The sequence below is a fragment of the Haliotis rufescens genome, unplaced genomic scaffold (assembly GCF_023055435.1).
Source record: "Haliotis rufescens isolate VD_foot unplaced genomic scaffold, xgHalRufe1.0.p SCAF_18, whole genome shotgun sequence".
NCBI classification, from domain to species: Eukaryota; Metazoa; Mollusca; class Gastropoda; order Lepetellida; family Haliotidae; genus Haliotis; species Haliotis rufescens.
Window position 1 is genome coordinate 23,865,888 of NW_025963868.1, and position 72,089 is coordinate 23,937,976.

A 72,089-nucleotide genomic window follows, 5' to 3' on the forward strand; every position below is an offset into this window, starting at 1 on the left:
ATAATCTTGGACGCGACGTTAAACCCAATTTCACCTCACCTCACCTCACCTCACCTCACCTCACCTCACCTCACCTCAAAGCTTGAAGCATCAGTGATCAACATTGTGTTCAATTCAATGCAATTCTCTTATCGCGACACCTGGAATCGTCACTATTTGATAGTGATTCATACACTGGTATCGTACAAAGACCTTTCTTATGATTGTAGAAATGTTTTATTTGATGAGTAATATATGCAGCTTGGCTCTTATTAAACGAATCCAACAAAGAGCATTTTTGACAATGACAATGTGGCATTTCGAATCAAGTGTCTCTCTGAAATACAATAAGTGAGTGAGTTATAACTTTACATTACCCCATAAAACAATTACAAACGAGTGTCACATACGTTATAAGATAGAGATCAAGGACATTCATGATGGGACCCCGTGTTCACATACGTGACAAGGTAGAGGCAACTTTATAGCTACTGGTTGTATATAACTTCCGGACAGTGTCTCCGGGATGCTATGTTCACCTTTGTCGTGCGAGTGAATGGAAGTGGGCAATATGACGGCTGGGACACAAGCGTGACCGGTCCACAAACTCACACCAGCATCCGCTTGGCAACCGCTGCCCAAACACCGCAAAGCGACCAATCCTATTCGTCTGCATCCCTAAGTAGTTATAACCTTCCGCCCCTCTTCCTTGCATTTCAAGTCGCTATTCTTTCTAAAAGTAAAATAAAAAATGGAAAATAAGAATTACATATGACTAACCGTTTTATTCAACTAGTGCTTGTATTGATAACATATAGCAAAACCCTCAATAATGGCACATTTCTCCAGGTCCTTATGATGCCTTAACTATTGGGTAGTTTGGCAAGGACTACAGGATTAGTGCAAGTTTCTGACGCTGATAATACAGTAATAGTGTAAGATGGTGACTGTAATGTCGAAGTTGTTAACCAACATTATTATCTTCGTACAGTGCTCACAAGTCTTTCTCAAAATTTGAGATACGTAGCACTAATGGCCAAGAAAGTATTATCGCTGAGGACAATGTTTAGTTGTGACAAGTTTCCATACAATGTTTACTTTTAGTTTGGATTCACAAATAATGCCAGTTTTACTGTTATGGTTTGGGGTTACCAATGACGGGAGTGCATAGAGAGGGGACATGTTTCTAAATATAAGTAAGATTTCTCCAAAAATTTGAAAGATATCTTATCTATATTATAATTCTATACCCAGGTGCATCAAGTTTTAGATAGGAATTATACACATGCTCAGCAATAGATGTACTCGTAAGGTATATGAAATGTATGTCTTGCAATTGGATTGTGCTAAATGTCATACCTGGCTGACTTCTGTCAAGAATGTGTTGCTTCCTTACGGTTTTGTTTTTTCTTGGATCTTATTTTACATTGAGGGTTGCGGGTTCACCCTTGTTACTCTTAATGTAAAACATATTCTTATGTAACTTTTTTTACATTAACTGATGGAGATCTTTTTTTCTTTTACAAAAAAAGGGTTAACACTATGAAATAACACTTATCAAACTTTCATTGAACTTCACAGAAATAATTGATCGTTACTTTGTCTAGATGTGCAAACGACTAATGATGTTTAGATTCCCCCTCTACAACGACCACCTGGTTGTTATATTCAGGCTACATAAAAGGTTTATCGCCCCGAACCCTTTCAACCGATTTTTATCAAACTTACTGTTTTACACAGGTTATTTTTCGATACTCTGCAAGGTAACCTCGTTACTTTCCTAATACCGTAACGACGGAAAGGAGGACTCAGCCCAAGCAGATCAGACCAAGTTGTGAATGATGGTGGGTTGTTAAATGGTCCATTAACAGAGTTATAGGCATAAAATAATGGACATTTCGTTGCAATATTACGGATATGACAGTTAAGCATACACCAGAATGATATGCTATTACAAACGACAAACGACAAATTCCAATACAATGATGTTTGGTTTTTAAAAAACCCGTAGGTTTCCCAAGTAAAGTCTGTATTTTTCGGATATGAAGTCAAACCTTTTCTATAGCAGTTGAGCATATCCTGTAGTAAGACCATTGTTGATTGAAAATAGCGAAAAAGATCATTAGGCATACGGCTTTTGTATGTAGAGTATTTCATGTCAGTTAGGAACCGACCATTCGATCTTCTAGGGGAGCTGACATAAGCTCACCACGGAACTTCGTCCCAGGTAAATGCTATCTTTCGACATATTTTATGATTAAATCGTATTGGATTGTGAATAGATTTCGCATGACGGATGACGTACGCCGTACAAAGACTGATGGCAATACGTCACATAAGCCTTTCGGACATCTTGCATGTAGGGATAAAAATTAAGCTAACTAGAACTGAACTGTTCTATGGGGAATTAATGAAGGCATGTCGTACAGTGTCCGTAGCTACACCTACGTACATATCTGAAAGAAATCGATGTAGCAGTTTAGAAGTTGTCCAGACAAACTGAAATGACGAAGTAATAAAAGGCAATAACTCCGCCAAAATTTAAAAAACAAAACAATTGCAATGTGCCCAACAACATGTTGAAGTGGCCACGACTACAAAGTTTAATTGACAATTAGTTTAGAAGGAATTGTTCGGAAAGATATTTTCTGCGGACAGACCGACAGACGGGCTGACACGCTGATTCCATTATACCCCCTAACTTCGTTGCGGGGGTACAATGAACTAATGAGCTATTGAAATTATATTCAAGAGGATTTTCAAAAGGAATTCATAAATAGATATTTATTTAGATGTTTGAGACCTGTAAATTTCAAAATGGCGACTGTGACACCATCTTGGATTTCTGAATGAGGTTATATTACTATGTGTTGTGCTTATAATCCACACCTAGTTTCATTAAGAACACTTATTAGTATGGTAAAATAGTCTTAAATAGGTTTAACTATCTAAATTTCGACCAGTCAGAGGACTACATTCCGTTGGTATTGTAATAAAATGTGCTTTGTGTGCAAAAATATATCTAAATATTTAAAGTCATATTGTATAGTGTCCCTAGATACACCTTTGTACCAAGATTAACAAAATCGTCAGATTGTCGCCGTTGAGAGGTTGTTGGAATATGAAAGGTGCAGTGCACTTACACAAGTTCCATGGCTTTCCAAGTTCCATTCTTTTTGTTGTTCCTGAGAATACGCGCACAGTTGAAGGGAGAATACATTCTATTACGAATAATTAGTCTTCACTTTATTCAGTACTTGTACAGCCTTTTTTGTACAAACGAGTGAGTGAGTGAGTGAGTATGGTTTTACGCCGCTTTTAGCAATATTCCAGCAATATCACGGCGGGGGACACCAGAAATGGGTTGTACAAACGAAATACAATTTAGGTGCAAACAGTATAAAATACAACACATTCCTTTGCATTCGTTTTTTGAAAAAGCAGTTTTAACATAATTGCATATTATCAAAGTTGGCGTATTTGTGTTCTTACAGCATTGGCGTAAAACAAGTACTTTTCTGTATTCATATTGATAATCGGGTCTTGCGATGACAGTAATGTTTTAAACTTCAGAATATTTGGAAAGATGTAAACACTTTGCCTTTGATGGCTATAACATAGAAAAATTAACAAAAAGTGATATTCATTTTCGATATGGTTCAGGTTACAAACTTTACATTTTCTAAATTCTCGAGGAATATTGAAATATCGTCCACGTTCATTTTCTAAATTGTGAGAACTGAGCGATGTCAAAACGAAAACGAGTCAATGTGGTCCATAATTTATTTTCAGTTATACTACTCAAATATAGTTCTCACATGAAATTGATGTTTTAAACTGTGCATAATAAGCCATTTGTGGGCTTTCGTATAGGTCACTATGCCAAACCTGTAAAAAGTTTTAAACGCTGACGTAAGATATTTAAAAATGCGGTTATATTACCACAAGTTTGAAAGTACCAGACATAACCAAATCCTAATATGAACAGTTTTAAGTTTCGTTACCCAATTTACGTGGCCTTGTTCATCGTACAGCCGCATTAACATTTTTTTACAGTAACACTTTTTGGGGTAAACGAGATTCCTGCATATTATAAAGAGACAGCCAATGTTTGACACATTTCAAAACAGCGAGAGAATGAATAAAAGATCTGCCAGACTCGGTTCTATGTCACTGAACCCCAAAAATTCAGTATTGGTGTTGTCTTTGTATCAAAACATTTGAAGTAAAAGTGAGGCGAGTATGTTTTCAAGGAATGTATAGTTACTGATTAAAAGGACCATGAACACCTTTCTTGCCTGAATTGCAATATTTAAGCATTCGACCTCAGTAATCTATTGCTAAAATACAAGCCAAGATAACTGTATCCAGTAACTACTTCAAACGCATTTCCATCATAATACCATTTTTTTCATAACGTGATAAACCTTCCCTATTTTTGAAAAACAACTATTTTTGTTTTCGATAGATTGACTGGCATTTCATATTTACAACAGTCATCATGCAATATATTCAAGTTCATTTGTCATTGTTGAAAGTATTGCCAAACACAAACAGAAGCAGAACAAGATAAATAAATTCCGGATGTAACTCAATACCAAAACGACAATTTTGTTCCATTTCAGTAACCGGTTCGTTTATAAAAAAAACTGAAACAAAAAGGGACAAAGCATACACCCATGCCCCACACCCATGAAGCAACAAATGTACCAGATACTCTGTTATTTGAACGAACACAAGCCTTTACATTACTGTACATGGATTGTAACATTTTACCCATTTTGGCGCTTAAAACATGTTTGTACAATGGCTTCCATAGATGTCGTCAAGGCCAGCTGATTTATTATGTTTCTTGGCACTGATGTTTTCAAAAATTTCGGATCTGGTGATTGGGGATTCTAATATGTCAGTTTTTGCACATAACCTTGACATGTCAATATGTCTTCCACCTCGCCAAGATTATCCTGAATACCCATTGGTTCAGAATTCAGTGACGAGAAATAGACTCCCCAGTCTTGTATATCAATAGGGTTGGGTCGTTGCGGTCGTCCAGACACACACTTTATGATGTCCTAGGAACGTTTAGAGTCCACCGCTGCTGCATTTTCTGGGTCACTCCTTTTACATTGTGCAAACTGGTCCTTCTTGATTCAACAGCTATCTGTATTCATTGCAAACTTTGTTATACTTAATAAGGTATGAGTTATCTTTAGTTTCTTCTGAACGCATTTAAAAAATGGCACCGCAGAGTTGCGTCCCTTGGGAACGCCAGAAACCTATGATTGTGGGTTTGTCAGCCCCATACCCGTGCTCGTGGGTTTCACCGAAGTGGTAAACGTCTGAGACCTGCATCACTCCGGGCTTTCCTCCCACATTCAGCTGACACCCAGAGATATAACTGGAATACTATTAAAAGCGACGTTAAACCCAACTCACTCACTCACTCACTAAATGCCCAATAAATGTACAGTCACCGATCAGATAATCAGTTCCAAATCTTCCATTTGCAATATGTATGTTCAGAATTGAACACATTTCCAAAAGAGTTTTTCCAAAGTTAATTAGTAATTTATCACATGAATATCTTTCCATCTCAAATTGTGTAAAAAATATTCTAAGTAATTATTAATTTCAACATGGTGAATAACATCGTTCTCCACATAGTCCCGCGTCACACCGGTTCTACTGTTCATGTACAATGGACCTGTGAATATCCGGGGTAGAATTTGACTTCAGGAACCCATGCTTGCCGTAAAAGGCAACAAACGGGATCGGGTGGTCTCGCTGACTTGGTTGATGCATGTCATCATATCCGAAATGCGTGGATCGATGCTCATGATGTCAATCACTGGATTGTCTGGTCCAGACTCGATTATTTACAGACCGCCGTCATATACATGTACCTGGAATATTGCTGAGTGCGGCGTTAAACAACAAACAAACAAATCCAAGTACAATGATACAAACACCTGGGTACTCTTCCAGTGAACTCAATCAAAAATACAACAAAATCTCTAACCCATTTTGTCTATCTTTGTTATCATACAAGGTCGATCTCTCCGGTTGGATATATGTAAACACACATAATGTAGCTCTACTGAAACCAAATATTTTTATCCAATAGAACAGTAACAGCATGTTCTCTGTATCAAACATCAACAACATATCGTAACAGTGAATCTTTTATCAAAAGTATTCCTCCCGAATACCTCCCGAACTTGGACCTTTTTGTGGCTGGTAAACAAAAATTTATATCCTGGAAAAATGTCACCAAAGTAATTTCTATTGACTATGGTGCATATAAAGCAACAATGTCATGTTCAGATACAAAAGAGACAAAGCCAATGTCGGGCAGTTTTTTGGTTAAATTTCTATATTCCTTGCAAGGTAAGATATGTTTTTGCATAACCTTCGACCTTGACGGCAGCACCCGCTCCTGATCCACAGTTGACGATCTGCGACTGGAGCCGACAACTGATGCGCATCACCTTCCAGAGTAGTAGCTGGCATGTCCTCAATAATGAGTCTGCCATTCTTATAATAGCCCCTCTTGTTCTCAGATCTGAGCAAAGTCAGTTTCTCACGCTGTCGCTTTTACGAATAATTGCAAGAAACCGAGCAAAAACAATAAAAAACGTGAAAATAGCAAAACGGATCCTATATTTCCAATCAAACTTTGTTTATAAGAATATTTTATATTAAGGAGCGATATGTACGATATTAACCCTTAATGTAAAAAAAATAATTTGTACATTAAGGGTTGTGGGTTGTTACTCTTCATGTTAAAACAGGATATTATTCTGGTTTGGGGGTCACTGGCCTCAAGGACAGAAATAAAGTTTGTTTTGTTTGTCTGTTGTTTAACTCCGCTCCCAACAATATTCCAGCTATTTGACGGAGGTCCTAAATTATCGAGTCTGGACCAGATAATCCAGTGATTGACATCATGAGCATTGATCAACGCAATTGGGATACAATGACATGCATCAACCAAGTCGACGAGCCTAATCCCCCGATCACGTTAGTCGCCTTCTACGACAAGCATAATCGCCTTTAACGGCAAGCCTGGGTTGCTGAAGACCTATTCTACCCCAGATCTTCACGGGTCACAGAAAAATAAAGAATTGAGTTGAATCAATGATCGAACATTTTGAGAAACATCTAACGAGAGTTCCCGTAACATAGATGCATAGATAAACATCAAGACGAACATTAGCGTTCATTTATAGGTAGACCAACATAGACACATTTGACTGGTATTCACTGATACCACTAGCAGTGCAAGGGCGTATGTAATAAAACACTAAATCAACAACAGTGAGAAGTGTAAATATGTGCGTATCAAACAGAGTGGTATGTTTATGTGCATGCACTCGGTGATTAGGTTCTAGTCAATAGTGCACCCATCACAAGGCGAAACAAAATGAAGACGGGGTTAGGTGTATAGCCCAGCGAAATGTGATGACACCAAAGTATGACCCAAGCCTAATGATAATGATAATTTTATGTAAATAGCATCATGAATTGTTTACGGAAACAAGAATTTGAGCATGAAGGCATCGGCGTGTCTCTTTAAATCATTCTCGTCAGTCATTTTTATTGCCAAATTTCACACGAAGAAGACACTGTTATGCATGCTGCGGACATATTAAACACTTTAATTGTATGTCAGTTTGTGTTGGTTGGTGTTCGTGGTGCATGGTGGGAATTAAATTAAAAAGTCTCTCCCCGGTTTTTTTTGCAACCATTAAAAAAACGTCTTATCTCCCTCCTTACTTAAAAAACATGTGCCCGAGAAATATATATTAATATAATGCAGCTTTGGGTTTCTCTCGTGTTTGAAATATGCCCACCACCTGATAAAGTTGAATTTAGACTTAGCCGTTTTGGCGTTTTACATAACATTAGCAGAGAGTTTGTTTTGTCCTCGTTGGTTTCTTGTTAATATAGTTAGGTTCAAATATGACATTCACCATCTGTAGCCTCCTCAGCCTGATAACAAGAAGTACAATTTTATTTACAGATATACAGATACCTTAATGGCCCGTCATAATTACCTTTGTTAGGTGATATTTTAACTTGTGAAAGAAAACACTCACATATTCTTTTCAAAGCATTTTTGGTTTGCAGACTGAAACTCAGATAAGGACTTTCTCTGTTACGAAGGGCACTTTGTGTGAAATATTCTATTTTAACATTACAACGGAAAAAATGTAATACGTTGCGAGCTGTGAGAACGTGGCAGATGTTTAGATAACGTTTGTAGTGTTTACAACAAAAGCTTCAGGCTTCACATTCCATTCCGTTCATAGCAAATAAATGCATACATATTTCGTTATATAAGACAGCAACGCGATAAGAACAATGAAGAACGAGGCTTGGTTTGTTTCACAATTAAACACTATTTTCGAACGTACGCTCACAACTTAAATTTGACGGTGCTATTGTTAGAGTTTAGTGAGTTGTTCCCCTTAGATGAAGCTGGGCAACGCAGAGAACTGTAATGGTCAAACGATCGCATCCACAAGTGGGCGAGACATGGTCATCTGTAATAGGAAAGGAACGGATAATGGTCGCCAAGTATCAAGTCGGCACGTTCTCTTTATACTGACAATTGTAACCTACATATTTATAAAATGGATATCTCCGACATTGCCGAGATCGGATTGTATGCAGAGAGTCATCCTTATTTAAATACGGGTAAATATTTTTAAAGCTTGTACATTTTATTAACATCCTCAAAGGGGCTGAAAATAATGTTGATTTCCCATATAAATGATGGCTACAAAACCCTTTTCATATTCATACTAAATCTCTGACAAAAGCAGAGTCGATTGTCCGATTCCGACTATATCATGAGCATGTGTATATGAATCACTTTCAAATAGTGATGATTTTCCAGGTTTTCGCGAAAAGGTGAGCCTATCCTGCCCCACCGGTGGCCCGTCACAAACACATGCAAAGGCAAGTCAATCGTTAACCTAAAAAAACACGGGAGCATAGTCAAAATAGGGAATTGCATCGGACATAATTTTGTAACTGATACGTTAAATTTGGAAATGTCCTCCACATGTCTACCATGCCATGTTTTGAAAGCTTTACTGAGGGAGAACCAACCACTCGGGGCTTATGATTTATTCTCCCTGGTGTGTTTTACAGAACGACAAACAACTCTCCCTCGTAGTTTATGTCTTGCCAGAGCGCGGTTGATATTTAGATGTGTAGTGAAACCATGTTAATTTTAACACAAAGGGGTTTGGGGGTAGCGACTACTGGGTGGGGAATTGGGTGGGAGGGGGGGGGGGGGGGGGGGAGGGGGGTTGAGTAGGGATGCAACCAAGTGGGTTAGAGAAGCGACCAAATCTTTGGTTAATGAGCTACTTCGCTCCGATTTTGGTATTTGGGCTGGTGAAATATTCACTCCTGTTTCATCAAGGTACTGGTCTACATCCCGTGTCACTTTGGCTTGTGAACTTTCTGGTGCTTGTGTTTTAGGTGGTAATCAGAAAACACACTGTTAGTTCTATGAGTGAATATTGAAAGGATGGTTTCAGTTATCAAACTGTAGCGTTGTATCCTATTCTGTCAAAGTTTGGAGTAAGTGAGTGACTATGGTTTTCGGGAACACCACGTCCGGGGATTCCAGAAAGTGGTACTTTGTACCCCTGTGGTGTGTCGTCCGCCGACCCGTTTCACAAAACGATGAAAGCGATCCGACTTTCGTAATACCCCTACTGTTACATAGGGTAACAATAGTCGTCACGCTACAATCGCTGTGTTACCCTTGCCCTTCCTCCCCCCCCCCCCCCCCCCCCCCCACACACACACACACACGCACACACACACACACAAACACACGCATACACACACACACACACGCACACGCATACACACACACACACACACGCGCCAGCGCACACACACACACACACACACACACACACACACGCATACACACACACACACACACACATATGCCGATCGTGACTTAGGGTCACTTACTGGTACATAAATAGATAAGTGCCAACTTTACATTTATTATCACATTAGAAGTTCAAAAAGGTGACTTCAGCTCGAGGCCATGGTGATCTATGCACCTTGAGATTAGAAAATGTTATGGAAATTTATATAAGTTTTACAAGAGCACATACCAGAACAGTGTGTGTGATTCTTGGACACCGAAGGGACTACATGCAGCTGGCAACATGCGTGCCGCCCACATCGTGACATGGCTGTCCTCCTGTCTGCCGTTGGTGCAATGCGACGAGACTATCACCATCTTCCCTGAGTTGCTGAAGATTGGAGATGGCGTTAACTTTGACCATGGACGCTGGAACTATATCGATGATCTGATACCGTTCAATAACCAACAAATTGCCAATTTCCTTCCACTGATTTACCCATCGGAACTAGAAATAAAGGAGACCAGTGCGACCGCTCATCTGTTTCATATTTAGATCCATGCATAAAGATTCAGTGAAACAAAACACGCTCCAGAAGAGCTGTCTGACAAGAGGCTGACTTAACCTTTCCAATAGTCAACTTTCCCTTCACGTCGAGCAATATTCTTGCCGCTCCAGCACTTGGTGTGTACATTTCACAACTTCTAAAGGGCAATCCAGCATGCTCGTTCTGCCAAGATTTCAAAGAGCGTCATACAAGCTTTGCTCATATTGTTTGATCAAGGTTGCAACATTCAAGGTTTCAATATAGCTTTCAAAAAATCATTTCCAAATTTGACGTGTCGCTGAAAAACATTATGTCCGATGCAATGCCCTATTTTGACTTGTACCATATGTTTCTGTGTAAACAATTTTTCACGTGAACAATTGACTTGCCTCTGCATGTGTTTGTGACGGGTGCTACCTGTGAGGCAGGATACCCGCGAACACCTGGTATTATTATTTTTTGACAGTGATTCATAAACACATGCTCATGATATAAACTGACGGCCAAAAGAAACGTTACCAACATTAACTGATTTGCCACTTTGAAACAAAGATGCCAACCTGTTCAAAAACAGTAAAGAACACATCTCACGAATACAGCCTTCATGTTCTCTGTCGTTCTTTGCACGTGCTTTGCGGATTTTGGGAGATATTGGTGTTTTTCAGCAGTTTTTTAAAACATTCTTTCTCAAATTATCGTGCAATTTCCGGGTATAAATTACGCACGGATCTGTTCCCTATCATTGGTTGCGATGATTAACACCAACGAACACGCCAAGACTGACCGCTGTCCAGAGGGAGAGAGCCATAGGTATGCTGCAGATGGGAGCGACACAGAGAGCGGTTGCCATTAACGTGAACTGCTCCAAGATGACCATTACCAGACTGGTCGCACGTCTCCGACAGACTGGCAGAACCGCAGACAGACCATGGAGTGGCAGACCAAAGGTCACGACCCCGCAGGATGACCGCTATTTACGGGTACTTCATCTGAGGAACAGATTTCTTACTGTGACGTCATCAGCTGCCAACAGCTTAGGACATCCGGTCAGCAGACAAACAGTGACCAGACGACTACGAAATTATGGTCTCCGGGCTTATCGCCCTTTCAAGGGCATGACCTTGACCCGTCAACATCGACGTGCCAGATTGACGTGGTGCAGGCAAACTCAGCGATGGCAACAAAGGCAATAGCGGCGAGTGCTGTTTAGTGACGAGAGCAGGTTCCAACTCTTCAAACCTGATGGGCGGACGCGAGTTTATCGACGACGCGGTGAACGTACGGCTCCTTGTTGTGTCCAGGAGGTGGAACCTTACGGGGGCGGAAGTGTGATGGTCTGGGGCGGCATTTGCAGGGACGTGAAGACGGAACTTGTCATCATCGAAGGCAATCTGACAGCACAACGCTACGTTGACAATATCTTACGGCCAGTGGTTCTTCCTTCATCCAGCGTCAACAACGGACGGTGTTCCAACAAGATAAGGCCACACCCCACAAAGCCCGTATTACTGGAGACTTCCTCAACGCCAACAACGTGACTGTCCTGCCGTGGCCAGCTCGATCACCAGATCTGTCACCCATAGAACATCTCTGGGACCAGCTGGGGCGTCGTCTTCAGAAACGTCAACATCCTCCCCTTACGAGACAAGCGTTGATCGTTGCCCTTCGTGAGGAATGGAATCGGATACCTGCAGTCGATGTGAGGACGCTTGTCTACTCAGTTCGACGCCGCATTCGAAGATGCATTGCCGCTCATGGAGGTCATATCCCGTATTGAACGGTCTGGGCCGTCGTCACCTTATAGTTGTAACCAATGTTGTTGATCGAATACTGGACGAATGACCCCTTGTCAAGAAATGTCCCTGTTGGAGGTCAATGACTTTGTTGTTGAATTAGTAAATTCGCATTTTACTGTTCTTAATGATGAATTTCTACAATACAATTGTTATTGCTGCTTCAAATTGTGTTGGTCATATCTTATCCTAGAAATATCGTTGGTAACGTTTCTTTTGGCCCTAAGTTTAGTCGGAATTATACAATTGACTTTGCTATATTTTTTCTATTGAATATGTAAAGGGTTTTGCCGCTTTCATTATTATTATCAAACACACACATTTACTTCACTTTGTAACATATTTAAGCACAACTGTTAAGTTTTTGATAAATTTTATTCAGTTATTGGTTTTCCTCACATGTACCACCCTCAGTGACTTCCAACGATCACTGCCACAGTAGACAGATAACCCCCAGCCTCAGAGAAGCTAAGTTTGACGTCGTTGTTGTGTTGATGTAGCATGTTGTTGGGGACGTTGTACTCAAAGACCTCCCATACAGTGTCTTCACCAGCGCCGCTGTGGGTCTGCAGAGAGTAGAAGGACGTCAAGGTGTGAGTGTTAACAACCACCGTCTTTAGTTTCTGATGTGGAGACTTCATGCTGAAACTGACACTAACCCTCAGACGAACAAAGTCAATATTTCCAACGCGCGGGACGTTTACTTTAACATCGACGACGATGTTGTGAATGGGGACTACCATGTCGGGGGAGTAGTAGGTGTTCTGTGTCACAGTCGGAGCATGGGCAAAGTTGTGGGTTGTGTGGAATTGGAAGTAACAACTCGCTTCAGCAGGAACGGTTACCATGGAGTTCGTGACGTGAACTGGTTGGTTTGTAGCTAGAGTTGGTTTCTTTTGTGCGTTTAGATATTCACAGGTGGACTTTCCACTTGTGGGATGAAACCAACCTTTGTCAAAATGTAGCGTTACATGACTTGGCTTTTGGTCATGGTTATGGAGAAGAATGTTAAGACCGCCGTTCCTTTGATCAACTAAAACGTGGGGCACAATATTTCTCTCACTGTTATGGAACTGACTGTCTACTCGCAAGTATGTCATTGTGTCATAGAAGGACTTCCAGAACTTGAAAGCTTGGGCAATGTCCCTCTCGTTGTGGTTTTTATCAAGGATGCTGTAGTTAATACTTGCCTGCCCAAGTCGATCGGTATATGTGAGCAAGAAAGCTACCGCTTTTCTCATGACATCCCGACGTTGAAGAAAGGTGAATATCTGGGAATTATGTTGATAAATATACGCCCAGTCAAGAAAGGTGGATGGTTTTTGTACATCAAGTCCTGAAACCTGACCGAGACCAAATTCACTGACAATGATATCAATCAATTTACCTTTCTTCTTATTAGAATAGCTCTCAACGAGATCCAGAAGACCAAAGAGCTTAGCTTCGGAACTCCCGTGGAAATAGTGTGAGCCTCCACTCACATCCATGCTTGTGTAGGAATGAAATGAGAAAAAGTCTAAATGGTTCAGAGCCATGTCCAGAAATTCGGCATCTCTCTTCCAATTCCGGAAGTCGTTACGATCGAACAACATAGAAGCTCCAGTTAACGTAGGCCCTCCGACCTTCATATTGGGATATTTTGCCTTAATCTTCTGAGCTACTGCCTGATGAAATGTGATAAAGGTAGTCCAGTTTGTGTTCTTCCATTGACTTTCTGGTTCATTGATGACTTCGAAGAACTGAGGTGGTTTTCCCTTGGATCCTTTGTTGACTGCGTCGATCAGCAGGAAGACGAACTCGGCTGCAGCATCGATGTTGTTAGGGAAGAATCCGTGGTGGGCTGAGGTGTCAAGCCAGTGAGGCCAAGTGATACCTGGATACAAAACCATTATTGTTTGTAACGACAGTGAAATATCGATGCGATGCGGTCAACTTTATCGACTATAGATAGTTTGGATATTAATATGCTGAGAATAAGCACATAAGTGTTAATGCACACACACACACACACACACACACACACACACACACACACACACACACACACACACACACACACACACATCGTCAGTCCATGTACTTCACAGGTTTGCATAAACTACGTCCCCTCGTGTATAGACCGCGTATAGTCATTATTTAACTAACAAATCAAACAACGGTATAGCTCATGTCAGAGGAGAAATAGCGAGTGCTCTGACCAATCAATTTCATGCAATATTTATTATGCAGCCATCTGCTCAAGACATTGCTTCATTTTAAGACAGTGCTTAAGACATATGCACATGTGCTATAAACGGCACCATGTCATTAGTTAACTACAAATAGTCACACGTCTGTACACACACTTAAGGGCAAATGTATTCACGGGGGATGGAGCAAGCTGGTAAACATCACCAGTACACCGAGGACGTGTTATCCTGTTATTGAATGGAATTCAATTTGTCTGCAGATTTCTCCCTGAGCGACGTGGCCATGGCTTCCAACTGCACCACGCCCTCTACAGGTACCTACCAGTATTGCCCTGTACCCTATATCCCCCGTGAACTTCCGGGTTAGAATTGGTCCTCAGCAGCCTCTTGTCGCACGAGGCGACTAACGGGATCGGGTGGCCAGGATCGCTGATTGGCTGATTCATGTCGTCGTGTCCCAATTAATAATTGATGCTCATGATGTCAGTCACTAGATCCAGGCTCGACTATTTACAGACCGCTGTCTTATAGCTTGAATATTACTGAGTGTGGCAAAAACAGCAGTCAAACAGACAATACACACACACACACACACACACACACACACACACACACACACACACACACACACACACACACACACACACACACACACACACACACACGCACGCACGCACGCACACACACACACACACACACGTGCATGCACATGACTATGTTAATGATCACCTCTCATTCTGAAAGAAAAGCCCTTATTGTCTTCTGAACATTTGACATTGTGTTGCATTTCATGTCCTACCATTTTGCTATCCCACCTGCCCCTTGGCTAATCAGAGCCTATCGCCTTCTATCAACAACCCTCAATGTATTTTATGAACACATTTAAGACACGTGAGCTTTAATTCACAGTGAAAACTGAACTACCCTTTATTTCCATGACAACTTCTGGATGTTGATAACCATTCACATTGTCCAAGTATTTGGTGCAGATTTCGTTTTGATGGGCCTGAAAGTACTTCGGGTCAGGATAGCCCATTTTGTTGGGGTTCTCAGGTGCCTGACATGAAAGGTGATAGAGGGTTAGTCATTGATCTTTACCTTATGACATAATATATACCTTAAACATTTTGTACAGATTACAGAGATAAAGGGAGTTAGACTGTTGGTAATAATATGCCTTTGGGGAATGTTTAGTGTAAGTGGAATCAGTGGAAAACAGTATCAGGACTACCATTGAAACCGACCATGAAGAAGCCGAACTATGGAAAATGTACACCCTTTCAATAGAAATAGCCACACAAATTACAAACTTGACATACAATCTACAGATTACTGTCTTTTGTGGGCGATTTTTCGGACTTTTCACTGGATAGTATCTCTTTATTTAGCCTTTTGGCTTGGTGAAATGGATACACCATCAATTAGATATGTATTTTGGTCAATATTTATCAGAAATTTAGTTCAGTTTTTCCCCACATTCTGCTAATATAAAGTCAAAGCATTTCAGCATGACATTCCATTCCATTTCTAAATACATGAGTGACGTCATGTTTGACTGAAAATTAATGACTTTGTTGGGTTTCTTACGATGTTGATCAACATGTGTTTTCTGGTTTGCGGGTATAATTGAGTTTTTAATCATCAGAAATTTTAACATTTTAATTTTTAAACGTCAACGACAGAGAATAATCAGTCTCAAACATAGTCCCAAAATAGATTCCCTTAATAGATTCCATATGGCATTAGGGCAAACAAAGTGTCGGACAATATGTGAATTGTTATAACGTCGTCGGTTCCAAAATTAATCATATTTCCGGGCAACACAAAACATTGAAAACTTATAATGTTATCTTCTTAATGTATAAACATAATAATTATACGGTAACCAAGTGCTAATGAAAACATAAAGAACGCCCCACCTTCTGAAATAATCCCTCTGCCAAATCTAAAAGTAATAATATATAAATGTCCTAAAAGGAGAAACATAATAATTATACGGTAACCAATTGCTTATGAAATAATGCAATACGTCCCACCTTCTCAAACAGTCCACCTGCCAAATCTCTGTTCAACCACCTGGCTGTCGTTGCTCCAACCCCCTTAACAAGAGGAATTGATGATGAGCTGTCCAATCCATTCTTCCCATTCCATCGACCGTGGTCGAAATGTGTAACTTTGCCAATCTTGAGAATTTCAGGATAAATGGACACGGTGTAATCACATCTTGCGCTTGATAGAATGGACACGAAAAGTGTCAGACATTTCATCTCTGCTGCTTTCACGATAGATATCGCCTAACGAGAGAATCAGTGCCAATCTGTTGACAAGACTGTACCTTATATCCATGCATTGGAAAGAATGGTGCTATCTTATCAGTTGAACAATCCCTACAGTACATGTAGACATTTTAACCATAAAAAGACGTCAGAGTGAGATTTAAAGCTAGTTCAGAAATAAATCCGTTCCGCACCAATACATGTGGGGTCACGGGTGGCCCAGTCGTCTAAGGCGCCTCGATTCGCTGTGCAGAGTTGCGACCCTTGGGCACGCCAGAAACCTATGATTGTGGGTTCGAATCCCGGTTCGCCCCGATTATGTTTCTAGGTTTGTCAGCACAATACCCGTGCTCGTGGGTTTCACCGAAGTGGTAAACGATTGAGACCAACATCATTTCGGGCTTTCCTCCCACATTAAGCTGACACGCCCTGATATAACTGGAATACTGTTAAAAGCGGCATTAAAACCAACTCACTCACTCACTCACCAATACATATATGTGAGGTACACAAATTTACTTGGATTAAATAAGCAGCTAATTGTTAGTTGTATATGTAGTGACTGAGACGCCAGTGTATTAATAGTATATAATCATAAAATATATAATATGTACATATTTGATAGTAGAGAGGGGTACACTTTCAACATAAAAGGAGCATTTCCAGTATCTAATATTTTTTTATATGACTTTAACTAAAACAAATATTCTGCATACAATGATTTGAACGATGGCATTGGTGTGATTCTGTGCGCCTAATGATAACAACGACATTGTCCGACATTCCAATGTTTGCTTTCTGTTTGTTTGTTTGTTGTTTAACGCCACACTCAGCAATATGACAGTTTTATGACGGCGGTCTTTAAATAATCTTAAACGTATGACGCTGACGACTTGCGGCCACATAAGCTCGCATAGCATATAAATTGATATTTCTACCTTTTCAGGCTGTGTTGTAGACTATCAATTTGTAGAAATAACATTGGAATCATTATTACCTTATATCAACATTGCTTTAAATATGGATATGGCAGCAGTGTAGAGTTTATATCGTGTCCATATTTACAATGCAAAACTATCCATCTAAGGATCCCAAAATGGGATATCGAGTCACAAAATTGTTTGTAAGAACAAATCTTCCAAATACCTTGATATTTGCAAAAATCCGTTTTCCAATCATTAAGATAAATAAATAAATAAATAAATAAATAAATAAATAAATAAATAAATAAATATCCCCTACGCCTCTAAAAGTGCCAGTTTGTGTACGTAAACGTTCTTGTATGTTGTTTGTGGCCGGAGTCTGCACTGTTACGGCCATATCACATTATCCATTATGTGTGATGCACAATTTTCTGGGCTGGGTCCATTGCACTAACCTGGCTGATACAATAAAACTAAAGTTACGAACGATGTACGATACTGGTTACAATTCCAGATAATTCATTGAAAAAGTAGCAAAGTTGATCAGTACAATATATATGTGAGGTGCAGTTTAAGGTCGCTATGCAACCAATTTCTTTTATATCATGACACGTTAAGAGAAGTAGGCTTGGGCATATTTGTACTAACATTTTCATGTGCAACTAAAGCGATAACCTCTGTCAACACACTTATGTCAATTTTCACACATGACACCTGTAACTACTGTAGACCTTGACTGAAAATAGAAACGTAAATAGATAAACGTAATAGAAAAAAGTAAAGCCCAGAGTGACACGCGTTGTAGACAATTACAACATTGCTGAATCCCACGAGCAGGGGTGACAATGCACGTAGATTAAAAGTTGTGATTTTCCAAATAAGAATGACAGAGCAAGTTTTATCTTTTCACTTATATGTGCATGGTCACACCTAAAGCTCCAGTTAGAAATACTGAAAGATGTAAGCTATTAGCTTCTCAAGATTGCTGACATGCTCTCACAGTCCGCCACCTTCAAACTAGAATCACCCCTTTACGCTAGAAATCTGGCATACCAGTTAATTTGTCTTGACATCCAATTTAAGACGTCTTGAGTCATATCCGTGTGCACAGCTGGAACAAGTAAATTAGGCTGGGATTTTCACGCAGAAGGCCATGCATGCTCATAATGTTTTTACTCTTTGCAAGAACAAAAAGACGAAAAATATATTTCATCATTGAAATATTGGCATCTGCGTACCAGATAACCATTTCATGGCATCCAGCGTACTGTACTGCGGCATCCGAAATGCCACTTAACATGGCTTGGCATCAAGCGTACCAAAAGGGGCTTGGCACTCTCATTTTTCACAAAGTGATGTCTTATGGGGAAGCCTTATTCATATGAGCATGCAAAGTTAAAAAGCAATAATCAAAGCAAGTTAGAATTTTAGCATCAACCATTGCTTCAATGTAGACATTTTGTTGTCATGGTAAATACCATTAACTTATTATTTAATGACATTAAGCAAAAGTTATAACGTGTTGTTCAGCGTTCTTACGGTATGACGTCATTACACCTCAATCATGTTGTGATACATCATATCAAAATCATGACCTACTGGCATAATTAGAGAAAAAACAAATTTGGAACAACGGCCATTTTCGAGTTTGCCTTAACCGGCACACAGCAGTACTTGATGCACCAGTGCAGTTGATCAATTTGATTACAAATCACACTCTAGTTTTTCACACAGATCAAGATTTCTTATACGGGAAACCTCGTATCTGAAATAGTAGGAACTGAAAATACTTCATTTATGTATATTATAATATTCATATTGTATTGAATATAACTTCCAAATAACAATAACCTTATTCTTAATACACTTGCGTGCTTCACATGGCTTAACCTTTATCTCACAAGTTCTGGCTTTAGATCTCACGTTGAGGACACTTTACCGTCAACAGTCCTATATTTCCATACTGTCAGGATTTCGAAAACTGATAAGATAGAAAAGGCCTTGAATATCTCCGCATTGCATACAAACTTGTCAGCTGATCGTCACTGACCCTCTTGTTGGTCAGGTAATATAACATGAACGCAGTAGAACTGAAATGTATGATACTTTTCGTGTCTGTTCTGTCAAGTGTTCGATGCGATTACACAGTTTCCATTTACCCCGAAATTCTCAAGATTGGGAAAATTACTCATTTCGACCACGGGCGATGGAATGGGAAGAACGGACTGGACACACCGGCATCAATTCCTCATGTTAAGGAGGTTGGAGCTACAGCAGCCAGGTGGTTGAACAGAGATTTGGCAGGTGGACTGTTTCAGAAGGTGGGACGTATTGCATTATTTCATAAGCAATTGGTTACCGTATAATTATTATGTTTCTCCATTTAGGACATTTATATATTATTACTTTTAGATTTGTGGGTTGTTCTTGAATATCCAATGCCATGGAATAACATTTTGAACCGAAGACGTTTGTCTTTACGCCCTATGGAATTTGTTTTGGCATATATTTGAAACTGACTATTGTCTGTGGTTGACGTATTAAATTCCAAAGGATAAAATTTACGGGTATCAAATTATCAATAATTCCTGCAAAATCTGAAAACATGTTTATCGACATTATAAAACACAGTCGGTTATTGTCATTGTCATCCTTTGTCAACTTTCACAGTTTGTATTTTCAATCGTGTACCCATATGTACAGGATGTTTCTATATAGTAAGAGGTAAAGATGAGTGACATACCCTCTATCACCTTTCATGTCAGGCACCTGAGAACCCCAACAAGAAGGGCTATCCTGACCCGAAGTACTTTCAGGCCCATCAAAACGAAATCTGCACCAAATACTTGGACAATGTGAATGGATACCAACATCCAGAAGTTGTCATGGAAGTAAAAGGTTGTTCAGTTTTTACTCTTGTGTGAATTAAAGGTTGCGTGTCTTAGATGTGTTCATAAAATCCATTGAAAGTTGTCAATGGAAGGTGATACTCTCTCATTAGACAAGGGGTTGGCGGGATAGCAAAGACGGAGACATATAGCAAAGAGGGAGGACATGATATGTAGACCTGATACAACCACAATGACAAATGTTCATTAGACAACAAGGGCCATTCTTGTAGGTTGTGGATGAGGTGAAATGGGGTGCAACGTCACATTCAAGATGAATGAACTTATATAACGTTGTGTGTGTGTGGTGTGTGTGTGTGTGTGTGTGTGCGTGCGTGCGTGCGTGCGTGTGTGTGTGTGTGTGTGTGTGTGTGTGTGTGTGTGTGTGCGTGCGCGTGTGTGTGCTTGTGTGTGTGTGCTTGAACTAGTCCGGACTAATGCCATTTTTTAATAGTGCTAGCCCACTGATATATAGCCCACTGCTGCAGTTAAACATGAATACCCCACTCAGACACAGTATACTGACTCTGAGTCGATCAGTCCTTGTTTTAGCCCCTGAATGTCGAGCACGAGGCAGGGTAACAAGTACCATCTTTTAACGTCTTTTGGTATGGCGCGGTCTTGGATCGAACCAACGACCTTCCGCTCGCCGGGTGGACGCTCTATCCACTGGACTAAGCAGTTGGCAATTCTTTTTGAATGAGATGATCAATAACACAGTATGCACGTGTTTGTGTGGTTGCTTGTGCTAGTCCGTACTTGCTGCATTTGATCATGAATATCCCACTCACGACTCCGAGCGCCAGACAGGGTAACAACAAGTACCATCTTTTGGTTTGAAACCACCAACAACCCGCTCTCCGTTTTTGAGAATGGGTGGTGGCAGATTGCATTAATGCTGTTGTTATTTATAAAAACAAAAAATAGAATATGTGCTCATTCTCAGCATATTTGTATCCACACTATTGAGTCGACAGTGTTTACCTTGTCATTGATATATTGCAACCGGGCTTTGGACAAGTTGAACCTCATCGATATTTTGCTGTTGTTATCTAATGGGTTTTTTATATCCAGGTTTGAATTGGCCTCACTGGCTGGACACCTCAGCCCACCACGGATTCTTCCCTAACAACATCGATGCTGCAGCCGAGTTCGTCTTCCTGCTGATCGACGCAGTCAACAAAGGAACCAACGGAAAACCACCTCAGTTCTTCGAAGTTATTAATGAACCAGATGCTCAAGGAAAGAACACAAATTGGACTACCTATGTCAAATTTCATTTGGCTGTTGCTCAGAAAATTAAGGCAAAATATCCCAATATGAAGATTGGAGGTCCAACCTTAACTGGAGCCTCTTCTCATTTTGACCGTTATGACTTCCGGATTTGGAAGAGAGTAGCAGAGTTTCTGGACATGGCTCTGACGCACCTAGATTTCTTTTCCTTTCATTCCTACACAAATATGGATGTAACAGGAGGGTCGCATCATTTCCATAGGAATTCCGAAGCAAAGATATTCGGTCTTCTAGATCTAGTTGAGAGCTACTCTCATAAGAAGAAAGGTACTCAGTTCAACGTCATTGTCAGTGAATTTGGCCTTGGGCCATTAACAGGAATTGATGTACAGAAACCATCCACCTTTCTTGACTGGGCGTATATTTATCAACATAATTCCCAGATATTCACCTTTCTTCAACGTCGGGATGTCATGAGAAAAGTGGTAGCTTTCTTGCTCACATATACTGAACTTAAAGGGCAAGCAAGTATTAACTACAGCATCCTTGATAAAAACCACAACGAGAGGGACATTGCGCAAGCTTTCAAGTTCTGGAAGAACTTCCATAAGACAATGACATACTTGCGAGTAGACAGTCAGTTCCATAATGCTGAGAGGAAGATTGTACCCCACGTTTTAGTTGATCAAAGGAACGGCAGCCTCAGCATTCTTCTTCATAACAATGACCAAAAGCCAAATCATGTGACCCTACATTTTGACAAAGGTTGGTTCCATCCCACAAGTGGAAAGTCCACCTGTGAATATCTAAACGCACAGAAGAAACCAACTCTAGATACAGACACACCAGTTCACGTCACAAACTCCATGGTAACCGTTCCTGCTGAAGCGAGTTGTTACTTCCAGTTCCACACAACCCACAACTTTGCCCATGCTCCGACTGTGACCCAGAACACCTACTACTCCCCCGACATGGTAGTCCCCATTCACAATACCGTCGTCGATGTTGAAGTAAACGTCCCACCCGTTGGAAATATTGACTTTGTTCGTCTGAGAGTTAGTGTCAGTTTCAGCATGAAGTCTCCACATCAGAAACTAAAGACGGTGGTTGTTAACACTCACACCTTGACGTCCTTCTACTCACTGCATACCCACAACGGCCCGGATGAAGACACTGTATGGAATGTCTTTGAGTACAACGTCCCCAACAACATGCTACAACAACACAACAACGACGTCAAACTTAGCTTCTCTGAGGCTGGGGGTTATCTGTCCACTGTGGCAGTGATCGTTGGGAGTCACTGAGGGGGATTTCTGTGCGGAATCGCATAGCTGAATAAATCTTATCAAAACATATAACTTGTACTTACATTTATCACCCCGTGGACAACATAAGATTTAAAGCAAGTGCACCTACATGTATATATTACAATAGCAACGAATGTTGAAAATGTTGAAGTGAACAATTAATGACAAAAATCACGTTGGCAAGTACCTATACTATCCATTTTTCTCTGAAACATGAAATGCATTAACGTGGTAAGAAAGGTGTTTTATTTAATGAGAACAGTGCCAAAGCCAAAGTGGTTTTACTATCTTCGTGTTTCGATTATCACGTTGACTATTTGATCCTTTTCTAACATTCTGCTCTTTTAATTAAGGTTAATGATAAACAAACACTACTATTTAAATTATCGTTAATGATAAAATAAGACTAATAATAATAAATCACCATTTAAGTCCAAGAAAGCAACCAGACTGTGTTTTATCTCTATGAGTGAGTGAGTTGGATTTAATGCCGCTTAGAACAGTATTCGAGTTACAACACAACGTGACAGCTTGATGTGACAGGAACACCCGAAGTGATGCAGGTCTCGGACGTTTACCACTTTGGTGAAACACAAGAGGACGGTTATGATGATGTGACAGGTTAGCTCGAAGTGATGCAGGTCTCAGACGTTTACCACTTTGGTGAAACACAAGAGGACGGTTATGATGATGTGATAGGTTAGCTCGAAGTGATGCAGGTCTCAGACGTTTACCACTTTGGTGAAACACAAGAGGACGGTTATGATGATGTGATAGGTTAGCTCGAAGTGATGCAGGTCTCATACGTTTACCACTTTGATGAAACGCAAGATGACCGGGACCAATAAACAACCGTGATTCGAACACAATGATAGGTTTCTGGATCGGCCAAGGCACGCAATACTGCATGTTGAAAAGGTTGTACCGTCTTGGGTGTAGTTGTCTACAGGCTAAAGGAGTTGTTCAACACCTGCAGGTCTGACTGTACAGTTTCATCCAGGAGAGCCTACTGAACATTTCTAGGTACTATGTAATGACAAATTATCGGTCTAATGCCAGGTACCTATTGTAAAAACTAGGTTCATTTTATAAATATACCTGTATGGAGGGATAAAGACAATATTTGTAATAACAGTTACATGAGTTATAACCATGGCACAGAGTTACTTCGGTGACCACCACATATTTCTAGAATGTATTTCAGTTAAGCCAATATCAGTCATGGCAGCCAATTTTCAAATTGGTCATTCTAAACCAGAATGGCACACAACTATTGTGGCCAAAGATTGCTTTAATACGTTTAATTCACACATAAAACTAAGCATCATTAGGGTAGTAGTGTTTTGTATTAATTCTTGGTGTAAATCCAGTCAAGACCTAATATCTGTCGTCCATGATAGACATGCTACAAAATGGCCGCCATTCCCGACCATTGACAGTCATACCTTACAATACATTTTAGACAGTGTACATTTCTGAACATATCAATACACATTAAGTTATCCAAACTTTAGGGTTGGTAGGCCACAGTTCAATTATACATATTTGGCATAGCGTACCATTTGGTAAGATATCTGCACTTGTCCAATATCAATCCTAATGAGAAGAAGTAACTGTGCATCATATACATTTTAAAAAAAATACATTTATTCTGAAATTAAACAATACAACGCTCAAAACAAATTCAAAAAGACATCACCTCGACTTTAAGATCGTGATTCACAATTTACAGGTGCAATGCCTGGAGCACAATTTGGATGTTTGCGTGTTTGTATCGAGCATGATACTAAGACACATGGTTTGCGAAGGTAAACAGCACACAATGATTGTTTACCTGTCAGGTGCTCATACAGTACTTTTGTTTAACCGTAAATAACGCTTACACAATGCATTGGCTTGCTGAAAACCAACGTCTACACGCCTTGGGTACACTGCCAACAGGGATGGCGGAAAACCGGAAGTTTTGAAGGTCATCGAAACATAATATCATCTCTTTGGAGACGTTACCTGAATGAATTGCCACTTGCCGTCCACCCACATTTGACGTCACATCAACAAGATAACCATGTAGACCCGTGAAGATTCCGGGGTAGAATAGGTCTTCAGCAACCCATGCTTGCCGTAAAAGGTGACTATGCTTGTCGTAAAAGGCGACTAAAGGGATCGGGTGGTCAGACTCGCTAACTTGGTTGATGCATGTCATCGATCCCAATTGCGCGGATCGATGCTCATGATGTCAATGACTGGATTGTCTGGTCCAGACTCGATTATTTACAGACCGCTGTCATATAGCTGGAATATTGCTGAGTGCGGCGTTAAACAACAAACAAACAAACAGACAACCATTGTATGGTTAATGCATTAATGCCACATTAACAGCTCGAACAATTCCTGGGTTGATATCAATTAGTAGCGGAAAAATACACAACCGGTTGAAGGGTTACAACATCCGGTCCCATCCAGTGATACGCCCAGTTTTGCTTACACCCCACCACCAAGCACGCCTTGTTTGGTGGAGACAGCATCTGAGTAAGTGAGTATGGTTTTACGCCGCTTTTAGCAATATTCCAGCAATATCACGGCAGGGGACACCAGAAATGGGCTTCACACATTGTACCCATGTCGGGAATCGAACCCGGGTCTTCAGCATCCTAGAAGTATTGTGAGTAAGTGAGTATGGTGTAACGCCGCTTTTAGCAATATTCCAGCAATATCACGGCAGAGGACACCAGAAATGGGCTTCACACATTGTACCCATGTCGGGAATCGAACTCGGGTCTTCGGCGTGACGAGCTTACGCTTGAACCACTAGGCTACCCGACCGCCCCAGACAGCATCTGAAGTTCAGAAGACATGCGCAGTATGTAGTACAGGTTTCCTCTGGACAGATGTGATGGTCGTGCAAGGAGCCGGGTTCGCTTCCCTACATGGGTACAATGTGTGAAGCCCATGTCTGGTGTCCCCCGCCGTGATATTGCTGGAATATTGCTAAAAGCGACATAAAACCATACTCACTCACTCACTCATATATTATGAATGAGACACTTGAATAGAAACAAACTACAAACTAATTTGAAAGACATGGGTAAAAACATGTTTGATGGTTAATCATATTATTGAAAAGTGTCATAACTTGGTATGCCCTTTTGAAAATTGTCTGCGATAACTGTCTTTGGCCTTTTTGAAATATATTCTACAACTAGAAATCTTTGTTGGTCACTGAAGTAACTCTGTGCCAAGATTCATAAGTTTGTTGATTACCCACGTGGTGAAGATACAGGTGATAAGATACTAAATCCGTACGTCACACGTGTGTCGTACAAGGTTGACCTTGTTTTATTCGTTTTAATTGGATAAATGTTACCTCTGTCACACAGGAACTACTTTTTATATTCAATATTCATGAGCAACCACATTTGCAACCGGTTTCAGTTTGGTATGTTAACGAACAAAAGTTGTTATGTATTTACACTTAAATACATATTTAACGTGTGTAAAATAAAATACCACACTCATTCTCGTTTAACTATACACGTTAATAACGGTCAGGAGCTCAATATCCCAAAATATCAACATTCTTTGAACATAACATGTTCATGAAAAGTGTGGAATATAGTTATTGGTGACATTTATTAGTTACCACCTCCCGCACGCGAGTCAACACGAGGTATGTTTACACATTTCTACTGTCGTAACAATCGTTATATCAAGAGTCTAGAAAAGTCAGAAGAGAAATGTCAACACATTTAGACATTAAATACTTGATTATCTGAATATATCATCACTTGCTTTGATAAATACAGGAGCAAGCAAAAGTCGAGCAAGGATTGTAGAAATGTACGTATTTGAACGGCTATTTGTTGAGGCTCTTGCTTGGTGTTGATGTTGTCGCATTGTAAGCACCTCAGAGAAAGATACACCAATTACCAAAACTGTTTAAACGGTTTAGAGGGTTAGAAGGTTAGAAGGTTAGAGAAAGGGTGGGTGGGTCGTTGGAGAGTGCCCGCCTCTGATATGAAGGCAGAGACCATATTAGATGACTAAATATTAGCTGAGATAATGATTAGGATAAGATCCTTTGAAAATTATTTGAACTCACATTCTTGTGTCACTTAACGATACACTGCTTGGGACCCAAGCTTCCATAGAGTAATTGCACTTAGCTGAGATAATCGAGACTGGGTATTCACTGTTATTTATTTGTAAGTGAATCGTGAAAGGCAGTTGCACGCTGTAATTGTGATCAAGGAGAACACTGTGAAACGTGATGTTCTTATGGTGATGTCTGGTTATAAATTCAAAGAAGACATTTTTCTCGACATTGCTGACACATGTTGAAATGTTGAAGAACTTGAGAGTTTGGGTTGAACCCCCTAGAAGTGTAAATGTATCTTACTGTTTTGGATTTGTTAATGAGTTACTGACAATATTGAAGCAACTGCATATTAGTGCTTCACATTGACACTTCAAAGTAAGTCAATATGATCAGCAATTACAGTACATTACAAAGGCGATAATATCTTATATATGACAATAACAAGAAAGATGGAGTTCCTGGTTGAAACCTAAATTTTGACATTTAAATTTCTCATACATTCCGAAGTGAAGACGAAATATTTTCATTTTTCTATATTGGCGGCAATCGTGGAGGCCATTTTGTCCGCCATATTGGATAAATCCAATTTCTTAAGCTCGTACAAGATACTTAAACGATTCATGTGTTCAAATATAACAGGGGCTGTCGGGTAGCCTAGTGGTTAAAGCGTTCGCTCGTCGAGCCGAAGACCCGGGTTCGATTCCCGACATGGGTACAATGTGGGAAGCCCATTTCTGGTGTCCCCCGCCGTGATATTGCTGGAATATTGCTAAACGCGGCGTAAAACCATACTGACACACACACACTCAAATATAACAATTTAGTGTACAAGAATGTGAGTGTTGCCATAGTAATTTTTTCAATATGAAATTACATATTTGATGTGTTCTTATGAGGATGGTGTGTGTGTGTGTGTGTGGGGGGGGGGGGGGGGGGGTGTGGGGGGGGGGTGTGGGGGGGGGGGGGGTGTGTGTGTGGGTGTGTGGGTGTGGGGTGGGGGGTGGGGGGTAGGGGGGTTCACATTTACATTTTCTGATATCATATAATGCCTCCAATGATCCTGGATTTTTGTATTAGCTTCTAAAGCATTCAGACAAATTCTGATATATCACATGACATGATTGTCAATATCGAGTTTACATTATCTATAGTTTTGTAATGATTTAAAAATGAAAAATGAGTGATTTTACTGTCTTTGGCCATAACTCGACTTAAACAATGTTGCTCATTGTTTATTTGTTCTATTGTAGGTTTCCTAAGTCAGCACACTGATTTTGTGATGAAATGAGCTTTGCAATATGCAAACTGACTATTTTAGGGCCATTTATTTGATTTACTTAATTTTGACACACAAATGTGCATTTTACCACCAAAACCATGTCTGCCACCAAAGAAATCATAACAACCACCATCTTCTAATGCCTAAATGACATCTTGTGAAGAAAAATGTGGTTGTACTTGGTTTTACTGTGTGGAGGGGTTACTCCTTGAATAAGCCTCTTTTTACGGCCGCTAGTCTGTAATGCGTTCCTTTCAATAACTTATTGTGTCTACGCCTCTTAAAATGCATTATAAACTTTCTGAGCATACCTCCATGTCAGAATGATGACATCTGATTGTTCACGTGATCTTGATAAAAAGGGAAATACATTTCTGAGTGGGAGAATAAATGCGTCATACCCCGCCACGAAGACGACACGTGGATTTTCGAGCGGTAGATTTCTATCAAGTTTGAATTTGTTTTAATTCATTCAAATGTCAGGGTAAAACATGTCGGTAAAATAAATTCGTTGCAGTTGTATCACTCGGGGTACATGGGGTTTTATGCAAGTACCTCCCTTGCTACTCCTACAACTTAAACTACATCTTAATATAATTGTGGCCGTAGTCAGCACTAACTACATCACATCAGCCTTTATATTATTGCTTATATTGTCACACCGTAGGTTTGGAGGGTTGGTTTTACTACACTAAGCTGGTTGATACAATTGAAGAAGTCACGATATTTGAACCTGGTTATAGTAATGCCAGATAATTCATTGAAAAGTAATCAATACAATCCGTATTTTAAAAGCGAGCTGCGGTTAAATAACGTTGCTATGCGACCGATTCCAATTGTAACATTTGTGCTTGTGTTTCACGTTTTTAGCAACTACAACGATAACCTTTGTTGGACATATGTCATTTTCTTTTAGAGGGGGCACGGGTGGTCCAGTCGTCTAAGGCGCCGCGATTCGCTGTGCAGAGTTGCGTCCCTTGGGCACGCCAGAAACCTATGATTGTGGGTTCGAATCCCGGTTCGCCCCGATTATGTTTCTAGGTTTGTCAGCACAATACCCGTGCTCGTGGGTTTCACCGAAGTGGTAAACGTCTGAGACCTGCATCACTTCGGGCTTTCCTCCCACATTAAGCTGACACGCCGCGATATAACTGTAATTCTGTTAAAAGAGGCGTTAAACCCAACTCACTCACTCTTTTAGACCTTGGCTGATATAGACTGAAGACCATGCATCATCGTCCCTGTATAAAGTTGAGATTAAGCCCTAAATGACACGTGTTATAAACAATTACCACCTTACTGAATTGCAGGGATAACAAAAAATGCATGTGGCTTGAATTTAGCAGTTTTCCCAGTAAGAATGACAATTTGATCCCATCGCGTAAATGTGCATTATCACATCTTAACCTCCAGTAAGAAGTACTGAAATTTATCATTTACTAGATTCTCTAGATGCTGACATGCTCTCACAGTTCGCCGTTCCATAATTCCTTTTACCTATGTAATTTTACTCATAGCATTTGCCACACCACCCATTTGTAACTCTTTACGAGAACAAAAAAACGAAAAACTAGTTCATCATTGAACGATTGATATTCTGCACTCCGGCATCCGAAATACCACTTGACATGGCTCAGCATCTGGTGTAGCCAAATGGGGTTGACACTTCATTTTTCACAAAGTAATGTGTTGTGAGGACACTAAGCGCAGGTCTGATTCACAGGAGCATGCATAGTTAAAAAAACAATATTAAGGTTGTCTTGATAATTTATTCTCATAGTAAATCTTTTAAAATTATTTTTAATAACTTTCAGCAAACGTAGGAGGGAGTTGTTCAACGTTTTATGACGTCATTACACATTAATCACATTGTGGTACATCATATCAACATCATGACGTACTTATATAATTAGACCCATGAAGATCCGGATTAGAATAGGTCTTCAGCAACCCATGCTTGCCGTAAAAGGTGACTATGCTTGTCGTAAAAGGCGACTAAAGGGATCGGGTGGCCAGGCTGGCTGACTTGGTTGATACATGTCATCGATCCCAATTACGTGGATCGATGCTCATGATGTCAATCACTGGATTGTCTGGTCTAGCTGGAATATAGCGGCGTTAAACAACAAACAAACAAACAAACAAAACTGATATAATTAAAGAAGAAACAAATGAGGAACAATGGCAATTTTCGATTTTGCCTTAACTGGTACACATCAGTACTCGATGTTCCGGTGCAGTGGATCAATCCCACTTATAATGTTTTCATGCTGATCAAGATATCTCTCACGTGGTACGTCGTATCTGAAATACTAGGAACTGAAAATGTTTCATTTATTTATATGATAATATGCATATTTTATTTAATATTACACAGGCGTCTTGGTTATAGCACATACAATTAACAATAACTTCACTTTTTTAACCTTATATTTCTATACTGTCAGGATTGGGAAAACAGATTCGATAACAAAGGTCTCGAATATCTCCGCATTGCATTCAGACTTGTTGACTGATCGTCATTCGTCCATTTGTTAGTGAGGTGATATATCGTGAAAGGAATAGAACTTAAATGAATGACGCTTTCCGTTTCTATTCTTACACGTGCACGATGTGAGTACAATTACCATAACCCCGAAATTCTTAAGAGTGGCAAAGTTACTCATTTAGACCACGGGCGATGGGAATGGGGATAAGGGGTTGGTTCACTATCACCTACGAGTCACATCATGTGAATAAAAGCGAAACCCTTATCCTATTCACAAGAAATATCTGCTAAAGGTAAAACGTTTAAGAATACGCATCACCTATTCCTAATTTGCGTTTTGATCAAATCACAATTTCAGGTACAGACAGCAAACATGACATAGTTGGGGAAACGATTCAGATATTATGTTTCAAATATTACTTATTTACATTTCATAGTAAATGTATCTGGCTATTTCAGATACTGTGTTGTTTGTAAATTTTATGTTTTCTGGACTCAGTGCTGGATATCCTTCCGCCTCGTAGGCGCGCATGTAAAGATGCACAACATAGTTCTTTCTTCGCCAGTCCCACAGGACGCCTTCTTGGAACAGATACGATCTCTCGCCATAGTTAGGACGGCACAGAGTGTTATTTTCTACATGAATAAGATTTGGGACCCGCATGGATATGACATTCGGTATTATATTCGAATTCGTTTGATAGTCTTGTTTGAAATTGGAATACGTTTCATACCATACCATCAAGAAATCGGCCCAAGGTTTTGAAAAAAGGATCCCATTGGCTAAAATATACCATGCAGCATGACCCATTGTGACGTCATACTTTAACAAAGGGTCAACGTTGTTTACAACAATGGCGTCAAGGTCAAAGAACATGCCGCCATACTCCATCAGTGCTTCGAGACGCATCACATCCGACACATGAACCGGAAGGAATAGAGGTTGACCCCAGATCTGCGTGATTCTTTCTCTGTGGACGAGATACATGCACTTGATCACCCGAAGAGCCTCGTTCCAGTATTTCCCATCCGGAAGTTCGTCATGCCAGAAATAGATCCGATTGGGTGTGGTGAACCTTTGTGCCGCCATTAAGGAGATGAGGTGATGGAATCTGAAGGTGTTGTTGACGTCTTTGATCCACGTAAAGTGCACTATCCTCGGCACAACTTCATCGTCGTGGCTAACATCGACACTATACCGCACCCGTCTGGTCAAGTTAACATAGAACTCGTAATGGCGAGTGTAATGATAAACATCCACTCCATTTTGTCTTTCAATCTTACAGATGCTACGTTCGATGCATGTCGGATTATTTGAGTCAGATTTTGACAACTTTGGCACCGACTCTGAGTCTCGAAGGCCGGAGGCTATATCCTTGTTGGGAGTTAGAAGATGGTATCTGTTGCTGTGAGGTGGGCTGAAGTTGTGGAGTATTCGGAACATCGACATCACGAGGATGAAGGTGAGGAACAGGAGGAGGAACCTCTGTATCAGTCTCATCCTGCTGCAGGCGTCTGGGGGTATATGACGAGGCACAGTCAATCAATATTCAAGTGTTTTGTTCTGTTTTTTGTTTAACGCCGCACTCAACACCATTCCAGTGACATGACGTCAGTTTCTAAATTATGGAGCCTGGAACAGACAGAGCAGTGAAGTCAAGTGGTATTTAATCATACCTAGACGGGTCCTTTTTGGTCAAGTTGGAATGTCAAGCTATCTTGTTGCGAAGAACTGTGAAATAGACATTATCCGAATGTGCTTACAACGAGCGACCGACTTTGATCACTAAAAGACTAGCAAAATTGGATTTATGACATGGTCACATTTATATGTAGGATGTTCTAAAAGAAACGGTGGATCTTTCGAACTTCGAGAAATTATACTCTTATACACTATTCAAAGAGGTGTTAACCAAAGCCACTCCCTCACATGCAGTGGTATAACTTAAATACTGTTCAAATAGCTTTTAAGCCACTCACTTTTATACATCGTCGTCACACTATTATTCATAAAATAATCATTTCTGATTTTTCATACATGTATTATGCACCAAACATCGTCAGCTCAAAGGTTGTTATAATCATAACGTTTTAAGCATTGACTACGCGGATTCATACAGTTTGCACATCGGCATTTCGATTCATACCTCAATGAACCGAAAAAAATATACAGTCAATGCTTAAAATTAAATTCGACAACGTAAAACATGTTTTATCTACAATAAGTTAACCAAAAACAGTTGTATATATCAAAACAGAACAAAAATGACGAGATTGATAAACATTCCAGGTGTAGGAATACATGCTGTGGCGTGACATGAATCAGGTGATCGTTAAATTTATGCACATAACTTGACACGCCTACACAGTCTGTAGCCAATCAACGGAGAGTAGGATCAAAACAATGTTCATTGGACCTGTCAATTAAGGCAAGAGGCGAAAAGAACTGCAACAGTGAGACTGTACCGAATTGAAGAAATATGTCCGGGAGAAGGTGGCTGTTTCAAATAACATGGTCAGTTACCGATTCAAACATTACATGACGATACTCGTGAGCAGAAAGAGTATTCCCTCGACTGTCATGTTGGATATCCCCGACATTCCGCAGTAATAAAAGTAGTGCGCCTCGGTGGGCGTGGCTTAATTTTTTACATTCATTGGGAAATGAATGCAATAACACGTGACCAATTCAGCTAATCAGAATGCAGGAATTTCAATGAACACAACGAAAATTTAATTTAGGTTGTTATAATCATAAAGTTATTAACATGAAACAAACCTGCAGGGCAAAATAAAGCATACTCCCATGTTTGAAGGCGGATACAAATGAAATAAATAAGAAATGGTTAATGGATGATGATTTCTTTGATATTGGTGTAGTTGTGTTTAGGAACTTAAGTTTGCAGTGTTTCGGCGACCATTTTCGGCCTACTATTGTTAAGTTAACGTTTCTAATTTGTTGGTCAAATCCAATTTTTGAATCTATACTGTCTTTTGCTCTGCAGTTTAGACAGGTAAAATCTATCACCACACAGTTGAATCTCGACTGTTGTTCAAGAAAAAAAAGACTTACGATCCTCAAAAACATCAGAAGATAATGTGAATGTATAACTTACCTGATTCCAAGTTCAATGCTAAATATATATATATCTCCATAGTCACGTCAGAAAATAGTAAGCCATCACTTGACCCAAACACTTATCCATACTATGTTAACTGCTGGCCTCGTCTTCAATTCTGCATTCAGGTTATTGGAATCCTCTTCCAATCCTCGGATGTTGCCTCCAGTCTTACTTTGACGGACAGACTCGATGTTATCCGACGGACTGCTGCAGATGTTTGCCGAGAGAATTAGAATCATGGCACTTGATCGTCAACAATAGATGCTATCTGTGCGTCTACAGACCTAATTTACGTCAGGTGAGAGAACAGCTGGTCGTTTGGAGAATGTGCGTCTCGGATCGTTCGATCATTTTCGGTACGGGGAGATTCATTGCTCAAATGAAAGGGTCACTCACTATTGTAACATTTGAAATAAATAATATATTAAATACAGATGAACAGATGTTTAGTCTTTCGGTCGTCACTGGTAACACACACACACGCACACACACACACACACACACACACACACACACACACACACACACACACACACACACACACACACACACACAGATACACAAACACACACACACACACACACACACACAAAATAAGGCAAATGTTCACTCGGTGTACATGTAAAATATTATGAAATAATCAAGTCGTTTCGTTCCATAGAATTTGTGAAATTGTAGCTAGTATTTTAAACGTTATACGGGATGGTGTACTTGATTTAGGGAGAGTTATATTAATGGTATGAAAAATAGACCAATGCCAACTTTTCATGTATTTTCAAATTTGAGTAGAGTTCAAAACGGTGACAAGCTCCATGTCTGTGCACAGCAGTACAGCGTGACTTCTTTTGGCCAAGCCCCTTCAGCTCGAGGCCACCCTGACCAGGTTTACCTATGTACCGTGAGATAAGAAAACATATATAAGAAAATATTGTATAACTTTGTTATGTAAGTTAATACAGTTTCTGTGATTCTTGGACACCGAAGGGACTACACGCAGCTGGCAACATGCGTGCCGCCCACATCGTGACTTGGCTGTTCTTCTGTCTGCCGTTGGCGCAATGCGACGAGACTATCACCATCTTCCCTGAGTTGCTGAAGATTGGAGATGGCGTTAACTTTGACCATGGACGCTGGAACGGCAAGAACGTCCTTGACAACACCCCTGATATTGCACGTGTCAAACAAATAGGAGCAACGACGGCCAGATGGGTGAAAGCCGAGGCTACGGGCGGTGACTTTGAGCACGTAATGTCTATAGAAACTGTTAACGTTTTGAATACCAGTATTGTCCTATGGCATCATGTGTATGAAATTGTGTGTGGCTTTGTGGTCTCAGATTGAAACGGGTTATTGAGTTAGTGAGTGACTCAGCCACCAATGTTCAATGTGAACAATAAGAGAACAACTAAGACTAGTAGTGGTAGTACTTGTTGTATAATGGGTTTTTTATGTGTCACGCGCATAAATACAGAAAACCTTTCAGACCAGTGGCCCTGCAAGTCTTAAAACATATAATGTTTATTGATATTGTAGACACAGTCGGCAGTTGTCGGTAGTCGGTAGGGACCGACCTTTTAAATATCCGTCAGGCTGTATCTTTGTTTGAGATATAAAGTAAACACCTATTTTTAAATGTAAATTTTTGGTCAAATCCCAGTTTGTAAGTGAGCACAGTATACCTTTTTGTCTCTGAGAGGAGGAATCAAACTTATTCAACACACATTACAGCCAACAGTTATTTTGTTTGTTTCAGCATTATAATACCCCCTCCTCTCCCCCCTCCCCTACAGCACTACACACACACACACACACACAAACACACACACACACACACCGCACACACACACACACAAACACACACACACACACCGCACGCACACACACACACACACACACACACACACACACGCACGCACGCACACACGCACTCACACACGCACGCACGCACACGCACGCACGCACGCACGCACACACTCACACACACACACTCACACACACACACACACACACACACACACACACTCACACTCACACTCACACTCACACACTTATGATCGATGCATGCAGTTGGCAAATTTAATACAGGTGCCGAAAAATAACAGTGAAACCCCGATAGTCCGGACCTCGTTATTGCAGCTCCACCTTCAGAACATTTTGGAACATCATCCGGATTAGTAGGGTTTATGACAGACGTGTGGAGGACATTTCCAAACGCTTTAACCACCAGACCTCTCGCCCACAAGGCCATCCCTCTTCCCCGACATCCCCGCGAAGGTACGGTTTAGAATTGGTCTTCAGCAACCCATGCTTGTCGTTAGAGGTGCCTAGCGAGATCGGGTGGTCAGGCTAGCTGACGTGGTTAATGCATGTCATCGTATCCAGATGGCGAAGTTCTGGCCATGATGTTAATCACTGGTTTATCTGGTCTAGACTTGATTATTTACAGACCCCCGTCATGAAGATGATCGCCGAGTGCAAAAGCAGCAACATTCGTGGTGCTGGTATTGACCCAACAATCCAAATGTATAGACATATTAAGATGTACATTTTTTATAAACAGAACCTGTTCAAAACCTCAAACAGACTAATTTAATATTACGTTAGGATCCATCATCAACACCAATTTCATCTTTAGTTTTTAGTAGAACAGAGTATATTGCTCAGGTTTTCTAGTTTGATCCCCACGCATACAAAGTAGCAGTCTCACGGAACAAAGACAAGGCTGGCAGGGACTTAAAATACATTCATCCTGTACCCGAAAATAATGAAAAAATAATTGTCCTCAGGCGTTGTTAAGTATTGAGTGATGCGAGTTAAATAGACTTTGTTTAAATAGGCTCTTCTTTTCAGTGAAACAAACTGTGTTTTTTTAAGAGCTGACAAACATTTTCTCAAAAAACAAAACTGCCAGGCCCCAATAAATGATAAATGTCGATGCCTACTTTATCTTCTGGGTCTTTGCAGATGTTGATTGGCATCACTGGCTTGACACGTCCGAACACAGTACCGTGTGTTTCTGTATAGTCTGTATCATATACCGTGTGTTTCTGTATAGTCTGTATCATGTACCAGGTGTTTCTGTATAGTCTGTATCATGTACCGTCTGTTTCTGTATAGTTTGTATCATGTACCAGGTGTTTCTGTATAGTCTGTATCATATACCGTGTGTTTCTGTATAGTCTGTATCATGTACCAGGTGTTTCTGTATAGTCTGTATCATGTACCGTCTGTTTCTGTATAGTTTGTATCATGTACCAGGTGTTTCTGTATAGTCTGTATCATATACCGTGTGTTTCTGTATAGTCTGTATCATATACCGTGTGTTTCTGTATAGTTTGTATCATGTACCAGGTGTTTCTGTATAGTCTGTATCATGTACCAGGTGTTTCTGTATAGTCTGTATCATGTACCGTGTGTTTCTGTATAGTCTGTATCATGTACCGTGTGTTTTTGTATAGTCTGTATCATGTACCGTGTGTTTCTGTATAGTCTGTATCATGTTCCGTGTGTTTCTGTATAGTCTGTATCATGTACCGTGTTTCTGTATAGTCTGCATCATGAACCGTGTGTTTCTGTATAGTCTGTATCATGTACCTGGTGTTTCTGTATAGTCTGTATCATGTACCGTGTGTTTCTGTATAGTCTGTATCATGTACCGTGTGTTTCTGTATAGTCTGTTTCATGTACCGTGTGTTTCTTTATAGTCTGTATCATGTACCGTGTGTTTCTGTGTAGTCTGTATCACGTACCGTGTATTTCTGTATAGTCTGTATCATGTACCGTGTGTTTCTGTATAGTCTGTATCATGTACCGTCTATTTCTGTATAGTCTGTATCATGTACCGTGTGTTTCTGTATAGTCTGTATCATGTACTGTCTATTTCTGTATAGTCTGTATCATGTACCGTCTATTTCTGTATAATCTGTACCATGTACCGTGTGTTTCTGTATAGTCTGTATCACGTACCGTCTATTTCTGTATAGTCTGTATCATGTACCGTGTGTTTCTATATAGTCAGTATCATGTACCGTGTGTTTCTGTATAGTCAGTATCATGTACCGTGTGTTTCTGTATAGCCTGTATCCTATAACGTGTGTTTCTGTATAGTCTGTATCATGTACTGTATGTTTCTGTATAGTCTGTATCATGTACCGTCTATTTCTGTATAGTCTGTAACATGTATCGTGTGTTTCCTTTATAGTCTGCATCACGTACCGTGTGTTTCTGTATAGTCTGTATCATGTACCGTCTATTTCTGTATAGTCTGTATCACGTACCGTGTGTTTCTGTATAGTCTGTATCATGTACCGTGTGTTTCTGTAAAGTCTGTATCATGGACCAGGTTTGTATAGTCTTTTATAATAGTAACCATCTTTCATGTTATATACGCAGCCGTTTTTATTAAGCTGCAGACACTCCTAGCATTGTAATACACTACGTATATGTGTATACATTCTGTAACTAAATATACCAATTAGGAAATACTAATTACAGTATGTCCTCTAAAAGACGCAGATGGCATTTCTAAACAGGATTCTGCATGAGAAGAGAAGTCATCTTGAAACCGAAATTTCAATTAAATTGAAAATAAATTTGGTCTGGCTCAGAAAAAAACGTGATACATATACTCACTGGCGTACCACCAGCATACCACATAACTTAAATAGCATTCAAGGTTGTTATGTTGTTATGTCATCGAATGATACTCTACGACTTCTTAAATATCTTCGCCGCGAATAGCTGCAAAATTGCTGATGCGGCGTTAAGCAATATTCACTCACTCACTCACTCACTTAAATCTGTATTATCTTGATGATATTGACACAGGAGCTTTCCATATGCTCAGAACGTGGGTTGGGGATGTGGGAGCACAGCAAAAGGCTCCAGAGTGACCTGAGCAGAGTTACGTCTCTTACGTTGGTTCGAGTCCTTGATGCTTGGTTTTCAAGTAACATGCTCTTGGGATCCACAAAGGTGGTCAATGTTTACTACCTGCATCACTGAGGATCTGAGCTGACATGTGCTCTAACTAACACATTGTTCAAGACAACATAAATCCCACATTTACTCGCTCACTGATGAGTCATAATGTACCTACTGTACTAGAAATAACATTAAAAATAATTTTGCATCTTTGACTTTATTCATAAAGTGGTTGTAATTGTTTTGTCTCTCGAATGCATTGCCATGGAGAATAATGAACGTACAGAGAAATACTTTAGTGTCTGCCTACCACTAATGCGATGGTAGACACAAAGCCCCCACTCTGAGCAAAGGTAATCTTGACATCGTTGCTGTGCTGTCGTACGATGCTGGCACTGACGTCATACTCGTAGGTCTCAAACACCGTGGAACTGGAATGGCCAGCCTGGAGGGAGTAGAAGGAGGTCAAGGGGTGATTGTTCATCATGATCGTCTTTGGAGGTCCGTGAGTGGCCTTGCTGTCTCTGCTGAGACTGATCCTCAGACGAACAAAGTCAATGTTGCCAATGTTCGGGACGTTTACTTTAACATCGACGACGGTGTTGTGAATGGGGACGACCATGTCGCTGGAGTAGTAGGTGTTCTGTGTCACAGTCGGAGCATGGGCAAAGTTGTGGGTTGTGTGGAACTGGAAGTAACAACTCGCTTCAGCAGGAACGGTTACCATGGAGTTAGTGACGTGAACTGGTTGGTCCTTAGCTAGGATCGGTTTCTTCTGTGAGTTCAGATATTCACAGGTGGACTTTCCACTTGTCGGATGGAGCCAACCTTTGTCAAAATTTAGCTTCACGTGCGTGGGCTTTTGGTCATGGTTGTGAAGAAGGATATAAACAGTTCCTGAAGATTTGTCCAGTAGAATGTGAGGCACAATATTCCTCTCAGTATTGTGGAACTGACTGTCCACCCTCAAAAACATCATCGCATTGCGGAAGTTCATCCAGAACTTGAAAGCGTCAGCAACATCCCTAACGTTGTGGTGCTTGTCAAACAAACTGTAGTTGATGCTTGCTTGTCCTTCAAGCTCAGTGTAGGTCAGCAAGAAAGCAACAACCTTTCTCATCACATCACGACGTTGAAGGAAGGTAAACATTTGGTCGTTGTGTTGATAGATATGGCCCCAGTCAATGAAGGGTGACGGTTTCTGCTCATCCATCCCCGATATACTTCCCATGCCAAATTCACTGATGATTACATCGAACGACTTTCCTTTCTTCTTATCGGCATAACTCTCAATAAGGTCAAGAAGACCAAACAACTTGGCTTCAGAGGCATGGAACTGGTGGGTACCTCCGTGAACGTCCAGGCCAGAGTAGGAGTGAAAAGAGAAAAAGTCGAGATGGTCCAGAGCCATGTCCATGAAGTCAGCCATCCTGCTCCAGACCCTGAAACCATTGGCGTCATAATTAGAAGATGCGCCTGTATACGTGGGCCCTCCCACTCTGATTTGAGGATATTTCGCTTTGATTTTCTTAGCTGTCACTTCGTGGTATGAGATGAATGTCGACCAGTTTGTGCTGGCATACTTGCCATCTGGTTCGTTGATGACTTCAAAGAATAACGGAAGGGTTCCTTTGGTTCCTTTGTCTACAGCGTCGATGAGAAGATACTCAAACTCCGCAGCAGCATCGATATTGTTGGGAAACAACCCCTTGTGGTGGGATTTGTCTATCCAGTGTGGCCAAAGCTTCCCTGTAAATACATACATTATAGATAACAATTTTGTTAGCTTGCTAGTTTTTAAATCCGTGTAAGGGAATAATTTATTTGATTGTTTGTTGAACTCCGCACTCTGAGCTCCATCTTTATGACCTAATCAGGACCAGACAATCCACTGATTGACATCATGACTATCTTTCTACGCAATTGGGATACGATAACATGCATCAACCAAGTCAGCAAGCCGGACCACCCAATCCCGTTAGTCGCCTCTTACAACAAGCATGGATTGATGAGGACAATTCTAACCAGTAACTTTACTTGGGTGTAGGGGAAGTTGGATGGCCTAGTGGTCTGGTGGTTAAAGCGTTCACTCGTCACACTGATGGCAGTTATGAAGTTTTGTGAATATAATTTGGGGCATTTTTACCTGACGTCATCATGACCATTTCCGGCTGGCCGTATCCTTGCATGTTGGCCAAGTATTTTTGTGCGAATTGCCCTTTTTTGGAATCGAAGTAGGCAGGGTCGGGATATCCCTTCCTGTGGGGGTTTTCCGTTGCCTGGACAGATAAACTAAACGTTATAATCCCAGTAAGTAAATAGAAAAAATAAAACCCTTTCCATTTTCATAAGAAACCAATTGACGATTTCGACTCTATTGTAAGCACGTGGGGTTTCACTGTTATTTGTCCGTACCTGCATTTGTAAACTGCATGGATGATAGTTTGGATGTGGGTGTGTGGGAAGGAGGGTGTAATTAGCTGTATATACAACATATTTGCTGACAAATTGGATTTGAGCAAATAATTTCAATTGTATCAGAATACATCAATTTTGTTTTGTTTGTAGCCACCCTCAGACACTTGTGTTTACTTTCCTTTACTCCGTAGATTATGTTTTGAATCAGTGACAGAAAACAAAAATATCTCAAACAAAGATACAACCAGTCGAATATTAAAACGGTCGTTCCCTTCCGACAACTTCCGATAACTACCGATAACTACCGACAACTACCAATAACCTTTGTATCTACAATATCGATAAACGTTTTATATGTTTTATGATTTATGAGGCCAAAGGTCTGTAAGGCTGTATTTATATGTGTGACACATGTGTGTTCTCTTATTGTTCCCACGGGGTACTTACGGCTAAATTGCTTAAGGCGGCGCAATTCACTCACTCACTCACCACATAACTACAGACAATTCCTTACACATTACGCCATAGGACAATACTGGTATTCAGAATGTTAAACAGTTTCTATAGACCTTACGTGCTCAAAGACACCGCCTGAACCCTCGGCTTTCACCCATCTGGCCGTCGTTGCTCCTATTTGTTTGACACGTGCAATATCATCGACGATGTTGTCAAGGCCGTTCTTGCCGTTCCAGCGTCCATGGTCAAAGTTGACGCCATCTCCAATCTTCAGCAACTCAGGAAAGATGGTGATAGTCTCGTCGCATTGCGCATACGGCAAACAGAAGAACAGCCATGTCACGACGTGGGCGGCACGCATGTTGCCAGCTGCATGTAGTCCCTTCGGTGTCCAAGAATCACACACACTGTTCTGGTATGTGCTCTTGTAAAACTCTTGTATAAATTTCCATAACATTTTCTTATCTCAAGGTGCATAGATCACCATGGCCTCGAGCTGGAGTCACCTTTTTGAACTTCTAATGTGATAATAAATGTAAAGTTGGCACTTATCTATTTATGTACCAGTAAGTGACCCTAAACCAAGATTGGCATATGTATACCATTTAAAATCTTAGGTACAATCGACTAAATTGTCTGAAACGAAGCAGTTAAACCTGCTCACTTTGTGTGTGTGTGTGTGCTTGTGCGTGTGCGTGTGTGTGTGTGTGTGTGTGTGTGTGTGTGTGTGTGTGTGTGTGTGTGTGTGTGTGTGTGCGCACGTTTGAATATGTTTCGAGTGTTTGTGTGAGCGTGTATCTGCATGTACGTATAGGTGTCCGTGCGTATGTACATGTGTTGATAGGTTGTATCACAATATGTTGAATGTGTAATCACGTCATAGCGTAAGAACGTTGAGCAACTTGCTCCTGCTTTTGCTGCAAAGGTATTCAAAAAGCATTTTGAAATACTCACAATTAAAACATAATATCTAAATTGAACCACTTGTTGATGATAAAAGTCTAGCCTGCTTTCAAGAAAGACAACCTTTGTATTATGTTAAATATGCATAATCCTTTGAATCAGCCTTGCAGTAAATTCCCTCACAACACATCACTTTGATACGCCAGATGCCGAGCCATGTTAAGTGGCATTTCGTATGCCGCAGTGCAGAATGCTGGCTGCTGTGAAATGTTTAGCTTGTGTGCGGATACCTGTATTCCAATGATGACATAAATATTTCGTCTTTGTTGCAAATAGTTACAAATCAGTAATTTAAAACCTTACAACGTTTAGCCCTGAGTTTATGAGCACGCATGGTCATGTATTCTATGTGAAAATCCAAATGTAATATATAGAGAGAGCTTTCTAGACCCCTTAGCATTTTCACTTTCAACTTGAAGGGAATTGGTGATCAGTTGTTTATCCTTAACCATAACCAAAGAGCGCATTGTCAGAACCTCGAAGTATATTTGTGACAACTGAGATCGTGACTGTATTATCAAATGATCAACGTATCCCAACACAAATGTTCCTGGGATAAAAGGAATGTTAAAGTGATATCGTTCACAATAAATAAAACAGAAGTTCTCTCACTACTGTATATTTTTGTATTTCATTGTTAGAGAGAAGGATGAATAGATGTGTTTTCTGTAGTCCGTTCTAAAGTACTTCTTATAAATAGCTCACTTTTACCATTTGAAAGCTCATTGTAGTTGTAATACGTCCACATGGGTATTTGTTATACACAGCATGTAGTTCACGGTGTTACATATGAAGTACCTATTAAATGTTTTGATCATAATCAGATTCTGAAATATTATTCATTCAGTTTTTGGGATTCCTTACATGTATCACCCTCAGTGACTTCCAACGATCACTGCCACAGTGGACAGATAACCCCCAGCCTCGGAGAAGCTAAGTTTGACGTCGTTGTTGTGTTGATGTAGCATGTTGCTGGGGACGTTGTACTCAAATACCTCCCATACAGTGTCTTCACCAGCGCCGCTGTGGGTATGCAGTGAGTAGAAGGACGTCAAGGTGTGCGTGTTAACAACCACCGTCTTTAGTTTCTGATGTGGAGACTTCATGCTGAAACTGACACTAACTCTCAGACGAACAAAGTCAATGTTGCCAATGTTCGGGACGTTTACTTTAACATCGACGACGGTGTTGTGAATGGCGACAACCATGTCGGTGGAGTAGTAGGTGTTCTGTGTCACAGTCGGAGCATGGGCAAAGTTGTGGGTTGTGTGGAACTGGAAGTAACAACTCGCTTCAGCAGGAACGGTTACCGTGGAGTTTGTGACGTGAACTGGTTTGTTTGTATCTAGAGTTGGTTTCTTCTGTGCGTTTAGATATTCACAGGTGGACTTTCCACTTGATGTATGGAACCAACCTTTGTCAAAATTAAGCTTCACGTGACTTGGCTTTTGGTCAAGGTTGTGCAAAAGAATGCTGAGACTTCCGTTCCTTTGATCAACTAAGACGTGCGATACAACCTTTCTTTCAGCGTTATGGAACTGACTGTCAATACGCAAGTATGTCATTGTGTCATAGAAGGACTTCCAGAACTTGAAAGCTTGCGCAATGTCCCTCTCCTTATGGTTTTTATCAAGGATGCTGTAGTTAATACTTGCCTGCCCAAGTAGATCAGTATATGTGAGCAAGAAAGCTACCGCTTTTCTCATGACATCCCGACGTTGTAGAAAGGTGAATATCTGGGAATTATGTTGATAAATATACGCCCAGTCAAGATAGGGGGAGGGTTTCTGTACATCAAGTCCTGATACCGGACCGAGACCAAATTCACTGACAATGATATCAATCAATTTACCTTTCTTCTTCTGAGAATAGCTCTCAACAAGATCCAGAAGACCAAATAGCCTAGCTTCGGAACTCCCGTGGAAATGGTGTGAGCCTCCACTCACATCCATACTTGAGTAGGAATGAAATGAGAAAAAGTCTAAATGGTTCAGAGCCATGTCCAGAAATTTAGCCAATGTCTTCCAAGTCCGGAAGTCATTACGGTCAAACAAAATTGAAGCTCCAGTATACGTTGGCCAACCGACCTTGATATTCGGATATTTTGCCTTAATCTTCTGAGCTACAGCCCGATGAAATGTGATAAAGGTAGTCCAGTTTGTGTTCTTCCATTGACCATCTGGTTCATTGATTACTTCAAAGAATTGAGGCGGTTTTCCATTGGTTCCTTTGTTGACTGCGTCGATCAGCAGGAAGACGAACTCGGCTGCTGCATCGATGTTGTTAGGGAAGAATCCGTGGTGGGCAGAGGTGTCTATCCAATGAGGCCAATACAAACCTAAATAAGAAAAATAATGCCTCTGAGTGAGTGAATGAAAGTGCATCCTCTTCTGTCAACAACTTTTAAAGGATATTATGACGACATTATTCATTATTATTTGTGAGAAATGAGGTTACTTCTTTCGACCATAGAATATAAGATAAACACTCCTCAAAACACACTCGCGTGATAACCTCTATTGATTCAAACTGGAATAATAATTGAAATACCTTTTATTTCCATGACAACTTCAGGATTGCCATATCCATTCACGACGTTCAAGTAACTGTTGCTGATTTTGTTTTGATTGGCCTGAAAGTACTTCGGATCAGGATAGCCCTTCTTGTTTGGGTTCTCAGGTGCCTGACATGAAACGAGATAGAAGGTTAAATGTTCAAGTGAGTGAGTGAGTGAGTGAGAGAGTGAGAGTTTTAAGCTGCTGTGGACTGTTTTATATTACGGCATGTCAACATGCTTGGTTGCTCAAACAATATTAGGACTAACCAGGATTCGAAATTTTGATCATAGGTCTCTGGCAGGCCAAAGGGGCGTAACACTGCACAACCAGTCGCGACACCTCAGTGCGTCCTGTACCTCTTGAAATTTAATCATGCCCCTTACACGATTAGTATTAGTATGCCATTGCTGAATTTATCTTGTAAGTTAGATCGTTGGGTAGTGATATGTATTGAGTGGCATTACAGTTGCATGAGGCGAGGAGCTAGCCTTACACCTCGGTCGTCACGAGGTGCCGTGGTTCAACTCCTCACACGGGTACATTGTGAGAGAGTGAGTGGGTGAGTGGGACACTGAGTGGGCGAGTGAGATAGTGAGTGTGTGAGTGGGAGTGATGTTTAGCTATAAAACGATACGAACATGTTTCTAATAATTGCATCCTGTCAGCAAAGGACAGCGAAACAGTTTGAACAATATTGCACATTGAAAATTATTTTAAATTATCACCATTATCACCAACAGTAAACTAAGTTAGACCACGTTTCTAGAGACCATGGAGGACATCAATTCGGCTACTAGTTGCTGTATGCAATGCCACACTCCCAACTCATCCACACTAAGTGTGCCCTGTCGTGATATTGCTATGATGTTGCTAAAAACGGCGTAAAACCCAGTCCCTTAAATATTCCTTCTTTCAGAGGTGGCACAGTCGTCAAAGGCGCACGCGAGAAACGTATGATCGTGAGTTCGAATTCCTGTTTGCCCCGTTTATGTTTAGGTTTGTCTCCTTACTCTTGGTTTGCACCAAAGTGGTAGACGTTAGAAACATGCATCACCTCAGGCTTTCTTCCCACATTAAGCTGACACGCTGTGACATAACTGGAATACTGTTAAAAGCAGCGTTTAACCAAACTCTCTCGCTCACTCATTTATAAGGAGGAGCATTACAGTGCTATTTTAAGACTCGGATATAATAAAATATGTCCCACCTTCTCAAACAACCCGTTTCCCAAGTCTCTGTTCAACCATCTGGCTGCGGTAGCTCCAACCTCCTTAACAAGAGGAATTGTTGTTGAGCTGTCCAATCCATTCTTCCCATTCCATCGCCCGTGGTCGAAATGTGTAACTTTCCCAATCTTCAGAATTTCAGGAAAGATGGACACGGTGTAATCACATCTTGCGCTTGATAGAATAGACACGAAAAGTGTCAGACATTTCATGTCTGCTGTTTTCACGCTAGATATATCTCCCAACGAGAGAATGAGTGCTAATCAGTTGACTCGGCTGTACCTCATATACATGCATAGGAAAGAATGTTCCTATCTTATCAGTTACATGATCCCAACTGTTAATACAGACATTGCAACCTTAAAAAGACACCCATGTAAGGTTAAAGTTAGATCGCATTTTAATTATAAACCTTGCCGTATGTGTGGCACTAAAGTATATTTTCATGAAATCAGTAGGCTATTGTTAGCTGAATCTGTTGTAACTGAGTGAGTAGGTGAGTGAATATGGTTTTACGCCGCTTTTAGCAATATTCCAGCAACATCACGGCGGGGGACACCAGAAATGGCCTTCACACATTGTATCCATGTCGGAATCGAACCAGGTCTTCGGCGTGACCAGCGAACGCTTTGACAACTAGGCTACCCGACCTCCCCTGTTGTAACTGAGACGCCAATGTATTATTAGTACATAATTATAAACATATATCATATATATTCGTGTTGTTAGGGAGGGGTACATTTAAAACATAACAGTGGCATGTGCAGTGACTAACATTTAGCTGTAGCATATACAAATATTTTGAATGACATCTTCATGATAGAGATTTGTGATAATATTCATGAAATGTCAGATGGCATTGGAGTGATTCTGTGAGCCAAACTTCGTTTTTTGCAGTTGAAGGTTAGTAGTGGGACATGATACTGGTATAATCTATGCCAACACGAATAAGTGTAATGACGTCTTATTACAAGAAGGTCGCACTTTGGTTGAATGTCGCAAAAAATAGAGTTAATTCAACATCATTCATATACTTTTAACCGCTAACATGCCTTTGGAATGTTCTGGCGGATAATCGGGAGTTATTGTTCTCTGGCGTTGACGTTTTAGGTAATGCATTTGACGATTGAATTGTCATCCCTGATCTCGAGGTTGGTCCGTTGCTGACTGCGTCGACCAGCAGGAAGACGAACTCAGATGCAGCATCGATGTTGTTAGGGAAGAGTCCGTGGTGGGCAGAGGTGTCCAGCCAGGGAGGCCAACTCACACCTGGAGTAAGTGAGTAGGTGAGTATGGTTTTACGCCGCTTTTAGCAATTTACCAGCACTATCACGGCGGGGGACACCAGAAATGGGCTTCACACATTGTACCCATATCGGGAATCGAACCCGGTCTTCGGCGTGACGAGCGAACGCTTTAACCACTAGGCTACCCGACCACCCCTCACACGTGGATACAAAACCATGTGGTGTGTAACGACAGCGAAATATCGATGTGCGTCATGATCATATAGCTGGAATATTGCTGAGTGCGGCGTTAAACAACATACCAACAATCAAAAGATCGATGTGGTGTAACTGTGACAATATAAGCAAAGTGTGCATCACACCATGAAGGCTGATGTGATATAGTTGTATTATTGCTGACTGCGGCCACACAAATGCAAACATACAAGAACGTCTGTAGTGTTTGGCATTCTTAGAGGCGTAGACACAATTAGGTTACTCAAAGGAACGGTGTTAACAAAGAATAATTTGAATCATGCTTGCGTGCGTTAATCAACAACGCACTGAGCAATATCCAAGGTATACGACGACGACCTGTAAATAATCGAGTTTGGACCAGTCAATCCATTGATTGATATTATAAGTAACGATTCGGGGTTCATTCACGAGCTATCAACCATGTCACCGTGCCTGATTCTGACCACCCGACTATTTTGGTCGCTTTTCTGGGGACGACATCCATATCAATCGAAAAAAAAGTTCCCGGAATATTTTGACAAAAATTATTATATTTCAAATTGTCAGGAAAAAAAAGAAATTTTCTCCCAAAGAAATTATATTGTTGCAATGTGTTTTTTAAGAAATGTGTTGGCTCGTAGTTAGAATTAAAAACATATTTTGTTTCAAGACAAAATCCTGGCAAACACCCTACACCCCCACATTTCTCAACTTCAACTGTAAATATTTGTTCTTGTCTTCAATTTCAGTTTCTGGGCAACAACCTGGTGAATTTAACAATGATTGTCCAGTTCATAGAATGAATCTGTGAATCTGGTTCATTGATGACTTCAAAGAATAACGGAACCTTCTCATTGGTTCCTGTGTCGACTGCTTCCATGACTTGAAAGGTAAACTCTGCTGCCACGTCGATGTTGTTGGGGAAGACGCCGTGGTGCTCGGACTTGTCCAGCCAGTGAGGCTAATCAACATCTGCAAAGACCCAGAAGATAAGGTATCGACATTTATTATTCATGAGGCCCTAGCAGTTTTTGTTTGATAGAGCATATTTTTCTCAGTCGGCTCTTCAGAACACCGAGATAATTTCTATGAAAATAAAAGCCAAACACATTTTTCTTACCCACACCACTTTATTTTTCACAACCACAAGAATGTCTAGTGAAATATATTATCTTTGTCAATGATGAAGACAATTATGTTTTGGTGCTTACCTTTTTCGCGAACACGTGGTATCGTAACAGATTTCCAGTGTTTTATTCATATAACTGACAAAGCTATTTTGACTTTTAAGCTAAAGTGTAATATGTATGGGCGGATAATCTAGACTGGTAAATCTCTTGCATTGACAATTTATATTCAGTATTTGGGGAACAGGTTTATTTTTTCTTAATCCCAACTAGCCTTGTTTTTCTTAAGTGAGATTGTTACTTAGTACAGGCTTGATCAAGCTTGTAAACTTTAGCAAAAAAGCAGAACCTTCCTTGGATTTTCTATTTCGATTCATATACTCTGTTATTCTTAGTACTGAAGATGAAATTAGCGCTGGTGGTGGTCCCTAACGTAATGTGAAATGATTCGGAGGTTGGAGGTTTTGAACAGGTGCCGTTGATATAAAATGTACGTCCAAATAGTCATATTAATGTATTTTTCTGTCAATACCAGCACCAAGAACGCTGTTATCTTTGTTTGTCATCGATCACAAGTTATCATCAAAAATATGTAATTCTTATGCCTAGAAGGTTCCTGAGACAACTTTTCAAAGAAGGATTTGATTATGGTTTATCATCTTTTGTAAAAGATGTTCAATGTCTCTTGCGAAAATAAATTACGGCTTTTACTGAACATGACCCTTTGTCACAAATAAATACGTCCTTGTGGATTATACTGAAGAGCTTAACATCTTCATAATCTACACCTGCGGCAATTGGAGTTTTCCTAATACCTTAAGGCGACACCCAAGCGTCATGAAAACACATCTTAAGTCGTTATCTAACGATATACAAGTCGTGTTTGTCTAGCCATATATTCAAGGCTTGGTTATATGGACATATATTCACGTCGTGTGTTGTGTTTTCAGTATATAATTTGACTAAGACTAGACATCAACCTTCATAACAACTTTGCCTGCAGCCATGTCGTAAAATCACGGACTTTTAGTGGAATTTGTAAACTATATATGGAGTTTCGCCTTGAATATATATGGGGGCACGCGTGGCCAAGTCGTCTAAGGCGCCGCGTTTCTACGCGATAATGTTTCTAGGTTTGTCAAGCACCATGCCCATGCTCGTGGGTTTTGACGAAGTCTTAGACCTGCATCATTTCGGGCTTTCCTCCCACATTAAGGTGTCATGCCACGATATAACTGGAATACTGTTAACAACGGCGTTAAACCCAACTCACTCACTCACTTGAATATATAGTCAAATTAAAAACTTCACATTTTTAAATGTAATCCCATATATGATATACGACGGACAAATGTATCAGAGAAGGTAATTTTTTATCATTAATGTCCAAAGAAGGATTTTAATTACCGGTGGTAACCATAATTTGTTCCAAGCACCTACGGGATTCGGTAATAACATGAACAGTTTAAATCATAAGTCCCAAGCACGAGAATCTGATAGCACACAAGTTCAGTAGCGTGTATGGCCACCATGTGCGTTGACAACTGCCACACAACGCCTCCGCATGGACCTTGTGATGCTTGTGACACATGATTGGGAAGACGACGCCATTGTTGCTGCAAAATGGTGCCAAGATCTTGCAAATTCCGTGGTTGGTTCTGGAGAGTGCACAAGAGACTTCTGCCAAGAGCATTCCAGATGTGTTCGATGGGATTGAGGTCGGGAGACCTTGACGGCCAGTCCATGACGTTGACTCCCGCATTCTGAAGGAAATTCCTTGTCAAAATTGCTGTGTGGGGTCTGGCATTGTCGTGTTGGAAGATCAAACCGGGTCCATGTGCTGCCATAAAAGGCAGAAGTTCTGGTGCCAGTACCTAGTCGCGGTAAGCAGCAGCGTTGAGGTTGCCACGGATGACAAGAAGCCTGGAACGTGCATTGCCACAGAAAGCACCCAACACCATGACACTTCCGCCTCGAAATCTGTCAACTTCCTGTACACAACACTGGGCGTAACGTTCATGACGGCGCCTCCACACCCTCGCCCTACCATCAGCAAATCGAAGATTAAATCGGGATTCATCACTGAAGACGACTTGTTTCCAATTCCTCTGAGTCCATCGTAAGTGTCGCTGTGCCCACAATTGACGTTGACATCTGTGTAATTGAGTCGAAATCGGCCCGCAGTATGGCCGTCGTGCTTGAAGGTGAGCAGTTCTCAGACGGTTTCGAACAGTTTGCGCACTCAGTCTACCCCTAAACAGTTCATTTCTTGTTGATGTAGCCGTCAAAAATCGGTTACGGAGGTGACGTTAAGATAACCTGATGTCTTCTGCATGTGACGTCACACATGGTCGACCTGGCCGAGGGCGATCAGCGGTCTTACCCGTTTGCTGTAGACGCGTCTGTAAATCATAAACAGTCCGTCGACTACAACCCATCGTCCTTGCGACTTCAGCTACGGTCGTTCCCGTCTGCAACATGCCGATGGCACGTTCACGTTGCAAATTTGAAAGTCGTGGCATGACAAATGGCCGTAAAGACTTTTGTTTGCTTGTGTTTTTCTTTTTTTGTTCATGAATGCTAAAAAAGTATGCCTGAAACACGTGCAGTATTATGGCCACGTGACCACTTGCACGTGAAAAAACACTTTTGCCACTATAGCGCTGTGCACATGATTTTGATCGATTCACCTGCACATAAACGGTGTTATCTGAAGACAATACGTGGCCATTACTGTTTAAATACACAATAAGGGCCCACAATGATAACTGGTCAAAATGTTAAAATTTTAGGATTGTGAACTTTTTAATTTGGTTCAGTATATATACCTTTCAACATAACCATTTGTGGGTTGTTCGGGTATTTCACACTGATGTCTTGCTGGTTGGGATCCGGGTTCCCCTTCCTGGCTGGATTTGCAGTGACCTCTATGGAAATGATTCATATACAGGGCTGGATTGTTCAATGAATATGTGGTTCTGGGCCGGGAGAGCGAAACCTAGCCATAATGAACTCTAAAAGCTCTTCGCTTTCGTGAAGCTACAGTAAGACTGGTCACGCTACAGTAAACACGGGATATTGCTGTACCGGGACTCTCAAATTACAAGAAAAACACAGAAATGCGTGTACCGTATTTACAGTAGTAATTTATTAGATGCTGAAGTATAGTATAGTTGCACAAAAGTACTTTACATTTAACAAATTTAATAACTCTAATACTTTAATATTTCATAGATGTACATTATAATTTCATTTACTCCAAGTGGATCAGGTCACCAACGTGATCTGTGCACTCAACGTCGCCGATGACGTTGTTGACGAGATTGTCTTTCAGAGCCTGAACAAGTGCTGACCACCTCGCACGGTATCAACCATGGTCACTCGAACTTGTGCGTTAGCCATTTTGGACATAGATAACTTACTTACTTTGGAGATTTAACGTGCGCTTTATATTACCGTATATTCCTACGTGGGCGGGTATCCACAAGAATGTTATTTGTTTGCCTGCCTTAGTTAGGTCGTTGGAGCTTTTAAGTATTTGATTTATTAATTTAGGTCGGTTTTGGGTATTTTTGATTTGGAGGGCTTGCAGTCCACTTAGGGAGTCGGTAAGTATTAGGATTTTTTTTGTGTTTTTTTTATTCTTGATTATGGAGGGCTGAGGCCATGCCCATTAGTTCTGCCGTGAATACTGATTGGTTGTTTGGGAGTCAGGCGCCAATCTAAACTACGGTAATCCGGTGTTTTTATAGCAATTACTCATTTTTCGCTTTCGTAGGACAAATACCCCAACTTGGGTTTTCGCTCTACTGATACTAGGGAAAATTGGATTTTCGCTAACCCGGCACGACACCGAATATGTACCAAAATCAGTAATTCACTGGAAGATTCATTGAGCAATAAATGGTTCGGCTCCAACTATCAGAGGAAACAATCTTTCGAAACAGTGACCACCCAATACGTGGGCGCTTTGCTTGTTATTTGTTCACCCTGCTTTTAGCAATATTTCAACAATATCACGGACACCAGAAATATGCTTCACTCATTGTAACAATGTGGGGAATCGATCCCGGGTCTTCGGCGTGACGAGCGAACGCTTTGACCACTAGGCTACCCCATCGTTCCTGTATATGCAAAAAGACATTACTCCATATGATAGCTTAAATGGATAGAATTATCATTAAACCCCTCGCATGTTATCAGAAGACCGCCTCCGTGGTCTAATGGTAGAGCGTCCGCCCGGAGAGCGAAAGGTCCGGGGTTCGATCCCCGACCGCGTCATACCAAAATACGTTAAAAGATGGTACTTGTTGTTATCCTGTCTGGCGCTCGGCATTAAGGGGCTAAAACAAGGACTGGTCGGCTCGGAGTCAGTATACTGTGTCTGAGTGGGATATTCATGTTAAACTGCGGCATGGTATCTCAGTGAGCTAGCACTATAAATCGGCATCAGTCCGGACTAGTACAAGCAGCCACACAAACACAAACACGTACATGCACGTCGCTATATAAGTGCAATAATCTTGGACGCGACGTTAAACCCCATTTCACCTCACCTCACCTATCAGAAATGAGCGGGCCACTGTAACTTGATTAGGCCCTCTTCTTGCTTGACGACGGACCATTATCAATTATCATTTGTTCTATGACATTTCCATATTTGTAAAAGTGGGTCAGTGACATTCGGTGTGTGTTAATTGCAGTAATGTTTCAAAACCAATATTTTTATTTGATAACAAATTCTACCCATTTTAGCTTTAATAACGGTAACGCTATTTTTCAGGGCATTGATATTTGCAGAAGCCCTGGGTCTTTCCAACAGTTAATGATAATGTCCTGTGAAAATAGCATTCCCTGATAACAATGATTCGTTAATCAGGAAAATTGTTACGACGAATGATATTGCGTCCGGATTAACGGAACTTAACTTCACACGTACCTTGCAAACAGAGCCTGCGAGAGATCCCTGCAGATCCACCCGGTGGTCACAGCTCGAAGATTCTTCATTATTGACACCTGAGCCGGGGTGTCAAACCCGTTTTACCATTCCACTTTTCATTGTCACGCTTCCGATTTTAAGTTTCGGGGGAAACTGTGAGTGAATAGTCCCCTCATGCGACATTGCACAGAACGGTCAGCAGAAGCACCTGCACTGCGAGATGTTCATATGCTGACGACACAAATTGTTGGGTCCTTGTCCTATCTTATCATGGAAGGTCTAGACTGTGTAAATCCATATTACATTGTAACGTCTGCAGAACGTACACACCCATGTTTGATTGTGCAGAAACATGACACAAACACGAAACGGTTATTCGAAGGTTATGTGTTTGATACAGGAATCACTGTTGTATTTTGGACCATGAGTGTTTCTATGGGTTTTTTATGTTTTGGTCAAATCCAGTTTTCGAGTGTAGACCTTCTTTTGCGCGGAAGTGTATATGAATCCCACTTTTACTAAATCCCTGATGAGCCGCGTTGTACATAAAAACCTATGTGCCTAATGTATTTTAAAAAATAACTACCGAACAAGAAAGAAACATTTTCACCTCTGACTTTATTCATACATACAGTGGTTGGAATTGTTTTGTCTCGAATGCATTACCTTGAAGAATAAAGGATGACTTTGTTAATTGTTTGAGGTTTTTAGCTTCAAAGGTCATCGTCATAATTATGTTTATCGTGAATTCTCTCTCTGACCATTGACAAATAATTCAGTGCCTGCCTACCACCAATGCGACGGTAGACACAAAGCCTCCAGTGTGAACAAAGGTAATCTTAACATCGTTGCTGTGCTGTCGTACGATGCTCGCAGGGACGTCATACTCGTAGGTCTCAAACACCGTGGAACTGGAATGGCCAGCCTGGAGGGAGTAGAAGGAGGTCAAGGGGTGATTGTTCATCATGATCGTCTTTGGAGGTCCGTGAGTGGCCTTGCTGTCTCTGCTGAGACTGATCCTCAGACGAACAAAATCAATGTTGCCAATGCTCGGGACGTTTACTTTAACATCGACGACGGTGTTGTGAATGGGGACAACCATGTCGGGGGAGAAGTAGGTGTTCTGGGTCACAGTCGGAGCATGGGCAAAGTTGTGGGTTGTGTGGAACTGGAAGTAACAACTCGCTTCAGCAGGAACGGTTACCATGGAGTTCGTGACGTGAACTGGTTTGTCTGTATCTAGAGTTGGTTTCTTCTGTGAGTTCAGATATTCACAGGTGGACTTTCCACTTGTCGGATGGAGCCAACCTTTGTCGAAATTTAGTTTCACGTGCGTGGGCTTTTGGTCGTGGTTGTGAAGAAGGATATAAACAGTTCCTGAAGATTTGTCCAGTAGGATGTGAGGCACAATGTTCCTCTCAGTATTGTGGAACTGACTGTCCACCCTCAAAAACATCATCGCATTGCGGAAGTTCATCCAGAACTTGAAAGCATCAGCAACATCCCTTACGTTCCTGTGCCTGTCAAACAAACTGTAGTTGATGCTTGCTTGTCCTTTAAGCTCAGTGTAGGTCAGCAAGAAAGCAACAACCTTTCTCATCACATCACGACGTTGAAGGAAGGTAAACATTTGGTCGTTGTGTTGATAGATATGGCCCCAGTCAATGAAAGGGGATGGTTTCTGTTCATCCAACCCCGATATACTTCCCATGCCATATTCACTGATGATAACATCGAACGTCTTTCCTTTCTTCTTATGGGCATAACTCTCAATAAGGTCAAGAAGACCAAACAACTTTGCTTCAGAGGCATGGAACTGGTGGGTACCTCCGTGAACGTCCAGGCCAGAGTAGGAGTGAAAGGAGAAAAAGTCGAGATGATCCAGAGCCATGTCCATGAAGTCAGCCATCTTGCTCCAGACCCTGAATCCATTGGCGTCATAATTAGAAGATGCGCCTGTATACGTGGGCCCTCCCACTCTGATTTGTGGATATTTCGATTTGATTTTCTTAGCTGTCACTTCGTGGTATGAGATGAATGTCGACCAGTTTGTGCTGGCATACTTGCCATCTGGTTCGTTGATGACTTCAAAGAATAATGGAAGGGTTCCTTTGGTTCCTTTGTCTACAGCGTCAATGAGAAGATACTCAAACTCCGCAGCAGCATCGATATTGTTGGGAAACAACCCCTTGTGGTGGGATTTGTCTATCCAGTGTGGCCAAAGCTTCCCTGTAAATACATACATTATAGGTAACAAGTTTGTTAGCTTGCTAGTTTTTATATCCGTGAAAGGGAATAATATTTATTTGATGGTTTGTTGAACTCCGCACTCTGAGCTCCATCTTTATGACGGAATCAGGACCAGACAATCCACTGATAGACATCATGACCATCTTTCTACGCAGTTGGGATACGATAACATGCATCAACCAAGTCAGCAAGCCTGACCACCCAATCCCGTTAGTCGCCTCTTACAACAAGCATGGATTGATGAGGACAATTCTTACCAGTAACTTTACTTGGGTGTAGGGGAAGTTGGATGGCCTAGTGGTCTGGTGGTTAAAGCGTTCACTCGTCACACTGATGGCAGTTATGAAGTTTTCTGAATATAATTTGGGCATTTTCACCTGACGTCATCATGACCATTTCCGGTTGGCCGTATCCTTGCATGTTGGCCAAGTATTTTTGTGCGAATTGCCCTTTTTTGGAATCGAAGTAGGCAGGGTCGGGATATCCCTTCCTGTGGGGGTTTTCCGTTGCCTGGGCAGATAAACGAAACGTTATAATCCTGGTAAGTAAATAGAAGAAATAAAACCCTTTCCATTTTCATCAGAAATCAATTGACGATTTTGACTCTATCGTAAGCATGTGGGGTTTCACTGTTATTTTGCAATAGGACAATACTAGTATTCAAAATGTTAAACAGTTTCTATAGACCTTACGTGCTCAAAGACACCGTCCGAACCCTCGGCTTTAACCCATCTGGCCGTCGTTGCTCCTATTTGTTTGACACGTGCAATATCAGGGGTGTTGTCAAGGACGTTCTTGCCGTTCCAGCGTCCATGGTCAAAGTTGACGCCATCTCCAATCTTCAGCAACTCAGGGAAGATGGTGATAGTCTCGTCGCATTGCACCAACGGCAGACAGAAGAACAGCCAAGTCACGATGTGGGCGGCACGCATGTTGCCAGCTGCGTGTAGTCCCTTCGGTGTCAAAGAATCACACACACACACTGTTCTGGTATGCGCTCTTGTATCTATACTGTATATGTTTTCTTATCTCACAGTGCACAGATTAGCCTAGTCACTGTGGCCTCGAGCTGAAGGGCCTTGGCCAAAAGAAGTCACTGTGGTGCACAGGCGTGTAACTAGTTACATATTTTAACTTGATTTATCATCCAAAACTGGATCCCACAGGAGATATCGCTCGGGTGAGACTCAAGCCATATCTATACTGCAGATATCGCTGCAATGAAATTGCATCACAATGCTTTGTAGACCATTGTGACGTCATTGGTTTCTGTTAGCAGTACGTTACACTCAAGACACTGCTTATTACTGTCTACAAACTAAAAAGGTTGGGAAAATGATTTTGGATGATAAAAAATCTCACCCTCGTGTCTTTTATTATCAAATATATCAAACGGCACGAGGGTGAGATTCTCTTTTTAAACATATTTATTTCCATAAAGTGGAGGGATTGGCAAACAAGCAAATTTTGCTTATCTGAATGCCTCTCCCAATCATGATACACACACACACAATACAATGTATTCACAGTGACATGAGAAATAACATACATTATATATATATGACATCAAAGATAAGTATTGTTCTGTAAGTGTCTAATTACTGGATTATCTTTCGTTACTACAGCTACGTTTTTATTTACATCCAGCACAACATCATATAGCAAAGCCAACATCTCAGACAAAATCTCTAAATCGGCAAGAAGACAGAATAAAACTGTGCACTGATTTCAAAATTTCAAGATTTGTTACTGCCGTTTAATGTGAATTACCATTTAGAATTGAATTTAAATCGTAGCTTTTTACGAAATAATACTTATTTTGCCCTAATGTACCGTTTAAGGGACACGTAAGAAAGACATGAAGTGCATCTTTTTTAACTTTAGTCTAATTTGATAAATGTAAAATTGGTATTTATCTATTTTTCGTGTCATTTATAAAACTGCCCCTAAATCAAGTTCGTCATACCTTATAACATTTAAATATCAGAGTTAATTTTCTAAATTAAGAGAGAGAGGGACGGCCACCAAATAAACTCACGAAAATGAAGTGTAAATCTATTATAATTAAATAATTAAAGAAAGAATTATTTGAATGCTTCAAAGTGAATGCACCTTTTCATTCAGAACACAAATCTAGCCAAATTACCAATAACGTCATTATGACTAAACAGTTGTTAATATGTATTTCATAAAATATTTATTTCAAATCTTACTTAAGCGAAAGACCCTTATATTTCAGCAAAGAATCTCCCCATGCCGATAATGATAGAACGATCCGAGACGCACATTCTCCAAAAGACCAGCTGTTCCCTCACCTGACGTAAATTAGGTCTGTAGACGCACAGATAGCATCTATTGTTGACAATCAAGTGCCGTGTTTCTAATTCTCTCGGCAAACATCTGCAGCAGTCCGTCGGATAACATCGAGTCTGTCCGTCAAAGTAAGATTGACACAACATCCGAGGATGGGAAGAGGATGCCAATAACCTGAATGCACAATTGAAGACGAGTCTAACAGTTTACATGGTATAGCTTGTTTCAAAACCTTTGGCTTACATTTTTTCTTACGTGAGTCTGTCGATATATATTTAGCGTTGAACTGATAATTAGGTAAGTTCTATATTCATAGTATTATTTGATATATTTTTTTAGCATCGTAAGTCTTTCGTTCTTCAACAACTGTCAGTTTTGCGTTTCAACTGTGTTGATACTTTTAAACTGTCTAAACTACCGGGCAAAAGAAAATATAAATTTGAACATATGATTTTTGCAAAAAAATAGCAAACGCTAGAAAACGTTACTTTGGAACGGAACAGAACAAACAAAGCTCCAATAATAGATACCATCAAGAAAAGGCGGTGGATAGGTCACATCCTACGAAGGCCGCAAGGAAATATCGCGAAACAAGCACTCGACTGGAACCCACAAGGCAAGAGGAAGAGGGGAAGAGCCGTAACAACCTGGCGACGAACCCTGGAATCAGAACTGAGATCAATCCACATGTCATGGGGAGAACCAAGACGAAGAGCACAAGTCTGAAACAGATGGAGAACTGTTGTGAAGGCCCTCTGCCCCTCAAGGGGTACGCCATCTTCCCGAGGCAAGGGAGTTAACTGACTTAAAGTCCGGTTTCCACCCTTGCCGAACTAGGCTGGAATGCCTGCGCTCCTGGGTCTTAGTGAGTGAGTTTGGTTTAACACCTCTTTGGAAGTATTTCAGTTATAACGCGGCGTGTCAGTAAGAAAGTTTGGTTTAATACCTCTTTGAACAATATTTCAGTTACACCACGGCGCGTCAGTGAGTAAGTGAGTTTTGTTTGGCACTTCTTTGAACATTATTTCAGTAAAACCACGGCGTGTCAGTATGTAAGTTTGGTTTAACATCTCTTTGAACAATATTTCAGTTTACACCACGGCGTGTCAGTGAGTGAGTTTTGCTTGTCACTTCTTTAAACAGAATTTCAGTTATACCGCGGCGTGTCAGTGAGTGAGTGAGTTTGGTTTAAAACCTCTTTGAACAGTATTTCAGTTATAATTTACCACGATGTCAGGTAAATGTTACAGGAAATGGTGCCGGTTTTAGAGGTTTACCACAAAACAGTCATAATCGTGGCTAACTGAGGTGACGGTGTTAGAGGTTTACCACAAAACAGTCATTAACTAAGGATCCGAACCAATAATCACAGGATTGGCATGTCTGAGGGACGTAACACTGCACAGCAAAATGCGGCACCTTGGACGTTGTCATAGACGTAATATAAATGAGATCTGGGCATCGATATATTCAAATACATAGACACAATACACGTGTGTAGAATGAGTGTGTCAGATGGGTTTAACGCTGCTTTTAACAGTATTTAAGTTATATCACGACGTGTCAGCTTAATGTGGGAGGAAAGCCCGAAGTAATGCAGGTCTCAGACATTTATCACTTCGGTGAAACTCAAGACGGCGTGTATGGGGCTTGCAAACCTAGAACCATCAGAGCGAACTACGATTCGAAAACACGCTCACAGATTTCTGTCGTGGCTTTAACTCTTCCAGTGACATGCTGCGCCTTAGGCGATTGGGCCACCCGTGCCCCCTGTATGTGGAAATTGGTTCAGGACACAGTGCAGGCAAGCGTACGTCAATGTGTGTGTATGGGAACATGTTTAGTACCACTGTTTGGACAACGTAGAGAAGATCCAGGACTTATACCAGTCACTGTCTTGTGTCTTGCAGTCACTGAATTTCAGGTATCTATTCATATATTTTTCACCGCCGTTTGCCTGTTACGCCCAGTGGAATCTGTTTCGGCAGATAATCGAGACTGGTTATTCTCTGGCGTTGACGTTTTAAACCTAATACAGATCGCCTTGTCAGCCTGTTGACTCCGAATCACGCTCAAATCTCGCAGGGCTTATATACATAAATGCGAGGCCTATTTGCTCAATACACATGTCCAGATGGTCGTTAAAATGTTAGAAAGGTATTTCAATGTGTTTGGTCTTTCTGTAAACATAAGTAAGCCTCGAAAATACAACTTGCGTTGGTAAATCAATCATCTGACATGTTATAATAATAATAATAATAAAGTCCATTTCTTCAGCGCCATATCCGTCTACGTAGTCGCTCATAGCGCCTCTCACAGGGTCACAGACACATCTAAAGAGATAAGTCTTTAGTTTTGTCTTGAAAGTGTCCAGAGTTGGAGATTATAACCGGGCATTCACTGTCGTGTGACGGAAAAGCATGTTACCTTGACCTGTTTCCAAAGTTAATTTGTCACAAGCGTCGTAATGCAATTTTTGTTCCTATTATACAATACGACACGGAAACACCGAAACTATGCAGGTGACGTGAGGTGAATGGAGTTTAAACTTAAAGGTAAAATACCCAGGTAGTTCATCCCTTTCAAGTACATCACCATCGAAAATCCATTTTTAGTTTGTTTTATTTGAGTCACCATCAAACATGGGTGTGTTCTTTCTTTTACTTGAATGGGTTTTACAAGACTGTGACTACCCAATCAGATGGCTGGATAATATTATGCGTAATGACAAATGAACCGCCTCCGTGGTCTAGTGGTAGAGCGTCCGCCCGGAGAGCGGAAGGTCTGGGGTTCGATCCCCGGCAGCGTCATACCAAAAGACGTTAAAATATGGTACTTGTTGTTACCCTGTCTGGTGCTTGGCATTAAGGAGATAAAACAAGGACTGGTCGGCTCGGAGTCAGTATACTGTGTCTGAGTGGGGTATTCATGTTAAACTGCGGCATGGTATCTCAGTGGGCTAGCACCACTATAAATCGGCACCAGTCCGGACTAGTACAAGCAGCCACACAAACACACACACGTACATGCACGTCGCTATATAAGTGCAATAACCTTGGACGCGACGTTAAACCCCATTTCACCTCACATCACCATCACCGTAATGACAAATTCTATCGTATATCACTTTAATACGCCCTGTTATATAAGTATAACCAGATTTTTCCCCTTATGTAAACATATGTTTTTCGTTGCACAGGTTGCTCGAGATGACATATTTTCTTGCATTTAAATGTTTTTAACGCCATGGAGAAAAGTCCATTTACTCTCGCGCTGACAGCTAAATATGCAAAACGCTGACAATAAAAGATTACTGTTAGGCATAAAGCGAACATTCGTTGAAAAGAAACAGTAGTTTTAATGTTATTTATAGGAGGTGAAATACATGTGGAATTCTGCGGAAAGTTTTTTTGTAATTGTCAAAAATAAAGCATTTGGAAGCCAAATGCAGAGAAGATTTTTTCGTTTTAGGGGTGTCATTGACTTCATTTCTAAATTGCCTGGCAAAGGAAAGAATACACTTAATAATTAGATCTTCTAAGAAATTACATCGTTATTAAAATGTTATTAGGCTGAAAACAATCGCCGAAACACTGCAAACCTCAGGTCAAAACGTAACCATGAATCAAATACATCACTGTCGAAAAAACATTTCTTGTTTGTTTTAATTTTAGCCACCATCAAACATGGGTGTATACTTTTCTTTTGGTAGAGCGTCCGCCTGGAGAGCGGAAGGTCCGGGGTTCGATCCCTGGCCACGTCATACCAAAAGAGGTTAAAAGATTGCACTTGTTGTTACCCTGTCTGGCGCTCGGCATTAAGGGCTAAAACAAAACTGGTCGGCTCGGAGTCAGTATACTGTGTCTGAGTGGGGTATTCATGTTAAACTGCGGCATGGTATCTCAGTGGGCTAGCACTATAAATCGGCATCAGTCCGGACTAGTACAAGTAGACACACACGCACACACGCACACACGCACACACACACACACGTGCATGCACGTCGTCGTTATATAAGTGCAGTAATCTTGGACGCGACGGTAAGCCCCAGTTTACCTCACCTCCTTGGTTAAGTCCATGCGTCCGATGGGAAGAAATAAAATAGAGCATAATGAGGTTTAACATGACCCCCTTTTGACACAAGTTCTTAATTCTGAATCGAAATTACAGTAGACTACGTTTATAACGAACTGACGGATTTAACGAACTTATTTTTAGTCCCGGCCATTTGGTGTATATATGCTGTTTATATGCTTATAACGAACTACGGTTATTACGAACTAAAATTAGTTGTCCCTTTGAGTTCGTTATAACCGTAGTTTACTGTAGCTCTTATTCTGTTTTCTAAAACCTTTATTTCAGACACTGATCACGTGTGAACACCAAACACCTGGTGGCTGAACAGTGACAATGGTGGACGGCGTCGATGGAGTTGGTTGCTAATTATTTGTCAACACAATCACCTCCGAGGTCGACACACTTCTGCCAACGGTGCTGAACTACCTGGATCCCACTGGTTTCTAGAAGGCTTCTTCCTGGTGGTGTAAAAAGTCCCCCACAGCAGAAATGACGTCATCGTTATTTGCACAATGCTTCCTGACAGTTCCTTCTTCAGGTTCTGGAAGAGGTGGATACAGTCAAGTCTCGTTAATCCGACATCGTTGGTTGCACATGATTGTGTCGGATTAACGAGTATGTCGGATCAACGAAATTAAGTGATTTGTGATCGAAAATCGGACGTCTTCACGATAGATAATAACCCTGTGTACCTTGTAATAAAATCATTAAAAACGAAATATTTATATTGTTATGTTGTTTATTCATTCATTCCTTAATTTATAATTAATGACATTGCAAAATTAATAATAATTTTCCCATTTATACATAACAATAGAGACATTACTCACTGAATTTATCACATCAACGACACACGTTGCATCTTGCACTGCCAAATCTGGTGAAATAGAGAATGTTCAATGTTTCAATGAGTTCAAAGCCACCGTCATGCATTGCAAACATGGAGACAACAGACTAGCACCGGTGCTTATTTCCTGGTGGAACAAACGTATCTTTAATCACTTTCCCACGACGTCTAGCCTTGATATTTGCATGCAATTGCCTCTGACGTTTGACATAATAATGCCCAAGGCATGAGACAAGAGAATAAATTCAAGATGATATATGAATGAATTCCACTCAGCATGTATGAATTAATTATACTTAGTTGATAAAAATGTACGTTATGTTTTCTCCCCATGTTTAACATCGGGTTAGTTTCTAGGCCGTTGTCATCCAAAATAGCCTAAAGAATTTTTTTCATATTTAATTATGTCATCGAAAAAATATAGATAGAGAATTATAATAGGAGCATGTGTTTCATACTGATTTTACTAAACGAGTGTCAGAATGTTTGTATTTCCCGAGCGAGAGCTAGAGTAATACATTAATGCTTGCACGAGTTTCGTAAAATCAGAATGACACACATGCGAGTGTATTGATTTCTTTATTACCCAGTATATCTGAATCGTTTTGAGCTCCCCTTTAGAAAAATGCACTTATCACGCCAGCCGTCTTAGACAACAACAATCTTCAGCTATGACGTAGTTTATAGTGTGGCGTCATTCCGTCCTTACGTCACAATATGATTCGATTGACGTCCATAATGCCGTCCGCATGACGTCAACAATGCCGCCCGGATGACGTCAACAATACACTTGTGCGCGTGACGTGATATTTGCACTTTTGCGCATACGATTTTTATGAACTCGGTCAGCTCTAACCCTATGGGTAATAAATAGAGAATATTATATGAGTGTACATGTTATACTATGCTTACGACACGAGCGTCTAAATTCCGGTATTTCCCGAGCAAGAGCGTCGTAACATAGTATGATATGAACACGAATATGATGTTCTATTTATTACAGAAGAAGATGTCTAAATACAGAGACGAATTTTAGTGTTTACCAATAAGGGCAGCAAATCGCAACAGCAGCTGAACCACAATTTGTCGAATGACGTCAACAATCTTCAGCTATAACGTCGTTTCCAGTGTGACGTCATTCCGACCTCAGGAACCATTGAGATTTGAATGGCGTCAACAATGCCGTCCGGATTACGGAAATAATACACTATTGTCTCGTGACGTGATATGACCCTAGGGCAAATGATTTTCCTGAACCGATATTTGTTTGAACTCTTAGGTTAAATAATGATTGAAATGAAGATGCAACCGCGTTACTGCGGCGTTGTAGGAGACCCTACTGCGTGCACCTCGGCGTTCTGCACTTTTCATGGACGCCGCGAGATCGCCGTGAGGACGCAGCCCTGGTGTGACAGCTGTTTAAGGACTGAGGGGATATCGTTAATCCCCTAATGCACGTCACAAATTGACGAAAATTGACGAGTTGTTCAAGTGAAACCTTCCTTCTGTGACAGTACATTAGTAATATATATATATAATAGTATATAATAAGTTTTACTTCAGGGAACAATTCGCTGCGGAGAGTTGCATCCCGGTTCGCCAAGATTATGTTTCTAGGTTTGTCAGCACCATCGTGGGTTTCACCAATGTCTCATAAACCTTACTGTTGGACTTTACTTTTAAATTACATGCCCATTGTCTGTATATATATACAGCTTATGTAACGTGTGACACATATAAACTATTTCTCTCTGAGTGTCATGTTTGTCCGTAGTATAAAGGGGAAAATAATGTTCAACGGATGTAACTCGTCGCCAAAGCGTATTTTTACTTGTTCAATTATCTTCACGTAAAAGTAAATAATTGCTGACAATCTTAGAATGTATTTATCGAATTATAACCAAATGTTGTTTTAAGAAACGGTATTACTGTTCAAAGTCTTTGGCTGCCTGTATTAACGCGTCAAAATGAAACAATTAAACTAGACATTTTAAAATCAAAACATTCTTTCAGGTTAGTATCTGATAGATTCGCTGATCGAAATAAATAATTACACAAAAAATAAATGAGATTAAACAATTATTTATCAATCCCGACCCCCTAGAGCTGAAAATTACCTCAGTAAAGTGAGTGGGTGTGATTTTACGCCGCCGCTTTTAGCAGTTTTCTGGCAATACCACGACGGGGGACATCATCAATGGGCTTCACACATTGTACACTTGTCGGGAATCGAACCCGAACTTTCGGCGTGAGGAGCGAACGCTTTAACCACTGGCCTACCCCACCGCCCCCTTGTCTTGTTTAAGTCAATATAGTTTACTTGTTGTAAAATGTGGATAAATGCCTCTGCTTAATTACAGTTATGTTTTGGTTTTTTGGGGGTTTTTTTATTTTTATCTATTTTTATATTTTTTTACTTTTTTTAACTTTTTTTTTTATTGAGGCTTGTTACCATCTTGATCTGCATTGTATATTTTATGTAACCACCGTCGGGTTTTTTTTCAGAGAAATATAACTGAACTGTGTATAGTTTTGTGTTGTCCTCCTTATATCTTTACATAAGCTCTGTTTGTTTGTTAACAGACTCGGTTTCCACTAAATGTGGAAATATAAATGCTAAAAAAAATGCGCCATGCCCAAACTGTAGACGAGAAACCAGTTCGTTCAAGTATGAAATAAAGTTTAATTTCCCTTCTCATTTTCATTTAATTCCAAAAGTGAAGTTTACAGATTTTTAATACGCCGTTACCACTTCATAAGGGGTTATTCTGACTGTGAGTGAGATGGGATGTATTCCAACTCAAAGCAAATTAATTGTTGATATGACATGATACATATGCATAGACTATAAAACATGGATAATAAAATAAGTTCTCATATTCCTCAAAGAATTGTTTTCCATTTTATTTGACAGAATGTCCAATGTTATGTATCCTAAGAGTTTGTACTTCTGTGGTGACATTTATTTAAAATAAATCAAACTTAATGTTTTTTCCGTGTGTTATTTTTTAAACTTTGGTCCATTTGGGGTCCCAGGTGTGGCCTCTTGTATAAACAACTAGGAATTACATACATTTCAAAGAAGAGACGTCTCGTCAGTTGTACAGATTAACGGCCGCTGTCATTAGAATGCCTTGAATGGATTATCGCTGGTTACGTAAGCTTTATTGATGAATAAAGAGCGGCGCAGCTCAATTCACTGCCGATTATGCAATTTGAAACAACCAGTTGACGAGCCCGCTGGTCTGTGACTTTAGAGTGTCCAAATGTGTCTTTATTATCAGTAACCGTGCTGGCCTGGCGGTATGCATTGTCCTTAGCCAAGCGATCGTTGTCGTGCTGCTTGCTTGGCTCGAGGTTACAAACTACTCAAGGTGGACGTGAGTGACCTATATGTTTTTTTGTTGTGTTAATTTCTACCCAGGCAGCCATATATCAGCTCTGTGTCTCGGAAGAAGCTAGGTAAAGTTAGTGGAAGCGTTTTTCTAAAATTTGAAACTGAGCGAGTTGTTTGTTGTGCAACGCCTCACTCAGCAATTTTGTATATGAAGGCAGTTAACACGTCACCGACCATCTAGATCATTGAGTCGCCGCTTTGGAGTAATTCTAAAACGGGGTCCCGTCTGATCTTTTCACACCTGTTTGTTTTTGAGAGATACATGTGGATGTTTGTATACACAAATGTGTGTTTTTGCGCTGTTATGTATGTGATGTAGTAATGACGTGTCAGTCGCGCCCAGCTGTGAATACCGTCGAACATAAAAACGCCCATCACCTGTGGCACGTCGCCGGGAAAAACAAAATGGCGCCGGCTGGAACGGGTCTAACTGCAAGGCATGCGCCACAGGGTTTGACGCTCGTGTCATGGCAAACCTTTCTTTTTACTTCTACTTTTCTACTACAATCATAACAGTTTCGAAGAGGAAAATTATGGGGGAAACTAATATGGAAAACCCGGATGTTGGAAGTAAAAGTTGGACTTGAAACCGAAATGGGGTGTCAGAAAAATGTGATCAGTTCTAAGTCCAGTCTCACTAATTACCGGTCCCTAAGTGGCGTTTCTTGTGTGTAGCTTGACAGCGTCTATACACAATGTCGGCTTTATAATCTTCATTACCGTTTCTTACATAACATCTCGTTGTTATCGAGAGTTGTGCGAAGGCCCGGTAAACAAAGTCAAGATACACACATTAAAAAAAGTTCCCATGATGCACCCCGTGTGTAAAGCCCATTTCGAGTGTCCCTCGCCGTGATATGGCTGGAACAGTGCTGAAAGCGGCGTAAAACCATACCCACTCACTCAAATTGATAAACTATAAAATGATATGCTTTATGTAAGATGCTTGTTGAAAAGGTTAAAAAGTAAATCGTTATAAATTGGACAACACTAAAACCTCCACCACTTTGAATACGACCGGCCATTTCCACTATTACGGACAGGGGCGCGGTTTGCCGATTGCGTCCTCGGCAACACTCGGGGCACGTTCGCTGATCTACAGAATCTCGTACCGCCCGGTTTCTGAACGAATGGGGGCATCACCGCATTTAAGGGCTAGGGCGGTTCTTAATTTACCGGGCATTAACATTGTCACGTAATTTTCAGCAGAATAGTTACGCCTAAACAAACGATACCTCCTTATCGCGGACTCGGGGCAACAGGTGATTTATTCCACAAGAGAATCATTTGTCAAAGTCCAAAAGTAGGGAATAACCTCGTGATTCTCATGGCCCGGTGACATTTTTTTGGCCCGGTCATTCTCCTTTACGAAACTGCCCCCACGGACCTATATAAACAAGTCCGTGCTGCCCCCAAGCAAGAAATAAAAACATGACACAGTTCTATTTATTTTAAACAAAAGTTATAAATTTGAACAATATTTAGGGAGGGGTGTCATGAAAATGTTACATGTTTTTGTTTTTTCGGGGGCGGGGGTATTATGCTACCTACTAGCAGAAAATATGATACAGTCCCAAGACCAAACTCATCGACCCCCTCCCCACCCCCCATCCCCTGACATTTATTGTGTGCAGCTTGGCAGTTTCTACACACACCATGCCGCCTTTATCACCATGTCACGTTATCGTGTCTTACATAACACCTCGTTGGTATCTATAGTTATCAACATCTCGGGGTACACAGCGACTGGGAATCCACGTCAGGCGTTCTGCACGACAAGCCGTTACTTTAACCACCAACTTTCCTTTCATCAACTTTCCAGCCTCTGGTGTCCACATTGGCCAACTTTTGAGGTACTGTCGAGCATGCTCTATCTTTGAAGATTTCAAATAGCGTCATACAACTCTTGCTCAAAAGTTGTTTGATCGAGGTTGTCACATTCCAAACCTCAGTACAGCTGTCAAAAAGTTTTATGTGGAAGACATTTCCAGATGTGATGCATCAATGACAAGCCCACCTTTTCGGACACCTGGTTTCATCACTATTTCATAGTAATTCATAGTGAGTGAGTGAGTTGGGTTTACCGCCGCTTTTAACAGTATTCCAGTTATATCGCGGCGTGTCAGCTTAATGTGGAAGGAAAGCCCGAAGTGATGCAGGTCTCAGACGTTTACCACTTCGGTGAAACCCACGAGCACGGGTATGGTGCTGACAAACCTAGAAACATAATCGGGGCGAACCGGGATTCGAACCCACAATCATATATTTCTGGCGTGCCCGAGGGACGCAACTGTGCACAGCGAATCGCGGCGCCTTAGGCGACTGGGACACCCGTGCCCCCCATAGTAATTTAAAAACAGCTGTTCATGATAAAGTGTGAATCGTACAATCGAACATGTATTATTCTATGGAATAAGTTATTTTCCGATGAAAAATATTCATACATAATAATTGTCCAAGTGTAAGTGCTGAAATAACAGGCACCGCAATCGATAACCAAACACCATTTTTTTTTTTTTTTGGGGGGGGGGGGGGGCTGACCTCAAGCCAGAGGTGCGTGACAACTGTTTTCATTGGCCGATGCGTTTGACACGTTTGTCTGTCTTGTCCTTAGCCTTTATACCGTCTTATTGCTGACATCCTGTGGATACTAAAACGCCTGCCGCCCTCGGCCCTTCTCCGCGCAAGCAATAAATGTATGTCAGGGATGAGGTCATCTTCAGTGTTGTTACCAAGGTGACATAGATTGTGGACACGGTAATTAAATGGATGAACAGACAGAGAAACGACGTAAAATATTAAACAGTCCGAGGCAGACTGGGCGTCGGCCCGATCGCCATAATCGTTGCGCCATTGCGCAGCGTGTAAAGCAGCGGGAACCCGTTTTAACCAGAAAGGGGATTCCCCGCCGTACGCGCTTTGTTTCGGTTGGGGACGGGCGTTGGGGTGGCCTAGTGGTTAAAGTGTTCGTGTCACACCGAAGGCCTGGGGTCGATTTCCCACATGGGTACAATGTGTGAAGCCCATTTCTGGTGTCCTCCGTCGTGATATTGCTGGAATATTGCTAAAAGCGGCGTAAAACCATACTCACTCACTTGTTTGGGGGACGATTTCTCGTGTCGTTTTTACGTCTTACATTGACTAAAATTATTTATTCTTTCTAATCATTTTTTGTCACCGATTGGTGAAATAAAATACAAAACATGTTTGGAATTCGTTATCATGATATAATAAATGGAAAAATAATTGTAAAATGACAACCAAATGTAGTATGTTGTGGACGGTAAAATTGACTGAGAGAGGATTTTGATATTTTGGACCCCTCACTTTTAAAAATGCTCGACCCGTCCATGGATTATTGGAACGACCTGTATTACCGGAATAATATAAAATCAAATCTTTACAGGTCTGAGGATCGAACTGGCAACCTTCGTGTTTGTGGGGCACAGTGAGTGAACTGGTCTTACAGACCCTGATACAAATACATAAAAATTATCAAAAATAGCCCATGCAAGTCTATAATGTTTGGCAAGTCTAGATTACTGCAGTATCTGAAAATGAAGAGAGTCACTGGGCTCCATTTTATTATATTTTTATTAAGATAACTGAACAACTGTTTTTTCTGTACGATATGTTCATTTCAGAGACTAGATGTTAGTCTATGAGTGAACTACAAGGTTACAGTGGCCCTGGTAAACCACAGCGCTTTAAACTGATATTTTACGTCAGCTTCCAAAAGTTAATGGAAAGTATATTTGAAACCTAAAAATGTTGAAAAATGTTTCAGGTTTTTCTGAAATATAAACCATTTCACCTCGGGTTTTTATGAGATTCAAATCCCCGGTGGTACATTGTATATAACTGTTTCGACGCACTGACGTGTATATTAGTATGATGTTTTGACGTGAGGTGAAATGGGGTTAAACGTCGCGTTCAAGAATATCGCACTTACATAGGGACGCGCATTCTCGTGCGTGCGTGCGTGCGTGCGTGTCCCGGACTTATGCCGTTTTATAGTGCTAGCTCACTGAGATACCATGCCGCAGTTTAACATGTATACTCCACTCAGACACAGTATACTGACTCCGAGCCGACCAGTCCTTGTTTAAGCCCCTTTATGTCAAGCGCCAGACAGGGTAACACCAAGTACCATCTTTTAACGTCTTTTGGTATGACGCTCTCCCGACGGACGCTCTACCACTAGAACAAGGATGATGTTTGGATTTTTTTTTTTTTGTTGTTGTTTAACACCGTTCTCAGTAATATTCCAGCGGTGATGTTTGGAACTGATGCGTTTAGAATATATCTTTCTGAACATAATTGGTACATGTATTCTCAAAAGAGGAAGGGAATAATCGCAAATATCAGATGGTTACAGACACAGAAAGCCATATCGAGTGATTTAATGGATGGGTAAGGCAACAGAAGGACCAGGCGTAGCGTGACAATTCAGTATAAGATGTAAGCGGTATATTGTAAGGGTGCTAACAACCAGAGACTATACATCAAACAACCAAGAAATACGATTGGAGAGTGTATTAAAAGTAAACTAAGCGGCAAAAGAAAGTATAGGTTTATCAATTTGTAATTTTCCTAAAAACAGCGATTACTAGTGGAAGTGGGTATTGGGAATATGACTGCCCAGGAACAGGTACCAAAAAAACACCTCACCTGTACACGCCACCTTTGACGGCGCTCGTGTGGTGACAAAAAAATTAGGGGGAAACAGGTTTCCCGCCTATGGCATAAACTGCACGTGCATGTTAGCTGTATAAATGCGTTCGTCTGCAGGGTATAACCACTCGTGATGAAAGCACACAAAAGAAATGCCACGACTGTCACAGGAGCAGAGAGAGGGAGCCATCGGTATGGCCGAAATGGGGGCAACACAGGTCCAAATTGTCAGAAGGTTTGGTTGTACAACATTGACAGTAGCCAGGCTGATTCAACGGTACAGGCAGACAGGGAGGACACAGGGCAGGCCTAGAACCGGACGACCCCGAGTGACAACACCGAGTGACAACACCACTGGAAGACGGTCAGATACGGCTCATTCACCTGCGAAACAGATTCGTGACGGCGACGGCGACGGCAGCAACAGCGTTGGGAC

The 72,089-nt window shown here is 40.9% G+C and overlaps 6 protein-coding genes across 6 annotated transcripts in view; 2 read left to right on the plus strand and 4 right to left on the minus strand.

Annotated features, from left to right (window-relative positions):
- Window positions 1–12,577: 12,577 nt before the first annotated feature.
- Window positions 12,578–16,751, minus strand: LOC124132973 (beta-porphyranase A-like). Its single transcript, XM_046497157.2, has 3 exons — window positions 16,447–16,751; window positions 15,335–15,467; window positions 12,578–14,094 (listed from the first exon to the last, which is right to left on the minus strand). Exons 1-3 carry the CDS (start codon window positions 16,675–16,677, stop codon window positions 12,632–12,634), a joined length of 1,827 nt encoding a protein of 608 aa, XP_046353113.2. The 5' UTR covers window positions 16,678–16,751; the 3' UTR covers window positions 12,578–12,631.
- A 2,873-nt stretch (window positions 16,752–19,624) lies between these two features.
- LOC124133018 (beta-porphyranase A-like) lies at window positions 19,625–23,085 on the plus strand. The gene is made up of 3 exons (XM_046497205.2): window positions 19,625–19,930; window positions 20,375–20,507; window positions 21,572–23,085. Exons 1-3 carry the CDS (start codon window positions 19,685–19,687, stop codon window positions 23,032–23,034), a joined length of 1,842 nt encoding a protein of 613 aa, XP_046353161.2. The 5' UTR covers window positions 19,625–19,684; the 3' UTR covers window positions 23,035–23,085.
- Window positions 23,086–39,153: 16,068 nt separating this feature from the next.
- On the minus strand, window positions 39,154–42,252 carry LOC124133023 (beta-porphyranase A-like). The gene is made up of 3 exons (XM_046497209.2): window positions 41,938–42,252; window positions 41,092–41,224; window positions 39,154–40,694 (listed from the first exon to the last, which is right to left on the minus strand). The coding sequence occupies exons 1-3, from the start codon at window positions 42,178–42,180 to the stop codon at window positions 39,241–39,243; spliced, it is 1,830 nt and encodes a 609-aa protein (XP_046353165.2). The 5' UTR covers window positions 42,181–42,252; the 3' UTR covers window positions 39,154–39,240.
- Window positions 42,253–43,394: 1,142 nt separating this feature from the next.
- LOC124132972 (beta-porphyranase A-like) lies at window positions 43,395–46,838 on the minus strand. The gene is made up of 3 exons (XM_046497156.2): window positions 46,548–46,838; window positions 45,333–45,465; window positions 43,395–45,120 (listed from the first exon to the last, which is right to left on the minus strand). The coding sequence occupies exons 1-3, from the start codon at window positions 46,776–46,778 to the stop codon at window positions 43,658–43,660; spliced, it is 1,827 nt and encodes a 608-aa protein (XP_046353112.2). The 5' UTR covers window positions 46,779–46,838; the 3' UTR covers window positions 43,395–43,657.
- A 7,856-nt stretch (window positions 46,839–54,694) lies between these two features.
- LOC124132906 lies at window positions 54,695–57,340 on the minus strand. The gene is made up of 3 exons (XM_046497067.2): window positions 57,038–57,340; window positions 56,723–56,855; window positions 54,695–56,324 (listed from the first exon to the last, which is right to left on the minus strand). The coding sequence occupies exons 1-3, from the start codon at window positions 57,275–57,277 to the stop codon at window positions 54,871–54,873; spliced, it is 1,827 nt and encodes a 608-aa protein (XP_046353023.2). The 5' UTR covers window positions 57,278–57,340; the 3' UTR covers window positions 54,695–54,870.
- Window positions 57,341–66,977: 9,637 nt separating this feature from the next.
- Window positions 66,978–72,089, plus strand: part of LOC125381490 (zinc finger protein 808-like) — a 10,633-nt gene continuing 5,521 nt past the window's right edge. The window contains exon 1 of the mRNA XM_048398061.1: window positions 66,978–67,044. The gene's annotated coding sequence lies outside the window, so the exon portion shown is untranslated. The remainder of the gene's footprint in view (window positions 67,045–72,089) is intronic.

Coding starts and splice junctions, on each gene's coding strand:
- LOC124133018 (XM_046497205.2), top strand. CDS start 19,685: ATGAACGCAGTAGAACTGAAATGTATGATACTTTTCGTGTCTGTTCTG. Junction 19,931..20,374: donor CAGGTGGACTGTTTCAGAAG/GTGGGACGTATT, acceptor CTTTCATGTCAG/GCACCTGAGAACCCCAACAA. Junction 20,508..21,571: donor AGTTGTCATGGAAGTAAAAG/GTTGTTCAGTTT, acceptor TTTTATATCCAG/GTTTGAATTGGCCTCACTGG.
- LOC124132972 (XM_046497156.2), bottom strand. CDS start 46,778: ATGAAATGTCTGACACTTTTCGTGTCTATTCTATCAAGCGCAAGATGT. Junction 45,466..46,547: donor GAAACGGGTTGTTTGAGAAG/GTGGGACATATT, acceptor GTTTCATGTCAG/GCACCTGAGAACCCAAACAA. Junction 45,121..45,332: donor AGTTGTCATGGAAATAAAAG/GTATTTCAATTA, acceptor TTTCTTATTTAG/GTTTGTATTGGCCTCATTGG.
- LOC124132973 (XM_046497157.2), bottom strand. CDS start 16,677: ATGAAATGTCTGACACTTTTCGTGTCCATTCTATCAAGCGCAAGATGT. Junction 15,468..16,446: donor CAGGTGGACTGTTTGAGAAG/GTGGGACGTATT, acceptor CTTTCATGTCAG/GCACCTGAGAACCCCAACAA. Junction 14,095..15,334: donor AGTTGTCATGGAAATAAAGG/GTAGTTCAGTTT, acceptor TTTTGTATCCAG/GTATCACTTGGCCTCACTGG.
- LOC124132906 (XM_046497067.2), bottom strand. CDS start 57,277: ATGCGTGCCGCCCACATCGTGACTTGGCTGTTCTTCTGTCTGCCGTTG. Junction 56,856..57,037: donor CGGACGGTGTCTTTGAGCAC/GTAAGGTCTATA, acceptor TTATCTGCCCAG/GCAACGGAAAACCCCCACAG. Junction 56,325..56,722: donor AATGGTCATGATGACGTCAG/GTGAAAATGCCC, acceptor ATGTATTTACAG/GGAAGCTTTGGCCACACTGG.
- LOC124133023 (XM_046497209.2), bottom strand. CDS start 42,180: ATGCGTGCCGCCCACGTCGTGACATGGCTGTTCTTCTGTTTGCCGTAT. Junction 41,225..41,937: donor CAGGCGGTGTCTTTGAGCAC/GTAAGGTCTATA, acceptor TTATCTGTCCAG/GCAACGGAAAACCCCCACAG. Junction 40,695..41,091: donor AATGGTCATGATGACGTCAG/GTAAAAATGCCC, acceptor ATGTATTTACAG/GGAAGCTTTGGCCACACTGG.